The sequence below is a fragment of the Oncorhynchus masou genome, chromosome 6 (assembly GCF_036934945.1).
Source record: "Oncorhynchus masou masou isolate Uvic2021 chromosome 6, UVic_Omas_1.1, whole genome shotgun sequence".
Lineage (NCBI taxonomy): Eukaryota > Metazoa > Chordata > Actinopteri > Salmoniformes > Salmonidae > Oncorhynchus > Oncorhynchus masou.
Genome location: NC_088217.1, coordinates 82,718,422 through 82,790,510, shown reverse-complemented (window position 1 = coordinate 82,790,510; position 72,089 = coordinate 82,718,422). Strand labels below are relative to the sequence as shown.

At 42.6% G+C, this 72,089-nt stretch overlaps 1 protein-coding gene across 12 annotated transcripts; it reads left to right on the top strand.

Moving 5' to 3' along the window:
• Positions 1 to 15,119: 15,119 nt before the first annotated feature.
• LOC135542800 (target of Nesh-SH3-like) lies at positions 15,120 to 48,263 on the top strand. Of its 12 annotated transcripts, XM_064970005.1 has the most exons (25): positions 15,120 to 15,299; positions 25,598 to 25,777; positions 27,658 to 27,726; positions 27,824 to 27,959; positions 28,952 to 29,142; positions 29,835 to 29,887; positions 31,250 to 31,289; positions 31,722 to 31,799; positions 31,991 to 32,065; positions 33,170 to 33,376; positions 33,745 to 33,822; positions 34,763 to 34,975; positions 37,130 to 37,333; positions 37,979 to 38,044; positions 38,844 to 38,930; positions 41,243 to 41,305; positions 41,551 to 41,673; positions 41,810 to 41,899; positions 42,017 to 42,226; positions 43,608 to 43,713; positions 44,519 to 44,598; positions 45,467 to 45,496; positions 45,921 to 46,079; positions 46,185 to 46,307; positions 46,466 to 48,263. In XM_064970005.1, exons 1-25 carry the CDS (start codon positions 15,224 to 15,226, stop codon positions 46,579 to 46,581), a joined length of 2,853 nt encoding a protein of 950 aa, XP_064826077.1. In that variant the 5' UTR covers positions 15,120 to 15,223; the 3' UTR covers positions 46,582 to 48,263. The 12 variants fall into 12 exon arrangements, with proteins under 12 accessions (XP_064826077.1, XP_064826078.1, XP_064826079.1 ...); XM_064970006.1 differs by lacking the exon at positions 31,991 to 32,065; XM_064970007.1 differs by lacking the exon at positions 33,745 to 33,822.
• The last annotated feature ends 23,826 nt before the right edge of the window (positions 48,264 to 72,089 follow it).

Here is a 72,089-nt window from a genome sequence, read left to right as displayed (position 1 = left end):
ATTTTTATGTACTGACAAGAATCTACAGCCAATAATCCATTGTTCCTATTGAAACAAACGACACACAGACAGACGTATTACAACAGCCAACTTCAATGCTGTGTTCCATTGATGCTTTACCATCCAAGAACCAATCCTGATATGTACATTTTATTCATTTAGCAGACACTCTTAACCAGAGCGACATACAGTAGTGAGTTTAAACATTTTCATATTTTGTTTGTACTGGTCCCCCATGGGAATCAAACCCACAAACCTGGCGTTGCAAGGGCCATGCTCTACCATCTAAACCACACGGGACCATAGCCTGTTAGTCATCTGAAGTATTCCAAAACATTACACATGAGGACATTTGCCACAGGGTCTTTGTTATGAGGCTTATCTGAATTAATATGCTCACAGCTCAATAGACTTTTATTTTGTGCCAAAAGTATAAAATAATCACTTTTTGTCTGATGCCTACATGTTTGAAGCAGAGTGACGCATTGAGTTTGTATTTGATGAACTGTGGCTTAATACTTAACAGTATTAGACAGGAGTGGTCACTAAAGTACAAATATCTTCCAGTTAATCTAGCATTTACTGTCCATGTCTTTTAGATTCTGCTGAGCCGGAGATTCTCAGAATGTGTTATTATTCAAATGTTGGAATATCAGTTCTTAGAAAGAAATCTTGAGTATGAATCAAATCATTACATAAAAGCTGTCATGTAGGCTTGGAATGATTTACAGGAAAGTCTGACTTTGACAAATCCTCACGTCAGAAACAGACTTGAGCCGCATGCTCTGTCTAAATACACAACTCAGCACAATTGTTCAAACAGAGTCTTTGTTACACACTGCTGTTATACCGTTCAATGTCACCGGTGTGAATTAACACAAGACCTTACTGGCACAACCCTATTGGGTTTGCCTCATTTAGCTTTTTATCAGCATTCATCATTTTGGGTTACTGGTAACTTTGGAGTTTTCATAACCATTCATCCAAGAGATTATGTAACGACGGACGTCAGAAAGTGGGACATTGTTTGTCAGAAACTTGTTAAACGGTTCAGCACAATGAACGGCTGCCCAGTGTCTGTTTTACAACTTTAGGCTATGATGTTCTCAGTAACTGTCCTACTGTGTTCTTAGACATATGAGAAAACATTCCAATCACGACCCCCATCTCTCGATTCCCCAACCCACACAATGGTAGGCAGGCCAGCTGTCTTTTCCTCAGCCGACCGTGCATGGCGATGGATGAGCGTGGAGGTTTAAAACCTTAACAGGAGTGAAACATGAAGCCGTCTCACGTTTCTAATAAACGTCACTATCATGACATGAACTGGAGGACATATCCTCCGCTGAGGTCGGGGAGGCTAGGAGTCTTTTTTTACTGGTAGGTTGAGTCAAGGTGGATTTATGGGTAAGACGTGCTGCTCTGAGAGTAGCCTCGCCTTGTGTTGGCTACAGATCACAGGTGAGGCTGCTCTGCCTCTGCGTCTCTTAACGGTGCAACACTCCATCCTGCATGGGGCTTCCTCTTTACTGACTGTACTGAGGGGAGGAGTGTCAATATCTCAGGCAACATTCCATGCATCACTGTCTCAGTGGCGCTGTAATGAAGCTACCTCCTAATGTGGCTTTCTTGTGCTGTTTGTGCTGTTTAAAACTCAGTGCCAACACGAGTCAATAAAATAAAGAGGTCTGGATTCCTGCCTCATCCACAGGAAACAGCTTGTTAGATGAGTGATGAAAGGATGACAAGGTTTACAAGTTAACGATGTGACGGTGTCCAGTACCATACGCAGAATGGACAGCTGCTCTGATATTTCCTTCATGTGTTGTCTTCAATAATGTTGCCAATATGGCCAAAGTTCATGGGTGAATACTTCAATGACTGAATCTCTGCAACCTGTTGAAAAACAACAACATTTGATTCTCTGAGTGTTGACTAGAGTGATGCTTTTCTTGCCATAAACTATTGTGATAACACAATAATTCAGGGTTGGATTCAATCCGTGTCGCTGAAGTATTGCGTAAGATCTGCGTTATAGCTCGATTAAACTGTAAAGGCAATGTTCCAGCGTGTGGAGACTGCATGGAGACTGCATTAATGGTAAACGCGGCATATGTCCTCTCAATTGGAAATGACCTTTACATTAGAACGCAAATCTTCCGTGATACGGATTGAACCCAGCCCTTAGTCCTCCTGCAGGCGTCCACGAATGAACTGAGACGATTGTACTGAGGGATGGAAAATATCAAATGTTTTTCTTCTCCAACTCGCCAATCATGAGACGATCCGACTGGGGGAATTGACATGGTGTGCCGTTATAAGGGTTGGCCCATGTGGGCCACATCTGCAACCAGTTTCCAAATCACTAAACCTGCTGACCGAAAAAAAAGGCTAAAACTTTCAAATGTTATATTTTTTAGGTCCATTTTGCTGGTTCACGAGCCATATTTCCATCGGAATCCAGGTAATCCATCTTGAGAATCACTATGTAAAAGTGTTGATGACTGTCACCTTGCTCTGCCAATGTCAGGGGCAGGGTAGAACCCAGACCTCCATTTGGCCAGAGAAAGTAGGATGCTGACGGAAGACGAGTGCAGTGCACATCTGCTTCCATTGGGAAGTGATGGTGTTAGATATGCTGAGGTGTGGTGCGATAGTGAGGAGCAGGGGAGCTTCTCCATTAACCCTGGTGAAAGGAGGACAGGCTAAACCTTTAGGGGCTTTACAGGATATACAACTCCTCAATGGTTTTCTCTTCAGCTTCCCAGCAAAAATCAAAACAAATGTTATTGGTCACATACACATGGTTAGCAGATGTTAATGCGAGTGTAGCGAAATGCTTATGCTTCTAGTTCCGACTATGCAGTAATATCTAACAAGTAATCTAACAAATTCACAACAACTACCTTATACACACAAATACACCCAAATGAAAAGGGATGAACAGAATATGATGTGCGGCATAGGCAAGATGCAATAGACGGTATAGAATACAGTATATACATATGAGATGAGTAATGTAGGATATGTAAACATTATTAAAGTGGCGTTATTTAAAGTGACCAATGATACCTTTATTAAGTCAATTTATTTAAGTGGCCAGTGATTTGAGTCTGTATGTTGGCAGCAGCCTCTCTATGTTAGTGATGGCTGTTTAACAGTTTGATAGCCTTGAGATAGGTGTTTTTCAGTCTCTCTGTCCCAGCTTTGATTCACCTGTACTGACCTCGCCTTCTAGATGATAGCGGGGTGAACAGGCAGTGGTTCGGGTGGTTGTTGTCCTTGATGATCTTTTTGGCCTTCCTGTGACATCGGGTGTCGCTGTAGGTGTCCTGGAGGGCAGGTAGTTTGCCCCCAGTGATACGTTGTGATACGTTTCTTGAAGTCCACGATCATCTTCTTTGTTTTGTTGACATTGAGTGTGAGGTTATTTTCCTGACACCACACTCCGAGGGCCCTCACCTCCTCCCTGGAGGCCGTCTAGTCGTTGTTGGTAATAAGGCCTACCACTGTAGTATTGTCTGCAAACTTGATGATGGAGTTGGAAGCGTGGATGGCCACGCAGTCATGGGTGAACAGGGAGTACAGGAGAGGGCTGAGAACGCACCCTTGTGGGGCCCCAGTGTTGAGGATCAGCTGGGTGGAGATGTTGTTTCCTACCTTCACCACCTGGGGTTGCACAGGGCGAGGTCGAGACCCAGGGTCTCGAGCTTAATGACGAGTTTGGAGGGTACTATGGTGTTAAATGCTGAGCTGTAGTCAATGAACAGCATTCTTAAATAGGTAGGCCTCTTGTCCAGATGGGATATGGCACCGTGCGATGGTGATTGCATCGTCAGTGGACCTAATGGGGCGGTAAGCAAATTGGAGTGGTTCTAGGGTATCAGGTAGGGTGGAGGTGATATGATCCTTGACTAGTCTCTCAAAGCACTTCATGATGACAGAAGTGAGTGCAATGGGATGATAGTCATTTAGTTCAGCTACCTTAGCTTTCTTGGGAACAGGAACAATGGTGCCCATCTTGATGCATGTGGGGACTACAGACTAGGATATTGATTGGTTGAATATGTCCGTAAACACATCAGCCAGCTGGTCTGAGGATGTGGCTAGGGGTGCTGTCTGGGCTGGCAGTCTTGCGAGGGTTAACACGTTTAAACGTTTTACTCACATTGGCCATGGAGAAGGAGAGCCCACAGGCTTTGGTAGTGGGCCACGTCAGTGGCACAATTATTGTCCTCAAAGCAAGCAAAGGAGTTGTTTAATTTGTCTGGGAGCAAGACGTCGATGTCCGCGATGGGGCTGGTTTTCTTTCTGTAATCTGTGATTGACTGTAGACCCTGTCACATACGTCTCGTGTTTGAGCCGTTGCATTGTGACTCTACTTTGTCTCTATACTGACGCTTTGCTTGTTTGATTGCCTTGCATAGGGAATAGCTGCACTGTTTGTATTCTGTCATGTTTCCGGTCGCCTTGCCATGATGATTAAAAGCAGTGGTTCTCGCTTTCAGATTTGTGCGAATGCTGCCATTAATCCACGGTTTCTGGTTAGGGAAGGTTTTAATAGACACAGCGAATATGACATCTCTGATGCACTTGCGAATGAACTCGCTCACAGAGTCAACGTATACATCAATGTTGTTGTCTGAGGCTATCCGGAATATATCCCAGTCCATGTGATCGAAGCAATCTTGAAGCGTGGAATCCAATTGGTCAGACCAGCATTGTATTGACCTGAGCACGGGCGTTTCCTGTTTTAGGCTGGGAGCAACAAAATGGATTCACGGTCAGATTTGTCAAAGTCAGGGTGCGGGAGAGCTTTGCATGCATTGCGGAATTTCGAGTAGCAATGATCCAGAATTCTGCCAGCTCTTGTCGCGCATTCGATATGCAGATAGAATTTAGGGACTATTGATCTAAGGTTAGCTTTGTTAAAATCCCCAGATAGAATAAATGCAGCCTCAGGATGTATGGTTTCCAGTTTACATAGAGTCCAGTGAAGTTCTTTCAGAGTCGACGAGGTATATGCTTGGGGGATATACACGGCTGTGACTATAATCAAAGAGAATTCTCTTGGAAGATGATGCGGAGGACATGGAAAATGTGGGCCTTCTCCTTGGCCATTTGACTTTCATTGCTGAGTGGGATGCCCAGGGCATTAAGATGTGATAAAACATTGGAAGAGGAACAACTTATCTTGATTACTGAAGCAGAACAAGGAAGAACTGATCCACTTCTGACCCATATAACCCAATGCTCTACTTTCCCCACAAGAGTAGTAGAAACAGAGGCTCGCCATTCCATGCTGATCTACGGGTCCTGCAGGATCTGGTTGTAGTCGGTCTCCCTGTGGCCCATTAACCACTGTGGGTTTAACTAGAGACTAGAGATGGAAGACACAGAGCAGAGACGTGGAGAGAGCAGCCAACGCATGGCAATCCATTTACTCCCCATATTCATCAAGTTGAGATATAGAACCTCTCCTGTAGTGTTTTGGAATTTATTGAGGCCATGGGTGAACACTTAACAGCTGTGGATTGGAGGCCCAGTTTCAGTATACAGTAACAGTGAGTGAACTCCAGAAATGACTAATTCAACACAGAGTGTGGTCATGGCTAGATGGGATACAGTTTATATCAATGTTTAGCATTTGTTTTGCATTTTAGCTAACCCTAAAGGGGTACTTCAGTTCGGCTTAAGGCTAGCTAGTCTTACCTGTGAGGGCAGCAGAGGTGTTGGAGCCGGCAGCAAGCATTTTGATTGGTCCATGTGAACTGAAGATGTCCAGCAATTGGAAGGCTGTCCTCTCCTCACAGTCTCCCAGACCTAGCTGACCTTCGTTCTTTCCACCGGTAAAGTACACGTTTCCCCGAGCTCTGGACAGGCCACATACATTAGGCTAAAGGCTTCAGTTAGGCTGAAAGCTCTCAGACTCCCTTAAAAGACATTCCCTTCTAAAACAAGAAAAAAGCGGTATTAGTACTGTTTGTTCATTTTGAGACTCTGTAGACAGCATACACTTCATCAAAAAAGAAATCTGTCATACATTTTTACGTTTTTCTGCCCAGGAGATTCTAGTCGGGCAATTTTACATCTATGTTTTGTGCAGTATTTCTCAATAAAAAATGTGTATGGAAAGGAGTCGTTCCTCATTGAATGACAACAAAGACTTTATTGAAGAATCCCTACATTTGACCGATCACTGTCGAAGGGGAGTATCTAGAAAATAAATTGTGTTCCCGAACAGCCGAAGTCCAAAATGAAACAAAAATGTCATAATATCTGCTCAAACTCTTCCAAACGGATTTGGCTGGGAACCTTGTGGACCCCTTATGAAAAAAGATTGCAGTTAGAGTGCAGTATAACTGCAGAATTGAACCTGGGTCTGTGGTGACGCCTCAAGCACTGAGACTACTGCGCCACTCCGGAGGCCCCTAAACATTTTTCTAACCTTAATGTAATTTTCCTAATTTGCTACGTTAATTATCCTAACGTGCTGCATAAATTCCCCTGACCTGCTACACAAAGTTAATTCTGGTCAATTCTGACATAAAATGTATCCCATCGAGTCAAAACCACAAATCGTGGATGATGGAACTTCTCAGGCCAAAGTACAGATACAGTGCCTTGCGAAAGTATTCGGCCCCCTTGAACTTTGCAACCTTTTGCCACATTTCAGGCTTCAAACATAAAGATATAAAACTGTATTTTTTTGTGAAGAATCAACAACAAGTGGGACACAATCATGAAGTGGAACGACATTTATTGGATATTTCAAACTTTTTTAACAAATCAAAAACTGAAAAATTGGGCGTGCAAAATTATTCAGCCCCTTTACTTTCAGTGCAGAAAACTCTCTCCAGAAGTTCAGTGAGGATATCTGAATGATCCAATGTTGACCTAAATGACTAATGATGATAAATACAATCCACCTGTGTGTAATCAAGTCTCCGTATAAATGCACCTGCACTGTGATACTGTTGTGAAGAAGTTTAAAGCCGGATTTGGATACAAAAAGATTTCCCAAGCTAACTGCAAATCTAAAGACCTGGCCGTCCCTCTAAACAAAATCTACAATGTGGAGATTCATCCCAAGGAGCACTGTGCAAGCGATAATATTGAAATGGAAGGAGTATCAGACCACTGCAAATCTACCAAGACCTGGCCGTTTCCTGAAGTTCACAATCACCTCCTCCCTGTAGGCCGTTTCGTCGTTGTTGGTAATCAAGTTTCACGCGAATGCTGCCATCAATCCACGGTTTCTGGTTTGGGAATGTTTTAATCGTTGCTTTGATCTTGGGTTCTGTTACGACAGCCAGAAGAGGACTACCCCACATAGCCTCAATGCACTTTCTAATGAACTCGCTCACCGAATCAGCGTATTCGTCAATGTTGTTGTTTGACGCAATGTCGATATGGAACATATCCCAGTCCACGTGATCGAAGCAGTCTTGAAGCGTGGAATCAGATTGGTCGGACCAGCGTTGAACAGACCTGAGCGCGGGAGCTTCTTGTTTTAGTTTCTGTCTGTAGGCAGGGAGCAACAAAATGGAGTCGTGGTCAGCTTTTCCAAAAGGAGGGCGGGGGAGGGCCTTATATGCGTCGCGGAAGTTAGAATAGCAATGATCCAAGGTTTTACCAGCCCTGGTTGTGCAATCGATATGCTGATACAATTTAGGGAGTCTTGTTTTCAGATTAGCCTTGTTAAAATCCCCAGCTACAATGAATGCAGCCTCAGGATATGTGGTTTCCAGTTTGCAAAGAGTCAAATAAAGTTAGTTCAATGCCATCGATGTGCCTGCTTGGGGGCGGAATATATATGGCTGTGATTATAATTGAAGAGAATTCCCTTGGTAGATAATGCGGTCGACATTTGATTGTGAGGAATTCTAAGTCAGGTGAACAGAAGGACTTGTGTTCCTGTATGTTGTTGTGATCACACCACGTCTCGTTAATCATAAGGCATATGCCCCCGCCCCTCTTCTTACCAGAAAGATGTTTGTTTCTGCGTGAAGAAACCAGCTGGCTGCACCGATTCCGTTAGCGTCTTTCGAGTGAGCCATGTTTCCGTGAAGCAAAGAACGTTACAGTCTCTGATGTCCCTCTGGAATGCTACCCTTGCCCGGATTTCATCCAAGAGACTGGACATTGGCGAGTAGTATGCTGGGAGTGGTGCGCGAACCTTGTTGTCAGAACACAGGGTCTGCTTCGGGAAAGTCATATTCCTGGTCGTACTGGATGGTGAGTTGACATGTTCAGTAGTTCTTCCCGACTGTATGTAATGAAACCTAAGATTACCTGGGGTACCAATGTGGTTAACCTGTTGATGCTCTGGGGGCGCTATTTCATTTTTGGATGAAAAACCCGTTTTAAACAAGATATTTTGTCACAAAAAGATGCTCGACTATGCATATAATTGATAGCTGAAAGAAAACCAGGCGTGTCCAGAACTACCAAGATATTTTCTGTGCGCTTAGAACAGCTTTGATGAGACGGCATCCAGGAAATTTTTGAGGCTCTGTTTTCCATTGTCTCCTTATATGGCTGTGAATGCGAGTCGTTGTTTTGGTGTCTGCAGCATTGCTGGGATCCATAAGAGACCACATTTACCAGGTCGTGTCCTGCGCCAAATTGTGGAAAAGACAGGCAGAACCACAGGGTCCGCATATCAATGAAGAGATAAAAAAACACCTTGAGGATTGATTCATATTCCTGGTCGTACTGATGGTGAGTTGACGTGTGCTCTTATGTTCAGTAGTTCTTCCCGACTGTATGTAATGAAACCTAAGATTACCTGGGGTACCAATGTAAGAAATAACACGTTAATAAAAAACGCATTATTTTCAAAATACTGCATAGTTTCCTAGGGATGGGGAGTTCCAAGAGGTTATTAAAAACAAAAGACTGCATAGCGCGGCGGCCATCTTTGTCGGCGCCGGAAGTAGGTAGCACAACGTATCCAATTGACCACCAGAGACATTCTTCAAAGGATAAAGGACTCGGTTTGGCAACACGGCCTTCCATCTACCACCAACCTACTGAAGCACAGCTCAGAGTAAATATTTATTGCATTTTCCTTTTCCAAATGGGCGGTAATTTAGAATGCATAAGATACTGTATTTACGATAGCACAGCTTCTTCCTTTGTTACTCAGTCTTCCAGCTCTTTCACTCAAACCCAGCCACCTTTTCTTTTGTGTAACAAGCTGTCATATCTGTTCCGCCCGCTAGGGACGTTTTCCTTTATGATGTAATTTGTAATCAAGTTATGATTAATTATGTGTATGTGTAATTCTGTGTGATTAGTTAGGTATTTAGTAAATAAATAATTAAACCCAATTTTGTATTGCTGATTCAACTTGTTAGCCAGGGTGTCACGCCCTGGTCTAAGTATTTTGTGTTTTTCTTCATTTATTTGGTCAGGCCAGGGTGTGGCATGGGTTTTTGTATGTGGTGTGTTTTGCGCTTTTCACGGACCTCTGAGACTATCACAGTGCAGGTGCATTTATACGGAGACTTGATGACACACAGGTGGATTGTATTTATCATCATTAGTCATTTAGGTCAACATTGGATCATTCAGAGATCCTCACTGAACTTCTGGAGAGAGTTTTCTGCACTGAAAGTAAAGGGGCTGAATAATTTTGCACGCCCAATTTTTCAGTTTTTGATTTGTAAAAAAAGTTTGAAATATCCAATAAATGTCGTTCCACTTCATGATTGTGTCCCACTTGTTGTTGATTCTTCACAAAAAAATACAGTTTTATATCTTTATGTTTGAAGCCTGAAATGTGGCAAAAGGTCGCAAAGTTCAAGGGGGCCGAATACTTTCGCAAGGCACTGTAGGTGTTTTGATGATGAATTGAACCTTGAATGGAGGTTAATCATCAGTAGCAGATTCATACACTCAATACTCCACAGGCTGGCGTGTGGTGCTGAGGGATTTTTAGTGGGGTGCATTCAACACTGCAGTGTTTTAACTGGGGGTCGTGGCTTGACGAAGCCCAGGTGGCCATTCATTTCGTTGCAGAGGATTGAGATGGGAAAGGAACAGGGAAGGAAGCACAGCAAGAAAACATCAACACCGCCAGTGACAAACTTTGGAAACAGCAGGAAGCCATCATGAGCAGCAAAGTACTTTCCTCATTGGGGTTGTGAAAGATTACTGAGTCAATTGAGCAAGTCTGAAAAGATTTTGAATTTTTTAGGTTTATCTCCTTCTGTGTACTTTAGTATTGTTTATTTCTGTAAAGTAATTCTTCCTCTTGAATACAGACAGGAGTAACAGAAGTCATTGTATTCTTTATTTCTGTCTTGCCTAACTTTCATCCAGTGACAAAGATGCGAGAATGTATATGCTTAGACTGCAGAGTTGTACAGCCTGACTACACGTGTACCTGGGAACCCATTCAGGGCATATGGAAAAGAATACCAGCCAATTCATCCCATAACTACCCCATTAGTGGTCACTCACCTGAGACCAATAGATTTAGTTGTGTTGGAAAGGCAATGTGAGGTAATCCAGCTGGGACATCTCTGGGTGAAAGGGAATACATCCTTACAGTTAAGTCACGGGAGAACATTTGTACACCATCATCCCAACAGTATGTATCTCTCTCTGTATGTATCTCTCTCTGTATGTATCTCTCTCTGTATGTATCTCTGTCTGTCTGTCTGTCTGTCTGTCTGTCTGTCTGTCTGTCTGTCTGTCTGCCTGCCTGCCTGCCTGCCTGCCTGCCTGCCTGCCTGCCTGCCTGCCTGCCTGCCTGTCTGTCTGTCTGTCTGTCTGTCTGTCTGTCTGTCTGTCTGTCTGTCCACCTACTCCTCCCGGACACAGGAGAGGGAAACAAAGGAGCCATTGAGGAGAGATGGTTTTCCTTGTAAATAGATCAGAGGTTTATTTTTTAAGTTGAGCAACCTTGTCAGTGGATTGGAGAGCAATCCAGTCTCTCCAGTGGTTTCGTCATCATGGTGTTCTGGTGCAGGTGCTGCTCCCACTCTGTACCACTAAACACTGGGATGCTTTGGCTGAAGAAACGCTTCAATTGTTTTAAGAGACACCCATTCACAACAACAACGGCCCCTATCAATTTGAGCTTGTGGGAACTTGTCCTCAGATTTAAAGAAGGATAATGTTTTTTTTCTTCCTGTGGTCGAATTCAGTTTGATACTGTATAGGCATGTACAGTGGGGAGAACTAGTATTTGATACACTGCCGATTTTGCAGGTTTTCCTACTTACAAAGCATGTAGAGGTCTGTCATTTTTTATCATAGGTACACTTCAACTGTGTGAGACAGAATCTAAAACAAAAATCCAGAAAATCACATTGTATGATTTTTAAGTAATTCATTTGCATTTTATTGCATGACATAAGTTGTAGAAAAGGCCCACGGAGTTGGTGGAATAATCCTTTAATTCATTGCCATTTACTCAGCTGGGCCAGGGGCGCTTTAATTAGGTCAGGTGGAAATGTCTGACAGATCTCAACTCCATAAAAGGAGGAAATTGCCATCGCCTGATCTCGCTGCTTTCTCTTCCTTAACTCCATCTGATCCAGAAGTTCTGTGCATCCATGAATCCACACTACTAGTAAATATACCACTTTATGGTTAAAGGAATTCCTGCCTCAGTCTCATCCATTCCTCTGTCACCTGACACGTGACCACCTGTTCACCTTCACTGTCAGTCATCCTACCTGTCCAGCTACCCACACAGATTCCACTAATCTTTCATAAGTATTTGATCACCTACCAACCAGTAAGAATTCCAGCTCTCACAGACCTGTTAGTTTTTCTTTAAGAAGCCCTCCTGTTCTCCACTCATTACCTGTATTAACTGCACCTCTTTGAACTCATTACCTCATTACACTCAATCAAACAGACTCCAACCTCTCCACAATGGCCAAGACCAAAGAGCTGTGTAAGGACATCAGGGTTAAAATTGTAGACCTGCACAAGGCTGGGATGGGCTAAGGGACAATAGGCAAGCAGCTTGGTGAGAAGGCAACAACTGTTGGCGCAATTTTTAGAAAATGGAAGAAGTTCAAGATGACGGTCAATCACCCTCGGTCTGGGGCTCCATGCAAGATCTCACCTCGTGAGGCATTAATGATCATGAGGAAGGTGAGGGATCAGCCCAGAACTACACAGCAGGACCTGATCAATGACCTGAAGAGAGCTGGGACCACAGTCTCAAAGAAAACCATTAGTAACACACTTCGCCGTCATGGACTAAAATCCTGCAATGCACGCAAGGTCCCCCTGCTCAAGCCAGCGCATGTTCAGGCCTGTCTGAAGTTTGCCAACGACCATCTGGATGATCCAGAGGAGGAATGGGAGAAGGTCATGTGGTCTGATGAGACAAAAATATAGCTTTTTGGTCTAAACTCCACTCGCCGTGTTTGGAGGAAGAAGAAGGATGAGTACAACCCCAAGAACACCATCCTAACCGTGAAGCATGGAGGTGGAAACATCAGTCTTTGGGGATTCTTTTCTGTACAGGGGACAGGACGACTGCACCGTATTGAGGGGAGGATGGATGGGGCCATGTATCGCGAGATCTTGGCCAACAATCTCCTTCCCTCAGTAAGAGCATTGAAGATGGCTCATGGCTGGGTCTTCCAGCATGACAACGACCCAAAACACACAGCCAGGCCAACTAAGGAGTGGCTCCGTAAGAAGAATCTCAAGGTCCTTGAGTGGCCTAGCCAGTCTCCAGTCCTGAACCCAATAGAAAATCTTTGGAGGGAGCTGAAAGTCCGTATTGCCCAGCGACAGCCCCGAAATTTGAAGGATCTGGAGAAGGTCTGTATGGAGGAGTGGGCCAAAATCTCTGCTGCAGTGTGTGCAAACCTGGTCAAGAACTACAGGAAACGTATGATCTCTGTAATTGCAAACAAAGGTTTCTGTACCAAATATTAAGTTCTGCTTTTCTGATGTATCAAATACTTGTCATGCAATAAAATGCAAAATAATTACTTAAAAATCATACAATGTGATTTTCTGGATTTTTGTTTTAGATTCCGTCTTGCACAGTTGAAGTGTACCTATGATAGAAATTACAGACCTCTAGATGCTTTGTAAGTAGGAAAACCAGCAAAATCAGCAGTGTATCAAATACTTGTTCTCCCCACTGTACGTACACAGACATACTGTTTTAATGATGATTTACAAAGAATCAAGCTTTGGGCTTAAACACTTTGTTCAATAGTCTAAATGAGATCAATTAAGCAAAACAACAACAACAAAACAATCAGTTGTTTATTATCTGAAACCAATAAACACCTATGTTTTTCTCACAAATTTCAAGTGATGCTTGATATTCAGAACTCAATGTACAAAACAATAAGTCACATCAATTAATGACCATCGTTAGCAGTGAAATGTTCATAGAGACTGTGATCTACCCCTATAGGAAGTGCACAAACCCAAGAACGATCTGTACCTTACTGTCAGAGTTAAACATTAATGGGTCACTCAACCACTGAGACATTATCCAAATTGGCAGAACAATGTGAGAGACGTGCTCTGAGGTAAAACTTTTTATTGGGGACAAACTCCGGTCAGGCAATAACAACATTATTGTTCGCAGTCAAGAGGAGAAAAAGGAGCCTGAAGTTTCACAACTGTACAGGACTTGGGCAGCGGCGGACTGGACATCTGGCATCTCGGCCAAATGGCAGATGGGCCTGTCCATTTAGCCTAGTGGGCCTGCCAAACCTTTTTTACACAAAATTATCACTATCTGGCTAATAATGGTGGCCTCAAGGAAGAAATGGTCTGGTGTGGGGGCCACAAGGAAGAAAGTGAGCTGGTGTATTAGAAATGCCAGGGCTGCTTTTAGGTCCCTGTCTGCCCCTCAGCTTGGGTGTTGACTTTGGTTACCTGCGTGTCAATGCTTGTTTGTCACTGTGTCTCTGGCAGGAATGGTCCAATGAGTACGAGGGGTTAATGTCTTTCCCAAGTTTCAACATTGCATTTTTCCCTTAACAGCCCTTCTTTATTTTAAAGTCAGAATATGTGTGCTTTGGTTTCTGTTATATATACTTCTGGCGGTCAGTCAGTCACCAGTTAATTTGTCCATTGTGTAAAATATGGATTTGGTGATTTAGTGGATGGCAGCATGAACCATGAATACGCCTCTATTCAGTTCCTGTGGGATGGAGCAGAGGCAGGCGCTGTGTCTGGAACAGCTGTCTCCACCAGTCGGTATCCTGTCGCATGTGATGGCACGTGTTGTTTGGATGGGGCTCCTAACATAATCAGCTTGAAGGAAGTGTGTGGATACCCCTCTTATTCCCTCCATCCCCTCCTCCTCCTTCTCTCCTCTGTACTACCGCACCTCATACCTCCTCTATGTCAGGGGCTGGATTCCTTCTCTCCTCTGTACTACCGCCCCTCATACCTCCTCTATGTCAGGGGCTGGATTCCTTCTCTCCTCTGTACTACCGCCCCTCATACCTCCTCTATGTCAGGGGCTGGACTTCTTGGCGGGAGAGCATGGTCACTGCCTCCCAAAGAGCTCCAGTGGAGGTTGGATTTGGATACCCGTTGGCGCTGCTCCACCCGTGTCATTTGTGCTCAGAGAGAATGTACTGTGATGTTGTGTAGTGTGTTCCAAAAGCAAAGGGCTTAGAAACATGGTACCAGTTAGTCTGCACAGTGTGCACATGTTGGGCAGAGGTGGGGATGGGAGTGTGCCATACAAACTACACTGCATGAGTTTAACTTTACCCCCAAGGCCATAGGTTAGGATGGAGCGAGGGTGCCACTCCTGTGCTACCACCCTGTTTTGCCCACCACATTGGCACCTCCTGGAATCTACATTGCAATAGCACTTGAGTTGAACAAAGGATAAATAAATAAATAAATAAATAAATAATAAATATAAGTACAAAAATAACACATAAGAGGAGGGGGGCTGGAGGAGGAGGAAGGGGAGGGGAAAACCGGGTGGGTGATACAAAAACAGAGGGAGGGAAAAAAAATAGAGGGAAACGTTTCAGCCAGATTCCACACATTTAGCCACCCACCTAGGAATAGGGTGTGTCACCAGTCCCCTCCCACCCCCACCCCTCTCCTATGCTGCAAGTATAGATGCTTCGTGGTCCGGTGGTCCTCTCCACTCCACAGTGTTTCCACGGAGCGCTGCACAAGCCCTAAATTGAGCTGCTACCTTAGTGAAGTTGTCCAGCATCCCTGTCCAGAGAGCTCTATTGCAGGCACCATGCTCCTCAGAGTCTCTCTCCTGCTCCTCTCTGGATCCATTCTCCTCAACTGCATCCCTGCACAGAGGATTAGAGGCAAGTGCACAGATTGGCCGTTCTGTAAAGTCAGGTGTTTTGTGTTTCTGGGTAGTATGGTTTTGTGTTACATGTTTTATGTATAGTTTTGATCATGCATATTATGTTTTTGCCAATGCATGTGTGATGGAAAGTGTTTTGGTGTTGTTGATGCTTATCATTGTGCATTGTGCACAATGCAAATGTTTTGCTGACTTTGCATGTGTTCTCCTAATGCCATTCACGTTGTATAGAAAGAAGTAGCTTGCCAAAACCAAATTGCAATGTGTACATGAGTAGGGTTTTCATGGTCCAGTTGGTCCAGTTTGTAATGTCCCATGAAATTATCTCAAAGTATTGACCAAAATGTTTAGGACATTGCATAATGTGTAGAGTTGTGCAGACTTGACTGCAGCGAAACCACAGTGTGAATGGCAGATGCTTTCATCCAAGTGATTTACTGACCATAAATGCAATGCATTTAGATTCAGGTGCAAAACCATTGTATATCTGTCTTGCAACTTGTAGCTGTGACTGTGCAAGATTTTAAAAAACGGAATGAAAAGCAGAAGTTTGGTTGTTACCGGTACGTAGATTATGTTTCCTTGAATTCTTTTCTGATGCTTTATTGTCTCACTGTAGAATTGTAATGTCTGATTGAAGCTTGATTTGCCTTTTGTTAGAGATCATGTTCAGATGATGATGAACTGTTTGAGCTACAGGACGTTCAGCAGCGTACCGATTGTTCCATTAAACATGCAATTATGCAATATGATGAATTTACTCTCCTAGAAATGAAAAGGGAAATGTCAGGCTATAACCAATGGATGATCGATACACTGTATTAGCTCACATGCAAACACTCGCCAATATCAAACATTTTTAGCGGCAGTGTGTATGTGAATAGTAAAACAACAGAAATTCATAGGAGTGAGGACGTTTAGCCTGTTCTCACTTGTAAAAAGGCTATTTTAGGCTTAGGGGTTAGTTTTATGGTTAGAATTAGGGTTAGGTTTAGGGTTTAAGGTTAGGTTAATGGTTTGGTTTAGTGTTCGGTAAAATAGGAATTTTAATGGGAATGAATTGTTGATGCCAAAAAAGTCCTCACAAGTATAGTAGGACATCGCTGTGTGTGTGTGTGTGTGTGTGTGTGCGTGTGTGTGTGTGTGTGTGTTGTGTGTGTGTGTGTGTGTGTGTGTGTGTGTATATATCTCTGCCTGTTGGTTGTCTTGGGGTGTTTCTTGGACAGGTTTCCATGATTAAAATAAAGTGAATCTGTGTGAGCGCCACTCTGTTTGTTGACTAGAAATCTTATACTAATGATCATTTTGCTGCTGTCCAGTGGACTTCCCTGAGGATGTAGCCTTGTGATTGCGGTGTCTATCAATGATACTCTAACACAGCTGGGAGGGGTTTGGTTTGGTTAGGTTTGGGTTTGGGCCAACATCTCCCCTCTGCACACTCCACAATGTCAGGCAGAGAGGCTTCTTGTTAAACAATACATGTTGTAGAAGATTCAAGTGTCCGCTTTGCCTTCCGTGCGGCGGTGTCTCCTTTCTGCACATTGTTGAGGTGTTACGTTATATTCCCGGAGTACATGCGGGGGCGGTGGGGGTACTTGTAAACGGGTAACATGTGTGTACCTGAGTATCTGAGCTCGGAGTATGTTGAAGCTGTGGTTGTGCAGGCAGCTGGAGACGTGGTTGTGCCCCCAGCTCTTCACGCATGGTCAAACTTCATTAGAGGAGATCAAAGAGTGACGACTCAGTCTCACACCAAGCCACTCATCAGTTGTGCTATAGTGCTCGGTGCAAATATACCCTACCTTCACGCTGTTTAACTACCATCTCTTTGGTGAGGATGGGAGCGGAGAGGCGGGGGCTGTTGTGCCCCACTACTGTGGCATGATGGGAAGCTATACGAATGAAAGGGTGAAGTTGGACTCATGCCAGATGGACACAGTCAAAGAGAATACAGTAGGAGTGCATGTGTGTGTTTTTCAACATGTAGAGCGTTGAGATCAAGTCCATCTAAATGTGACTGGACAATATATGCTATATGAACCCAGAGAAGCTATGAGGGACGATTTATGTTCCATATAGCCATGAGGTAAAATGCTCCTGGAGAATCGATTTAGAAAAGTAGTGTCTGGAGATTTAGGGGACTTTTGTTACAGATGTGTCATTTTAATTAAGAAGGTACAGGTATGCTCAATTTGGGAGAAATGGAAGGACCATGTTCCACAACAGAATGTACTGTAAGTGTTTCAAGGTTTGGTCTGAGTGAAGTTTGTTAGTCCCTTATTCAATATACAAAACAAACAAACACAACGATTTGGGATATTGCTGGAAGAGAAGTTGTTTCTGACTAACATATCTCAAAGTCTGCCAAAGGATTAGATGCTAGCTAGAATGTTTCCCTCAGCGCAATACCCTGAAGGCTGGCTGTTATTCACTTTATGGGTCATGCAACCAAACCAACTGTTTTCACTTGTGATCAGCCTCACACCGAGTTCTGCTCTTGGGTCAATCAGCTGCAGTTGGAATGCCTTCAACTATGAAACACCACATCCGTGCCAAGAAACCACCATGCATGATTACACATGTCTTAAGTGTCAAACTTCCATGCTTTTCCATCATTTGAGAAGGCAACAGGATGCCAATGCCAATCTGTAGAACAAACAACCCAAAGATAGCTTAAGAGACTGAAGACGGACACTGATGATAGCACACAATCTGTCTCCTGAAGATTCACAGCCAAATCAAACACGCCTTTGCTAATGCTTAAAAATCTATTTTTTTTTCTATACAACTTTTTTTACTGGGAATTCTTAATATCAACAATGCCTCTCTATCATATGAACTCAATGCATTTTATGCACACTTTGACAACAACAACATCGTGCCCGGGCGTGAGAGCCATCACCGTCTCAGAGGATTGGGTGATCTCGCTCTTTGAGGCCGATGTAAGAAAGCTCTAATCAGATCAATACCCTAAAGGCCGCGGGGGCGGTATTCCAGGGCGCGTTCTCAGAGCATGCGCAGAACAGCTGGCATATTCACTGTAATTTTCAACCTCTCCTTGTCCCAGTCTGTAATCCCCACATTTTTTAAGATGACTAATCAAATCAAAGTATATTTGTCACGTGCACCGAATACAACAGGTGTGAAATGCTTACTTACAGGCTCTAACCAATGGTGCGAAAGAAAAAGGTATGTGTGTGTGTGTGTGTGTAGGTAAGTAAAGAAATAAAACAACAGTAAAGAGACATTTGAAAAAAAGAGTAGCAAGGCTATATACAGACACCTGTTAGTCAGGCTTATTGAGGTAGTATGTACATGTTGGTATCGTTAAAGTGACTGTACATATATGATGAACAAAGAGTAGCAGTAGCATAAAAAGAGGGGTTGGCGGGTGGTGGGAAACAATGCAGATAGCCCGGTTAGCCAATGTGCGGGAGCAATGGTTGGTCGGGCCAATTTAGGTAGTATGTACATGAATGTATAGTTAAAGTGACTATGCATATAAGCTTAACAGAGAGTAGCAGCAGCGTAAAGAGGGATTGGGGGGGGGGGACACAATGCAAATAGTCCGGGTAACCATTTGGTTACCTGTTCAGGAGTCTTATTGCTTGGGGGTAAAAACTGTTGAGGAGCCCTTTTGTCCTAGACTTGGCACTCCGGTACCGCTTGCCATGCGGTAGTAGAGAGAACAGTCTATGACTGGGGTGGCTGGGGTCTTTGACAATTCTTAGAGCCTTCCTCTGACACCGCCTGGTGTAGAGGTCCTGGATGGCAGGCAGCTTTGCCCCAGTGATGTACTGGGCCGTACACACTACCGTCTGAAGTGCCTTGCAATTGCCTTGCAATTGCCGTACCAGGCAGTGATGCAACCGGTCAGGATGCTCTCGATGTTGCATTCCTGTTCTCAAGAACTCTAAGGCTTCATGCCACAATGACTACCACCCTGTAGAACTCCCTTCTGTAATCTTGAAGTGCTTTGAGAGGCTGGTTATGACACACATTAACTCCAACATCCCAGACACCCTAGACATACTCCAATTTGCATACCACCCCAACAGATCCATAGATGACGCAATCTCAATTGCTCTCCACACTGCCCTCACCCACCTAGACAAGAGGAATACCTGTGTGTGAATGCTGTTCATTGACTACAGCTCAGTGTTCAACACCATTGTCCCCTCTAAGCTCGTCTCCATGCTTAGGACTCTGGGTCTGAACTTCTCCCTCTGCAACTGGATGCTGGACTTTCTGACGGGCCGACCCCAGGTGGTGAGGGTAGGCAACATCACCTCCGTCATGCTGACCCTCAACACGAGGGCCCCACATGGGTGTGTGCTTAGTCCCCTCCTTTACTCCCGGTTCACCCACGACTGCGTGGCCACACACAACTCCAACACCATCATCAAGTTTGCTGATGAGACATCTGTGGTAGACCTGATCACCGGCGGCAATGAGTCCGCCTACAGGGTGGTGCCAGAGCAACAACCCCTCCCTCAAGACCAAGGAGCTGATAGTGGACTACAGGAAATGGAGGGGGCGAGTACACCCCCATCCACTTTGACGGGGCTGCAGTGGAGCAGGTCGAGAGCTTCAAGTTCCTCTGTGTCCAAATCATTAAAGACTTAAAATGGGCCAAAGACATGCGCACATTCGTGAAGAATGTGCAACAGCACCTCTTCCCCCTCGGGAGGTTGAAAAAGTTTGGCATGGGCACTCAAATCCTCAAAAAGTTCTACATCTGTACCATTGAGAACATCTTAACTGGCTGCATCACTGCCTGTTAAGGCAGTAGCACCGCCCTCGATTGCATAGCGCTACAGAGGGTGGTGCGGGCAGCCCAGTACCTCACTGGGACCATGCTCTCTGCCATACAGGACATCTATATCAGGCAGTGTGAAAGGAAGATCCGGAAAATCATTAAAGACACCAACCACCCAAGCCATAGACCATCCTCTCTGCTTCTGCAAGGCAAGCGGTACCGGTGCATTAAGTCTGACACCAACAGGATCTTGAACAGCTTCTATCCCCAAGCAATAAGACTGATAAATAGCTAACCAAATAGCTACAAGGACTATCTGAGTTAACCTTGTATCTTTACTGACTTTTAATCTCTATGCTCTATCTCTACTCACACACCCATTCACTCCATAATCTCCATAATCTGCTCACTCACGTATAATATGCACTCTACACGCACAAGCTGTTGCTACTCTGTTTATTATATATCCTAATGCTTAGTCACCATACCCCTGTACATATCTACCTCCATCACACCAGTATCCCTGCACATTGTAAATACAGTACTGTACTGGAACTGACCCTGTATGTAAGTATGCTTACTTACTTATTGTGTTCTTCATATTTATTGTGTGTTTTTTCTAGTATTACATTGTTATTGATTATTGCATTTTTGTTTGCAAGCAAGGCATTTCACTGTTCTTGTGCATGTGACATTAAAAATGTAAAACTTGAAACATTACTCAAGAGCAGGATAACTTTATTGACAACCGAACACAACATAGCTAAAAAGCTTTCCAGCATGAAGGGGCTATTTTTTATGCAGGTTGGGATTTATTGGTATGACTCATGTAATGGAGGCAGCTCTGCAGTGTGGTCACTACACTCACACTCTTAGAAAGAAGGAGAACCCTTTTTGGTTCCAGATATATCCCTTTTGGGAATGTAGAACCCTCTGTAGAAAGGGTTCTACATAGAACCCAAAAGGGTTCTAACTGGAAGCAAACAGGGTTATTCAAAGGGTTCTCCTGTGGGTACAGCCGAAGAACCCTTAAAGGTTCTAGATAGAAAAAATGTGCTAAGAGTGTAGCTGAGGTGCTAAGAGTGTATGATTTGAAACCTTACCCTAACATGAACCCTAACCTTAACCACACTTCTACAGTGGTTGCTCAAGTAAACGTTTTGGGATTATGCTGCGGGACATAGAGGTAATCTGTGGTTTAGTACGGTACCCTTACGCCTAACCCTAACCTTAAACTAAGACCCCCAAAAACAATCACATTTCTCCCATTCATTTTTACAATATAGCCAAATTATGACTTTGCAGCTGCACTCTTAGGAAAAAAAGGTGCTATCTAGAACCCAAAAGGGTTCTTCGACTGTCACCATAGGAGAACCCTTGGAAGAACCCTTTTGGTTCCAGGTAGAACCTTTTGGAGTTCCATGTAGAACCATTTCCACAGAGAGGTCTACATGGAACCCAAAAGAGCTACATAGAACCAAAAAGGGCTCTCCTATGGGGACAACCAAATAATCCTTTTGGAACCCTTTTTTTCTAAGGGTGTGGCGGAAATCTCTCAGTTCTGCCTCCAGGGAAAGATGGATGACAATACACGTCAACCTGCATTTTTGATGAGTAAGCCTTTCCACAAGCTTTAGTATACATTTATTGGTATTATGTAACATAATAATGTCTTCCACATTCTCCCCCTGTAGCTAGAATCATTCTTCATCTGTATGTCTCCACAAGGGGTGAAGTGGTCATCTGGTCCTCTATAAACACAGGAAAACACATTACAGTCCTTGTAAGTCTAGGGTCTCTTTAATAAAACCTTATGGATTTGCAGCTATAAAGCCAGAGACTGAAAACATCCTTCTTGTTAAATTAAAGGGAGTCAGCAATAACATGACAGGAGTCTTGAGGTAAGCACAGGTTATGTCATGTTGCCGGGGGAGGTACCTTTATTAATGACAGTTAGAATCAAAGGCGCCACTAGAAATATGATCCTAAAAAGCAGAAACATGACAAGCAAAACATCATTTCCCCCCTCCAATTATATTCCAAACAATTCAAGATTACTCTTTGGGGTGAAGCGGAGAAGGGAAATTAATTCAAGATTACTCTTTGGGGTTAAGCGGAGAAGAGAAATTAATTCAAGATTACTCTTTGGGGTTAAGCGGAGAAGAGAAATTTATTCAAGATTACTCTTTGGGGTTAAGCGGAGAAGAGAAATTAATTCAAGATTACTCTTTGGGGTTAAGCGGAGAAGAGAAATGGACACTAGTATCCATGTAAACAGTTAATTCACCCACACTGTGTAAAAAGTTGCGCAATGTTGTTCTGATTCAGCAAACCCAGTGGGCTTTTAAATTCTTCCAAACCAAACGTTCCTGGCAACTTCCGCAACACCACCACACAAATATGGTTGTTTGTTTGTTTTACACTTCCTCATGTGGTTCTACAGCTGCACCATCAAGAGCATCCTGACCGGTTGCATCACCGCCTGGTTTGGCAACTGCTCGGCATCTGACAGCAAGGCGCTACAGAGGGTAGTGCGAACGGCCCAGTACATCACTGGGGCCAAGCTTCCTGCCATCCAGGACCTATATAATAGGCGGTGTCAGAGGAAAGCCCATAAAATTGTCAGAGATTCCAATCACCCAAGTTATAGATTGTTTTCTCTGCTACTGCACAGCAAGCTGTCCCAGAGTGCCAAGTCTAGGACCAAAAGGCTCCTCAACAGCTTCTACCCCCAAGCCATAAGACTGCTGAACAATTCATAAAATCACCACCGGACAATTTACATTGATCCCCCCCTTTTTGTACACTGCTGCTACTCGCTGTTTGTTTGTTACCAGTGCATAGTCAATTCGCCCCCACCTACATGTGCAGATTACCTCAACTACCTTGCACACTTACTTGGTACCAGTGCCACCTGTATATAGCCTCGTTATTGTTATTCTTATTGTGTTACTTTTTATTATAACTTTTTATTTTAGTCTATCCCTGTAAATATTTTCTTCTTCTTGAACTGCACTGTTGGTTAAAACTTCTTAGGGCTGAGATCCTGCTAACGGGATCGATATGACAACAGCCAGTGAAAGTGCAGGGCACAAAATTCAAAACAAGAGAAATCTCATAATTAAAATTCCTCAGACATACAAGTATTTCACACCATTTTAAAGATACACTTCTTGTTAATCTCACCACAGTGTCCGATTTCAAATAGGCTTTATGGTTGAAAGCACCACAAACGATTATGTTAGGTCAGAGCCAAGTCACAGAAAAACACAGCTATTTTTCCAGCCAAAGAGAGGAGTAAAAAAAAATCAGAAATAGAGATAGAATTAATCACTAACCTTTGATCTTCATCAGTTGACACTCATAGGACTTCATCTTACACAATACATGTATTTTTTGTTCGATAAAGTTCATATTTATATCAAAAAATCTCAGTATACATGTTCAGTATTTATGTTCAGTAGTTCCAAAAACATCCAGTGATTTTGCAGAGAGCCACATCAATTTACAGAAATATTAATCATAAATGTTGATGAAAATACAAGTGTTATACATGGAACGTTAGATGCACTTCTCCTTAAAACAACCGCTGTGTCAGATTTCAAAAAAGCAAACCATGCAATAATCTGAGTACGGCACTCAGAGACCAAACAAGCCAAAAAGATATCCGCCATATTGTGTAGTCAACAGAAGTCAGAAATAGCCTTATAAATATTCACTTACCTTTGATCTTCATCAGAATGCACTCCCAGGAATCCCAGTTCCACAATAAATGTTTGTTTTTGATAATGTCCATCATTTATGTAAAAATTCCTCCTTGTTGTTAGCGTGTTCATCCCAGTAATCCAAATTCATGACGCACGAGCAGACGAAATGTCAAAACGTTCCATTACAGTCCGTAGAAACATGTCAAACGATATATAGAATCAATCTTTAGGATGTTTTTAACATAAATCTTCAATAATGTTCCAACCGGAGAATTCCTTTGTTGGAAGAATTGCGATGGAACAGAGATCGCTCTCATGTGAATGAGCGTCACGAGCTCAAGGAATTCTGGCAGACCTCTGACTCATTATTCCCCTCTTATTCGCCCCCACTTTACAGTAGAAGCATCAAACAAGGTTCTAAAGACTGTTGACATCTAGGAAGTGCAACATGACCAATATCCTACTGTATCTTCAATAGGGAATGAGTTGAAAGACGACCAACCTCAGATTTCCCACTTCCTGGTTGGATTTTTTCTCATGTTTTTGCCTGCTATATGAGTTGTGTTATACTCACAGAAATCATTCAAACAGTTGTAGAAACTTCAGAGTGTTTCCTATCAAAATATACTAATAATATGCATACATTGGCAACTGGGACTGAGTAGCAGGCAGTTTACTCTGGGCACCTTATTCATCCAAGCTACTCAATACTGCCCCAGCCATAAGAAGTTAAGTAAGCATTTTACGGTAAAGTCTACACTTGTTCTATTCGGCGCATGTGACAAATAAAGTTTGATTTGATTGAAGAGGTTCGTGGGTCATCGATAATGAAGGCACCAATATTATATCCAAGGTTCATCCCAAGTTTGCTCTGTGAATGGGAGTGATTAGGCTATCGTTAAAACCTAATTAATGCTCTGAGTGATGATTGGGGTTAGCTGGAGTGACAGAACGCTCGCCCTGCCTCTTGCCTGCATGGGCATTAAAAGGGTGGGCTGTTGACTGATGTGTGTGACGACAAAAAACTGCCACAACATCCTTTCCCGAACACCATCTTGATCCCCTTTATGTGGCATTTTAAGCCTGCTTTTCATTAGCATTTAACAGCCTCTTTAACCGAGCAGCCGAATCAGTCCAGTTCCTGCATGGTGGGAAATGGGAACCTGGTGGACAAGGGAAAGCCTTTTCCAAAGCTAAAGAGTCGTATTACCAGGTTCAAATGAGCTCCATTACTCATGTTTAGGACATTTCCCAGACAGCTATTTAGCCTCTGTTCTTTAATAATGACTTTTCTGAACTCTTTGGAGCTCAACCTTCAAGAGTTACATCCTCCATTGCATTTCACCTTCTAATTTGACCTCTCCTGTGCTTACGCACTCCCACAAGCCTGACAATATCAGTGGGTTTAAAGTCCTTTGGGTTTATCCTAATAGTCCAATTTTATGACTGATGAAGGGAATCAAGTATCCCATCTCCTGTATGCGTTCAGGGTAATATTGGCTGCAGTTGAAGAGTACTGCAGTCTGTTTCCTGAACCACAAACACAATCCTGTTTGATTAATCCCTTGGGTACCTGGGGAGAGGCAGCTGTTTATCTTGCAATTACCCCTAAATTAATCTGTGTCCAGAAGCTTTTCTAAATGCAGCACTTATAGATGCAATTCACAAATGCTCTGCACAGTATTTGCAATCTGCTCATGTTCATGTGAGGTGCTGAAGGTTGGCTGTGATGGAATGCACTAGCATCTTTAGGTACTATGCACCACAGTTCAACTAATCATATCCACAATGCAATTCAACTGTATTATTCTACTTGTTGCCCTTTAACAGTGAGAAGACAGAACATGAAGGTTCGCATCAACGCTACGGGCGACACCATCGTGATGAAGTTTGTCCGTCCCAACCCTGACACCAAGCTGGAGGGCTACATCCTGGGCTACGGCAGCAGCATGTTCTCTAAACAGTTCATCCAGCTGCCTGAGAATGGAGAGCCCTACGAGACTGAGATAGGTAAGACCAGTCTATGGTAAGACCACACACACACACACACTAACCTATTGACTTTCAGGGATTCGTCAGATAGTCATAACATAACAGTGTATATTGTGACTCCAACATACGACAGTGTGGGGAGAAACCGTTCCTCTGAGAAACCCAGCAACCTGTCTTTGTAGAGCACAGAGATTCTCCAAACAGGGTGAAAAGGACAGGAGTTACAAGCATGCCACAGTGTTGACTTTCCTCTTTAAAACCCTTTCCTGCAGCTCAATGGGTTCCATTCATCATCAACCACAGCCTCTCATGAGATACATCCCAGCATCCCAGCCCACTACGGCACCTTAGCAGGGCAGCACAGGGCCAGTGGAAGATTACTTTACAGCTTGTGTAGATCATCTATTGAGCGTGAAACCACATGCTTATGTTAGAATTCGAATGATACGCTGTTGATTATTTTTCTTGATACTCCCACTCACTAAAATCACTTGAGTTAAAGTAAACATCGGAGTGTTTTCATAATTAAATCAAACAAATAAGGTTCCTTTATTACTGTTTTGTGTTGATCTGCTCGGATTTATGATCGGCACGAAATGAGAGCAGGTCAGGAACAGGTTTCCTCTTGTTGTATGAAAAGGTCTCAATGGCCAGTGGCTATGAAGTGTTAGAGTAGAAAGGAAACAGAGACTAAAGAGAATAGAACAACTCCCTTGGCTGGCTCCCCAATCAGTGAAAGGGGCGCTGTTTGTTCAATGCGGAACTGCTTTTTAGTCACTTTTCCTTGAGCCCTTTCACCTGTGTGAGAGAACAGAAGTGATCAAACATCATTTCTCACTGGTACAAGCTATGACCTTCCACGTACAAAAACAACGACGACAAAGAGCTGAGTTAAATTGGTCTCAGGTGCCCTTCCAGAACACCTGAGAGAGCCCAGAGGGATCCAACAAGAGAGCAGAGGGTAGACAGAACCTTCTCAGCAACAATGACACACATAGTAGTCCAATAGGATATGGTTGTGTTACTGTGACTCTCTGGGATCCTCTTCTGTGCTGACTCTTAACTTATTTAAAGTGTTTCCTCACACCCAACAGTTTGCTTTTTTTTAAGCAACCAAGTGACTATCATTTGTCCAATGCCCCACCCATAACATTGTGCCAGCTTCGATCCATGCCAGCCTGCTCCTGCTCCTGGCATGCCAGTTCAGGTGCTCTGGCTTTATGTTAATCCATTGAACACCAGGACCTAGTCAGGTCCTTAGTGCTCCACCCTTCACATCCTGTCTATTTTGTTCTGTATAGTTATTCATTAATGAGCTCGCCATTCTCATGCAATAGAAACACAATATTTTTGGATCACTGTTTTTATAGCACATTGAATCCAAGCGGCCAGATGTGTCTTAACTGGGCTCCAGATTCATACCCATATTTCACCCCTCCTAGCTAGCCTCGGACACTGTTTGCATTTGGGAAAGTATTATAACAATAGACAACTGTTAGATTGTGGGTGGATAATATAAACCCCTTAGAGAATTTATTGTATGTATTAAAGTCTCTGCAGGTTGGACAACGTTCCATTGTTCCGAGGAGTTCATGCAACTCAACTGCATTTCAATTTACCATCCGAACGACTGTTTGTTTTCATCTGTTGTGTCCTTAAAGTCAAGCTCTTTCATCTGTGTATCTGTTCTGTTTCTGTTTACAGCTGATTTGAATAGTTTCAGCCCATCTCCTTAACACCAGAGACCTGGCTGGTTAGTGACTCACCAGGCATCAGCAGGACTCTTTCTTCCCAAACCCTTCTTTCACTGCCCAGGACAATATTCCCCCCCTTCTGGTATATACCTTTTTCCATGACAGAGAAATCAATGTGACAACGTTTTACTTTTAACCTTTCAGACGCTGAACCCAAGTATCTTGTTGCTGTCCAGCCAATCCCGAGCAACGACGTAAAGAAACAATGCACAGGTACCTGCGGCAGTCTGTCTACGCATCTAAAAGGTTAAATCAGGTCATCAAATCTGTTGCAAATATAGTGTATGACCCTTGACCTTTGTCCTCACAGGAAAGGTCAACCTGGAGAAGCCACTCCACCTGGTTATTGGCTCCGTCACCCCAACCTCTGTGCTGCTGTCCTGGGGAACCTTCCTGAAGACGCCCTACGAAGCAGGCAACATCATGAACGACTGTTTGGAAGACGGGTGAGTTATACCCTACCGCACCGCCAGCCAGGCATCTGGTTCCAGTTCCATGTTGCATTTCTCAGGCCAAAGCTTCCACAGAAACAGCCTCACTCAGCTCAAAATGGATGACAGGTGAATACAGTTACACACTGTTAAGGCATTCAGACTATCTGCTTTTCACAAAAGAGAAGGATCTAGTTGAAATCAGGTGCACACACTGAGATCTGAATACCAGGCTGTTATTGCTAGCTATATATAAAGATGACATACTGTATGGAGGCTTGACTAGATTTAAACTCATACCCTGCATTCAATGTACTGTGCCGTCGAACCTTGGAGGATTTATGACGCATAACAGTTCTGTAGAGAAACGTTGAGAAAGTGTGCCATTTATTTTCTATGGAAAATGGAGCATGGGAATGGACCGAGGTCTTTTCCAACACAGGTGTGTGCAGGAGTTGACTGAGAATACATGGACTGTACTGCTGGGACACAAACACACTTTTCCATCACTCGATTTATGCTCCACCTTAAATACATTCTTGAATTTCCCCCACTCCGTAAGTTGGAGGAGTCGTTGGAAATCTCGACCTAAGTTACAGCTGAGAGTTCCCCCTTCTATCTGGTGGCTTATTAAAAGCTAATATCAGTTCCTTCTGTTTACTGCTTGGCTACAGCCGGCAACGCTACCCAGAAAGACAATCCCTGAGGGCATGAAAAGGGATCAGTTGACACTGACGAGATGACCTGAGATATCGGAGCCAGAATTAACAATAGCTAACGGAGGAAGCTTGTTTAACATATTAGTCACTATGGTTCATCAGACCACAGCCGTAGAGCTGGAATAGCCACCCATACTGTATGATGTTGAGCACGCCTGCTGTGCTTTGCTGGTCGATGAGAAAAGAAGGCAGAATTTTCCAAAGGTTAGAGTTTGCCATAAAGATGCACAGCTACTGTACAAGAATCAGCATGTTGTTTACTGTGCCTTGTTTGTCCCTCCCATGCAGACACTACACTGTCCGCTACAGGGAGAGGAACAGGAAGTGGATCTACCAGACCTGCCCCACCAGCGACACTGTGGTTGACAACCTGAAGCCCGACACCCCATATGAGTTTGGGGTCCGCTCCAACAAAGACGAACGCAGCGGAATCTGGAGCAAGCCTGTCATTCACAAAACCAACATGGGCGCAGGGTTGGGTAGGTTACTTTCTACATGTAATAGTTACTAGTTACCTGTCCAAAATTGTAATCAGTAATGTAACTTTTGAATTACCCAAACTCAGTAACGTAATCTGATTACTTTCAGTTACTTTTGGATTACTTTCCCCTTAAGAGGCATTAGAAGAAGACAAAAAGGGTCCATCAAACACATTTGTAGTGTCATCAAAGTGGTCTCTGACTTGTGGTCAGACTTGCTCAAGTGGAACAAACGTAAACTTACCGGCTTCTTTTCAATGCTGAATTGAATGCCGTTGAGAAAACAGAAAGGTGTCATAATGTATTTATTTTTTGAGCAAACATCCTTTCCGAATTTAAAAATAATCCAAGAAGTAGTCATCTACTTTTTAAAACGTATCTGTAATCTGATTACAATATTGCAGCTGGAAATGTAACGGATTACATTGACAGTTACTTCCCAACCCTGCATGGGCGGTATGTACATCATACTTAAGAAAGTGAAAATCAGAGAGTTCAGGCAGTACCTCCTTGTTTTATTTTTGAAGAAGTCTGTAAGAAATCTTTGTGTCTCAAGAACAAAAAATAAAACATTCATATCATGTGAGCCATTTTGTGCTTCGTTCCTACTTGCCAGACTTTCAAAAGATGACCTACCGACACTCTCTTCTCAGAATAGCAATTGTTTACATCTTCTTCTCCATGTTTTGCAGACAAAAGCGTCCAGAAACCCTACAAGCACCGGACCCCTATTGTGAAGCCAATGGTATGTGCTGTGTTTGTTGGCCATACAGCATAAGAACCTATGACCTACGGGACTCTCAGTCTCTGTACTAAATCGCTTCCACAGGCATACGTATTCTCTCACTACAACTTTACCCTACCACTCATTTTTATTTCTTCAAGAAAATATATTTTTATTTCCTGCTGTCACTGTGGAGGGAGAATATACAAATGTGGTGAGAGAGGGTGAGAAGCAGAGCATAGCTGAGCTGTATATGTAACGGCGTTCTTCGTTTGTCGAAAGAGAGTCGGACCGAAATGCAGCGTGTTGGTTACTGATGTTTTTTAATGAAACAAATGACGAATACAATGAAAATAACTGAGACAAATACAAAACAACAAAACGGAACGTGAAACCTAATTACAGCCTATCTGATGAAACTACACAGAGACAGGAACAATCACCCACGAAATACACAGTGAAACCCAGGCTACCTAAATACGGTTCCCTATCAGAGACAACAAGAATCACCTGACTGATTGAGAACCGCTTCAGGCAGCCAAACCTAAACTAAACACACCCCTAATCAACCACAATCCCAATACCTACAAAAACCCCAATACGACAACACAATAACATAAACCCATGTCACACCCTGGCCTGACCAACTAATTAACTAAAACACAAAATACTAAGACCAAGGCGTGACAGTATAAGACCAGAGTAGAGTCAATAAACTGCTGTCTGCTTACCCTGTCTGACCCCAGCACCCGGCCTGAGAGACTCTTTAATGTGGGTTTAAGAGGGTCACCCTCACAGCCCAGCTGTGACAGGCAGAACATCGCAAATCAACACATGACGCGCTCGCGCTGACATAGTCTTTCTGCCTACTCACAATCAATCAATCAGATGTATTTATTTCTAAAGCCCTTTTTACATCAGCAGAAACCCAGCCTAATCCTTTTTCCAATCTCTTTCATGGTGGCTATTTTGATTTTGTAGCTTATATGCAAGTGTGACTGTCATACGGCCCTTGATCTCTCATGTGAGTGAGTGAGTGAGTGAGTGAGTGAGTGAGTCTAAGTCCGGTACCAGTAAGTGAAGTGTAGACAGCAGACCATAAATGTTTTCTGGTGAAATGTCTTTTCCAGGCAGAAGTCAGGAGTGATGTATGTGCCGTTAAGGGAGGTTGAAGGGCACGTTAGGTACGCTAGATGTCTCAAGGGAGACTCCCAGTGATGTAGCACTCAAGGGGAGACAGCACAAAGCACAACGCTATCCTCACCATATAACGAAAACATGACTTTAGCACGGGTAGCGTATTAGCGTTGACATATGAACTGTGGCTGTGGATCTGGTGGCAATAAAACCGTCCACCAACTGTAGATTGTTTTTGTTTCTCAGAAACCACCCATGTCCCGTGCACTTTTCCCACCTCGTCCAGGTAAGCCATTTCCGTGTAATCACTTGAAACCAGAACTTTTATATTGCATCCAAATGAAACAGCGAGGAATGCTACATGTCCATATGCATGTCCAGGCAACACCGTTACCTAAGCTTTATTCCAATGTACAGGAATGTAGAATATGTCATGATATTGTTCCAGGTGTATAAGTCCAGACAGCTAAATGCTACCAACCCTTGTTACACCTGTTTTCTGAGGATATAGATGCATATTACACTGTTTTACACTGTTTTAATATGGTAATGCCTTTACACTGTTTTGATATGGTAATGCCTTTACACTGTTTTAATAATTTAATATGCCTATGTAATGTAAAGTGTTGGTTTACAGCATCACTACTTTAGACATAGGGAGTATGTTGCAGCTACTTGAAATCCTACCTATCTCCTCTTGATTCCCTTTCTCTCCCAGCTATTCACAATAAGACTCAGCCAAGACTCCCTCTGACCAAAAACCAAGGTTTCCCAGGAGCTCCCAAGACCGCTTTTGGTGATTCCTCTCTCTCTCATTCTAAAGCACTTCACTTTTCACATTGTTTTTTTATTGTTGCCAAAAACACTACTATTTTCACTGTCTTTAAAGACCTTCTGTGGTCAAACACATTTCCTGCCCTACACCTTCGCTACCTTTGCACCTTGTTCCTATTCACACTTTATGAAACGTGATATTATTTTCTACAGCACCACCAGAGAGACACCTGGAAGCTAGGCCTGACCCCCGCTCCAATGAGCCTCAATGGCCACAGTTCCCACTGGGTAAACAGCGACTGACATTTTGAATCATATCAAGCTTTATTCGCAGTCAGTCATCGCTTGGCTATGTCCACTACGCTGCTGCGAGGGGAGGGGTGGGCTGGGGTGGGGGGTGAGAACCGCAGCTGTTCGTTGTGATTGGCTGCATGCTGGCATGCCTTGAGTCCACTGAGAGGTAGAAAGTCCCTGGATCGTGGAGATGGTGGTGGCACAGGACGGTGCCGCCACAGAGTTGGAAGTATGCGCGTAGGTTTCTGCCAGAGCAAATGCGAAGGGCACGCATGACGGGGATTTTGTTTTGCTTAGACCTCAGGCGCTGTGAGAGGATTGGCTTCTTATTTTGCTCAGTTTCCCTCCATACTGTATCAGTCCAACTCTGCACTTTACCTTTACCCCTCTCTCTCTCTTCCACTCTCTTTCTTTCACCCATAGCTCATCCATTGATCTATTCATCCATCCTTTTTCAATTGTTCTGCTGTTTGTTCTTCTCATGTCTATCCCCACAACCTCTGCGACTCTCTCTCTCTACAGCAGTGTCCACCAAAATCCATCATTTCATATGTTTGTGTCCACACACCATGACGTCTTTCTTGACATCAGTCATCTCAATCATCTCTCTCCATGTTTCATCCCTGTCATCTCATTGGTTTACAGAGTTGTTGCACTTAAAGCCAGTGGCGATGCTGGGTTTAAACAGTCTGCATGACAACACTGCATGCAAAAAAACGTGCTTGAATTTCCCATTAGGGAAAGGCAGCACAAAGTTGCCCTGTACCCCTTCTGTCCCTCTAAATACTCCTTCCAATTATATTTTTAAGACTTTGTGTGTATTTCAATGAGGTACAACTACATTATGTGACAAAGTTAAATCAACCTGAATCCACTATTTTAAAAAGATAAATAACTACAATCTTATACAGTCAATGAAAGGCATTCAGAGACATTCATCTCAGAGCCAAAGAGATTGATTTGAATGCCTGTCTATGAACTGTTGATATTGACCTCAAATATTTGGCATCAAAATGTTCCATAAGGTATGTCTTTATATGACTCCATAGATTCCAGTCCCCATAATCAAAGTTGACCTCCCTCTTCTCTCTCACCCAGATGGAGGAAACAGTATTAGAAATGCTTCCTCTCATCTCGTGGACCTCCCTCCTGCCCCCCCCCAACTCCTACCCAACAAAACCCCCAGTACCTCATCTGCCACCCCTGTCCTTAACAACCCCTCTCCACCCGGTGAAAAGCAACAGGGAAAGACCCAACCCAGGGGACCTACTAGCGCCACAGTGAAGACACATAACCCTTCCTCTGGTAATTTCCACCTTTCAACTCTCTTTTACCTTCTACTTATTTGAAAAAGTCTGTAATGTCATGTTAAGGGCATCAGAGTATACTGTGGTACCCCTCAAAAAAGTGATCTAAAATGCCTAACTCTCTTTGGAGAAAACGCCTGGATGTTTACTGAAACAGAAAGACGTACTGGTATCTAAAGCTATTAGGGACATTTAAACTTTATATGAAGTGAGGCAGGAATCCTTTGCTTTCCTTTACTCAATGGGTAGTCTTTGAGAGTGCTGCCCGGGTAACAGATAGAGCTTCCTTGCCTGTCTTGAATTTCTCTACAGACCACTGTAACCCAACCCTCCAGAAACAGATAAAACCATTTTTTCTCCACACAGCTCTCAGCGAATCACAGAAAGGAGCATCACTGCTAACCCCCGCCCTGGGCAGTGAGAAAGCCAATAATAACAACTTGGGTAACGATGACCTCATCGTATGAATGCCCTCACTGTGTTTTGCCTCAGCTGGTCTACGTACACTCCGCTGTCTGTCTGCTGTCCACTGTGTCAAGGTCATCTCAGACCACAGCTTCAGTGTTGTTGTCCAGCTTTAATGCACACTCATTGGTCCTCAGCTTCAGTGCTGTTGTCCAGCTTTAATGTACACTCATTGGTCCACAGCTTCAGTGTTGTTGTCCAGCTTTAATACACACTCATTGGTCCACAGCTTCAGTGCTGTTGTCCAGCTTTAATGCACACTCATTGGTCCACAGCTTCAGTGTTGTTGTCCAGCTTTAATGTACACTCATTGGTCCACAGCTTCAGTGTTGTTGTCCAGCTTTAATGCACACTCATTGGTCCACAGGTCATGATCAAGAGTTGGACTGAATGCCCGTGATTGCACCATCCACCACATTATCAACCACATTACTGCATTATCCATATCTGCATGGCATACACAATCTGACAGTCATGGTTACGCTGCACTGCTTAGCCCCAGCAGCATCTATGACTCTATTCCTCAAGATTGTGGAAGCTTTAGGATGAAAAATGCTTGAAATATCCTACAGTAAATATTGTTAGTAAATATTGTTAGTAAATACAGTAAATATTGTTAATATTGCGTCACTAAATTAATTAAAATTACACAAAAAAACATGCAACACTTATAACAACAAGGCTGACATGAGTTAAGAGCTCATGTTAGGGAACTACAGTAGATGCCTTCAATCAAACCACACTATTGAATGCTGCAGATTTATTTGAGAGATCACTGATTGAATCATCCTCACTAACCCCACTATTCCACTCCTAAGGGCCGTGGCTCCCAGCACACCTGAATGGCACAACAGCATGGTCTTTAACATTGAGACTACACATTGTAACAGGTTCTACAATTGTTTTTGTGGTTTTCTAGGTCAAGGCAGCCAGAGAAATTTGAAACCCCATGGCCCGGCCATCACACTGATAGCCAGGACCATGAAGTCTCCTGCTGCCACAAACCCTCTCTTTCCCTTCACTGATGGCTCAAGACAAGATACCCCATCCTCCTCCTCTTCTTCCTCATCCTCCTCCTCATCCCTTCTTCACAGGTCTAATAACTCATCACAGACCTCCAGAACAACAGGGGGTAATGGAATCTCTCTCCCTCCCCTTTTCCTTCCTTCCTTCCTTCCTTCCTTCCTTCCTTCCTTCCTTCCTTCCTTCCTTCCTTCCTTCCTTCCTTCCTTCCTTCCTTCCTTCCTCTCCTCCTCCTCTTCTTCTTCCTGCTCCTCTTCTTCTTCCTGCTCCTCCTATTCTTCCTCCTACTATGATATCTCCTTTTGGTTTTCTTGAAATCTCCCCTACCCCCACAAACCCTGTGTAACCAGTGTGCGTGCAGTACTTCCTCCAAACCAACCACACATGTTGTCATATCTGGGCAGAGATTGAGATTAGGCAAAGATTGCAGAGTTGGTTTGGCATCAAGTGCCTAATTTCACCCTGCCCAACATGTAGAGAGCGTGATCGGTCATGCTTCGACGTAGCTTGTCATCTTCGCGGTCAAGGTCTGTCCTAGCTGTCCAATCTATCCAATCTATCCATCTCTCAACTCTCACACCATCTGAAGAAGTCACTGCTACTTTTAGAAAGATCTGTCAGATACGGTCAGCATGTCGTAGATTCTGGTTGCAGCACGGGTCAGCCATGTTAAGACAGAGCTTTCCACTGTCTTTGGGGAAACACGTTGTTCACTTGAGGCTGAAGCTCTGACAGGACTCTCCACTGGTCCATCACATACTGTATTTTTTATTTTATTTTTTTAATAATTTTTTTTACCTTTATTTTACTAGGCAAGTCAGTTAAGAACAAATTCTTATTTTCAATGACGGCCTAGGAACAGTGGGTTAACTGCCTGTTCATGGGGGTTTGAACTTGCAACCTTTCGGTTACTAGTCCAACGCTCTAACCACTAGGCTACCCTGCCGCCCCATATAACACGCTACCTTTCCACACAAAATCACATCTGTTTTTGTCCTGTCTTTTTTTCTTCTATTTATTTTCCTCCTCACAAGGCCAGTTGGGAGATTCATCTCAAATCTGTTTCTTTCCTGAAGAATTAAGTCTCAGCTAACAATACTAGCCGATTCAGTGTTGTTGTCCAACTTAAATGCACACTCATTGGTCCACAGCTTCAGTGTTGTTGTCAGGCTTTAATGCACACTCATTGGTCCACAGCTTCAGTGTTGTTGTCCAGCTTTAATGCACACTCATTGGTCCACAGCTTCAGTGTTGTTGTCCAGCTTTAATGCACACTCATTGGTCCACAGCTTCAGTGTTGTTGTCCAGCTTTAATGCACACTCATTGGTCCACAACTTCAGTGTTGTTGTCCAGCTTTAATGCACACTCATTGGTCCACAGCTTCAGTGTTGTTGTCCAGCTTTAATGCACACTCATTGGTCCACAGCTTCAGTGTTGTTGTCCAGCTTTAATGCACACTCATTGGTCCACAGCTTCAGTGTTGTTGTCCAGCTTTAATGCACACTCATTGGTCCACAGCTTCAGTGTTGTTGTCCAGCTTTAATGCACACTCATTGGTCTACAACTTCAGTGTTGTTGTCCAGCTTTAATGCACACTCATTGGGCCACAGCTTCAGTGTTGTTGTCCAGCTTTAATGCACACTCATTGGTCTACAACTTCAGTGTTGTTGTCCAGCTTTAATGTACACTCATTGGTCCACAGCTTCAGTGTTGATGTCCAGCTTTAATGCACACTAATTGGTCCACAGGTCATGATCAGGAGTTGGACTGAATGCCCGTTATTGCACCATCCACCACATTATCAACCACATATATTGCATTACCCATATCTGCATGGCATACACAATCTGACAGTCATAGTTACGCTGCACTGCTTAGCCCCAGCAGCATCTATGACTCTATTCCTCAAGATTGTGGAAGCTTTAGGATGAAAAATGCTTGAAAGATCCTAAAGTAAATATTGTTTACGTCACAAAATTAATTAAAAGTACACAAAAAAAACATGCAACACTTATAACAACAAGGCTAACATGAGTTAAGAGCTCATGTTAGGGAACTACAGTAGATGCCTTCAATCAAACCACACTATTGAATGCTGCAGATTTATTTGAGAGATCACGGATTGAATCATCCTCACTAACCCCACTATTCCACTCCTAAGGGCCGTGGCTCCCAGCACACCTGAATGGCACAACAGCATTGTCTTTAACATTGAGACTACACGTTGTAACAGGTTCTACAATTGTTTTTGTGGTTTTCTAGGTCAAGGCAGCCAGAGAAATTTGAAACCCCATGGCCCGGCCATCACACTGATAGGCAGGACCATGAAGTCTCCTGCTGCCACAAACCCTCTCTTTCCCTTCACTGATGGCTCAAGACAAGATACCCCATCCTCCTCCTCTTCCTCTTCCTCATCCCTTCTTCGTAGGGCTAATAACTCATCACAGACCTCCAGGACACCAGGGGGTAATGGAATCTCTCTCTCCCCTTTTCTTCTCCTCCACTTCCTCTTCCTCCTCCTCCTCCTCTTCTTCCTACTATGTCATCTCCTTGTGGTTTTCTTGAAATCCCCTCTACCCCCACAAACCCTGTGTTACAAGTGAGCAAGACTTCCTCCAAACCAACCACAAATGTTGTCATATCTGGGAAAAGATTGAGGTCAGGCAAAGATTGCAGAGTTGGTTTGGCATCAAGTGCCTAATTTCACCCTGCACAACATGTAGAGAGCGTGATCGGTCATGCTTCGACGTAGCTTGTCATCTTCGCGGTCAAGATCTGTCATGGCTGTCCAATCTATCCATCTCTCGACTCTCACACCATCTGAAGAAGTCACTGCTACTTTTAGAAAGATCTGTCAGATACGGTCAGCATGTCGTAGATTCTGGTTGCAGCCATGTTAAGACAGAGCTTTCCACTGTCTTTGGGGAAACACGTTCACTTGAGGCTGAAGCTCTGATAGGACTCTGGTCCATCACCTCCTTTTCCTATTTATTTTCCTCCTCACAAGGCCTGTTGGGAGATTCATCTTTAATCTCTTTTTTCCTGAAGAATTAAGTCTGAGCTAACAATACAAGCTGCTTTTTCCATAACAGTCACTCTTCTTCTCCACAGCCAATGGGAAGCATCACAAAGGAACCGGCCTCCCCAAACCAGTCGTTTGGAACAGACTGAGAATGGGTAAAAAGAGCTGATATTTCTCCTCTGTGTCTCTCATCCATTAACCCATACAGTTTGTTGGCGTTGTGGCGGCATCATCAACCAATATCGGTGTCCTTCACCCATTCATTTTGTTTGTCAATAATGTGTCTGTCTAACCATCCATCCATTCATCAGCCCGTCAGTCTGTCTATCCATACGTTGCCATCTGTCCAAGGGTCTTGGTGTTCTTGGTTTTAATGCAAGCTTCTGCAGATCCAATGCTGTTGCAGGCTTCAAAGCTTATGACAACGAGTAATCAAAGGGGTATTAAGTAATCACTGCTCTTTTTAGGGAGGTAAGCCTGTGTTAGTACCCATTTGTGGTGGCGGGGAAACTCAGTTCATGAAACTGAAGCAGTTTCAGAGGCCTTCAAAGATCAGGCTCTTTGTATGCCGAGCTATATAACCGATGCTGTTTCTCTGTCACAAACTGGCAAACTGGAAGTCAAATCAATGTTGAGCTGCTTATGGTTTGGGTTCACCCTGCGCATGATTGTATGCATGTCAGTCCTGTACTGTCCTCATTGAGCATGAGATGTGGTTGGGTTGTCTATCATCATCATTCACTCTATGTTTGTGCTCTGTTTCATGTTATGGTCAATTGGTTGTGTCTTTACTGATAATACAAGACAGTGGAATACTCAAGGAGGATTCTTTGAAAGATCTTAATTGATATGTTCAGATTCCATCGATGTCTTCAAGTGTCTGGACCCGCCACATTTCCCTCAAAGCCACAATAGGTTTGGGAATAGGTGTTAATCTTAGTACTTTTCCTGCAGCAAACACAAACAACTCGCTGTTGGAGGACATAAACCCTGACGTTTTGGGCCGTTCAGGCTTCTCTTCCATTGAGGACCAGTTCTATGGTAAAATGGCATGAATCCAGTCTTATCTGCACCCAGCGCAAAGCTATCCCTGCCCACGCTGACACACGCTAGCTTCCATCGCCATCATTTCCGCCCAGACTGCATGAGTCGGCCATGTTGGATGTAAAATACGTCTTGTTTTGATCAAAACACTGGACGACCATCACTAAGAATTCGACCAAAGGCTTCAGTTCAGACGAGCCTTTGGAAAATACTTTCCTTTTTTGGAAAGTATGACGTCTGAGGGTCATTAGCTTATTTTTAAGAACCTTATTTTGGCGTGTTTCTCACCAAGCTCTGCACTTTCTCTTACCACATGTTAAGAAATAAAGTGTTCTATAATAGCCCTGCCGCCGTGTAATGAACTTGACACTTTGTTTGGAGGGTGGCTCAAATGTTATTTTCATCTATTTTCCTGGGTAGGTTCCACATGCTTCTGGCCTGATTGTTATTTTCATTTATTTTCCTGGATAGGTTCCACATGCTTCTGGCCTGATTGTTATTTTCATTTATTTTCCTGGATAGGTTCCACATGCTTCTGGCCTGATTGTTATTTTCATTTATTTTCCTGGGTAGGTTCCACATGCTTCTGGCCTGATTGTTATTTTCATCTATTTTCCTAGGTAGGTTCCACATGCTTCTGGCCTGATTGTTATTTTCATCTATTTTCCTGGGTAGGTTCCACATGCTTCTGGCCTGATTGTTATTTGCATCTATTTTCCTGGGTAGGTTCCACATGCTTCTGGCCTCATTGTTATTTTCATTTATTTTCCTGGGTAGGTTCCACATGCTTCTGGCCTGATTGTTATTTTCATTTATTTTCCTGGGTAGGTTCCACATGCTTCTGGCCTCATTGTTATTTTCATTTATTTTCCTGGGTAGGTTCCACATGCTTCTGGCCTGATTGCAAGAAGAAGAACAATAATCTTCACAGGCTAGTGCATCACTGTGGAGGTGCCAGTGTTTAGAGTACCCATCATGCAATCAGGAGAGCATGGCATCAGCTTTTCATCAGCTACAGGAATTCAATGTTTGCGTTTGGTTACAGATTTGTGTTTGTATGAACTAGACTTAGTGGACTAATATTTTTGCATGAGTAGACAGGTCACAGTGCAAAGGCAGAAAAAGTCAGCAGCCAATAATGATTGTGTTTGGTGGCTTGTCACTTGATCATGCAGTCACCTATGATCAAGGTTCACTGCATGTTCTGTACAATGTGAAACATTTGTAATCTTTATTTATGCTGGTTCCATGTGGCTAGAAAAATGCAATGTTTTACGATTACGTAGAACACTGTCATTGCAGAGAAATATCTATTCTTACTCCGATTTCAGTAGAGTCACAGTTTTATAAATGTATAACATATGCGATCCTGAATGACAGCATGAAAAAAGTTCGGGAAAGCTTTTCTTTTTAAGTAGAACCATGTTTTCTAGAAACTGTAGAGTTGGACAAGGCAGTGCTAACTGCAAAATGGCAGTATTTCAAACATGGATATTTACATGTAATTGATGGAAAGTAATGGACCCATATTGTTTATATTACCAGCTAAAATGTTACAGAGCTACACCAGCTTTTATGTACTGGGGCTTTGCATTTAGCATATTTTCTTATGGATTAGGAACAATTCCTTGATTGTGAAGAATTTGGCCTCAATGCAACAGAGCGCTAATTGGCAACAGGTTAAGCATTTAGTTCTGGGTAACTTTCAGAACATGTGTAAAACCTCAAGGAATTACAAAGGATTGTTCATGTTTTAAGGTTCATTGGGCGTAGGGTATGGGATTTTACCATCCGTTTATTTATACAGTCCATATAGAGTTCCTCCCAGGCATAAAGATGCCAAAATCATTTTCCACAGCTCATGGTCATCAGTACGGTATGCTATCTAGAACCTAAAAGGGTTCTTCTGCTGTCCTCGTAGGAGAACCCTTTTTGGTTCCTTTACACAAAGGGTTCTACATGGAACTCAAAAGAGTTCTACCTGGAAGCAAAAGGGTTCTCCTATGGGGACAGCAGAATAACCCTTTTTTGAAAGCTTTTCTCTAACAGTGTATGACAAATGGCGCATGTCAGATACGTGATGCAATCCTGCTGTTTTCTCTAGATATTGCCTATTGTGTCAACAATGGTCAAGTTATTTGGGTTATTCTACAAGTGGAGGTGAAAGAGTGTTCCACTGTTTTTCATTTAAGATGACCTCTTCAAGGCAAATAACACCACCAGAGAGACGAATGAATGGTTCTCGCATAAATTGTAATGTTTAGTGATTATGCGATTGACTGTTGTTTCCTTTGATTTCTATTTTTCAGGATCTCGTCCGTCCATTCATGTCAACAAAAAGACCAACCTGGTTGGCAAACCTGGTGATATGAGTAAGGTTTAGTTGGTTGTAATAATAACACATAATTGAACATTGAGCAGTTTTCTATACATCATCCACTGCCTGAAATGGGGGTATTTTGTCATCATGAAGTTTGTCATTTGCCTGAGCTTATGTTTACAACCTCAAAGGCACTTTTCCTCTAAGCAAATATAGAAATATTGAGAAAGCCAAGAAAAAAGGACAAACTTTGTTGTTGTTGTAAACAACGTGCATTCCAAACTCTGTTCTCTACAGACAAGCTGAATGTCTTGAAGCAAACGGACAAGGCCTCCATTTTGAAGAAGTTTCCATCAGTGACGACTAAACCTGCCAAGCAAGACCGCAGACACACAACAACGTCTGCACCATCAGCCAACGGTATAACCGATCACAATTCAGAGCTAAATTATGTCCTAAGTAGACCTACATTACTGGTGCCCCATGTGAGGACAATCCTTAAATGTGTTTTGTGGAGCTCTAAAGCATACCCTTGTCCTTTCTCATCCTCTCACAGACATCTGGTTTGAAACCTGGGAGAACTCCTCATTATTCAGCTCCCTACCAGCCTCTGACGTGGACGCATTGGGAAAGAAACGTTTCGTTGGTAAGTATAAAAAAAACTTATTGTAACTATCATGTACTTCTATTGTCCCTGGCAGAAAATGACTACATGGTCGATTTGAACCAGTAGATCCTTTAAATGTGATCTCTCTTCCCTAAGCACCCCATGTAGTCTACAAGACGGACAAGAAACCAGACGAGCCTTGTTCCATCACCACCTCTCTCAGCTACTTCCCAGAGGAGGAGGGCGGTGAGACAAACGTGACAGCCCCGCCCAAGTCTCCGCCCTCCAACCTCACCGTGGTAACGGTTGAGGGATGCCCCTCCTTCATCATTCTAGACTGGGAAAAGACCGACAACGACACCACAGGTGGGGAGAGTGGGACACTGTACCTGTCTATGTAATCCAACTACAATGCAAATGCATAGCAACATACACCACCTTTCAAAAGTTTGGGGAAACGTAGAAATGTAATTGTTTTTCAAAGAAACACCAAAAAAATCCATTAAAATAACTTCAAATTGATTAGAAATACAGTGTAGACATTGTTAATGTTGCAAATGACTATTGTATTTGGAAACGGCTGATTTTATAAGGAATATCTACATAGGCGTACAGAGGCCCATTATCAGCAACCATCACTCCTGTGTTCCAATGGCACGTTGTGTTAGCTAATCCAAGTTTATCATTTTAAAATGATCTTTAGAAAAACCCTTTTCAAATTATGTTAGCACAGCTAAAAACTGTTGTCCTGATAAATACAGCAAGAGCAGGAGGACAAGTACATTAGAGTGTCTAGTTTGAGAAGGCCAGCATTCCGGAGTCGCCTCTTCACTGTTGACGTTGAGACTGGTGTTTTGCAGGCACTCTTTAATAAAGCTTCCAGTTGAGGACTTGTGAGGCGTCTGTTTCTCAAACTAGACACTCTAATGTACTTGTCCTCTTGCTCAGTTGTGCACCGGGGCCTCCCACTCCTCTTTCTATTCTGGTAAGAGCCAGTTTGCGCTGTTCTGTGAAGGGTGTAGTACACAGCATTGTACGAGATCTTCCGTTTCATGGCAATTTCTCGCCTTAACTTCTCAGAAAAAGAATAGACTGATGAACCCACAAATGCTCGTGCTCCAGATACTCAACCTAGTCTAAAGAAGGCCAGTTTTATTGCTTCTTTATTCAGTACAATAGATTTCAGCTGTGCTAACATAATTGCGAAAGGGTATTCTTATGATTCATTTTTTTTACCTTTATTTAACTAGGCAGGTCAGTTAAGAACAGATTCTTATTTTCAATGGAACAGTGTGTTAACTGCCTGTTCAGGGGCAGAACGTTGTACCTTGTCAGCTCGGGGATTTGAACTTGCAACCTTTCGGTTACTAGTCCAACTCTCTAACCACTAGGCTACCCTGCCGCCCCAATCAAAAGTGTATAATTTTACAAGGCTAACACAACGTGCCATTGGAACACAGGAGTGATGGTTGCTGATAATGGGCCTTTGTACGCCTATGTAGATATTCTATTAAAAAATCTGCCATTTCCAGCTACAATAGTCATTTTCAACATTAACAATGTCTACACTGTATTTCTGATCAATTTGATGTTATTTTAATGGACAGACATGTGCTTTGAACAACATGGACTTTTCTAAGTGACCCCAAACTTTTTAACGGTAGTGTACATTGGAAAGTGTGACTCTGAATATTGGGATACTTGGTGAATTCTTGAATTCAACAGTGATTTCCTGGTTGTTGTGTAGAATATGAGGTCATCTCCACGACGAAGGGACCAGATGGTACTCAGGTGTCCATCCTGACCACCAACCAGACTCACACTGCAGTAGAGAACCTCAAACCCGAGAGCAGGTATATAACATAACATCTTTGTGCCTGTATTTCAGATTGATACAACACATTGTGTTCTCTCGGTATGCTCTCTCTCAGTCCTCAGACGGTAGCTTTTTTCAGAGCTTTGAAAAAGTATGAAAATGCATGCACTCGCTACTAAATAACTCAAATGTAAATGTTTGTGAAGCTTAAACTTTCTGAAAGGCTTTTGTTCATGGAAATAATACAGAATTGAATTATTCATTGTGTTATTACTACTTTTGTCAGAAGGATTAGCTAGCTAGCTATGTCTGGTTAAGATCAGGACCTGGCGTAGTTGGAGAAGAAAGGTTCTTCACGTGTGGAGAGCAGAGGAGGGCCACCACGCTCCCTAGGTTTTTAATGAAACCTGAATATGGGACTATTTGACATTAAAGAAGTGATAGAATATAAACCAGGGCTTCCTGTGAGCTGAGCCTGCTGAGGCTGCTGGCACGTGGTGGACCAATCGCTGTGTCTGAATATCTCATATGGAGGAGACATTAGCAACTCTTTGGTTCTCCTGGCTCTCTGGACTGCACTGTCTAGAGAAGAGATAAATAGGGAGGCAATACTAGAGCCTCATTTTTCCTTGCTGTAACAACAAGGCCGAACAAGAATACACTACGTTTCCATCAAAATACTGTGTCCACTTTAAACGCTGTGAGGATTAGAGGAAAATGTGATTCTGTGGAAATGATTGCTTGCAATTGGAAATGGAGCGGAAATTGGAATCTGGAGCGAGTCGGTAGGATAATCGCTGTGAGACCTTCTGATAGTGACACTTCCTGCTCTTACCTCACAGCTACGAGTTCAAGGTGAAACCCAAGAACGAGCTTGGAGAGGGGCCACCCAGTGAGCCTGTGTCCTTCAACACTGAATCAGGTACAGTATGGGCCACGTTGTTTTCTAGGCCAGCACTAATACGCCTCATTAAACGACACTTGGTGATTGGTGATTGGTTGTTTCGTTGAATCGCTGACTTACACCATTACCTATTCAGGAGTCAGTGAAAAGTTTAAGCGCCACATCTGGCCTTTTGCGTAGGCCATCTGTTGACAAGGTCAGGCATTTGGCGTTAAACAAACAAACAAGCATCCACTAAAATACGCACGTACAAACGTACTAACGCACAGTCTCGTCAGCCAGCTCCAGTCATGTCTGGCGGTCCACCACTTACCGGTGTAGGGGTCTGTAATTAACTAGCTGTTATTAACCTAATGATTTCAGCATGGCCCCTCCATTTCCATAACATTGGCTGCTGCCTCTCCATGTGAACTGCCTCCAACCCCAGGAGTGCTGTCCGACTCAGCTCTCCCTCATCTTGCATTGCAGCTCACAACACACTCAATCAAACTCACCAATACAACAGCGTATCAGAAATGAATGGCAAGTAGGGAATCAGGTCATTTTTATGTTTCTGGGAGGACCTCACCCCTGGGCCTCATTGGCTCACAGTGGCTTACCCTCTATGTGAGAGATGAGGATGAGTTTGAAGGCAGATGATTTGTCCTGGAGTCTCCTGGAGTCCCACACTACCATATCAGACTGTCTCTTCAGTGCCAAAGTGGACTAATTTGCTACAAGACGTGTGGCTTTGGGGTCTTTTATTTAGGAGAATCACCAACTTATTTCAAAATCTTTTGGAACCATTTCTACAGTCTATTCTGAGAAGAAGACATTTGAAAGCACCTACTAACTCACATTTCTCTCTCTGCCTCTTTTTCTCCGTCTCCATCCCTCCGTCCTGCAGCGGACCCACGTGTGAGTGAGAATGTCTCAGGTAAGCCCCTCAGTCTGTGGTCTGTCTTGAGCACCAGTCCCAGGTGACACATTCCACCAGGCTGAATGAATGGATGATCTAAGGAAGGTCTGGCCTGGCACAGTGAGAGTCTGTGGAGACTCAGGCCACCGTGCCCCAGTGCAGCAGTACACTGCTCTCCATCCAATATCTATGAGCTCACTTCTTCCACGCCCAACTCACAGCCAGACCAAACATTTACACAGCTAAATGAATGGAGACATTTTTATTTTCCCTTTCATTTCATCAGTAGTAAAAGGCTGTGATACACTAAAAAGACAACTCTGATTGGGAATGCAAATATACATTTGGGCTTCTACTCATCTCTATTTTCTTAATTATTATCTTTGTTTCATGCTTCATGCCTTTGATATTCCACTAATATTTGGTTAACTCTTTCCTGTAGGAAAAGATGCCATCTGGACCCAGTTCCCCTTCAAGACAGACTCATACTCAGAGTGCAATGGCAAGCAGTATGTGAAGAGGACCTGGTACCGCAAGTTTGTGGGCATCCAGCTCTGCAACTCCCTCCGATACAAAATATATCTGAGTGATTCTCTCAACGGTCAGTTCTGCTTCCAGCACTCAGTGTCTATAGTAGAGAACAGTACTGTAGCTCAGTTTAAATGGCCATCCCTTTCGACAACTTTTTCCCCTAATAACTTTACAGGTAAATTTTACAACATTGGGGACCAGACTGGCCATGGTGAGGACCACTGTCAGTTTGTAGACTCGTTCCTGGATGGGAGGACAGGAAACCAAGTCAGGGCTGACCAGCTGCCAGCAAGAGAAGGTACAAGCTACAGCACTGACACATCTATCTTTCAATTGTTGTAATGAGAACCTGTTAAGAAAATGCTTAATATCCATGCCTGAAAACAACTACATTTTCAGAATGTCTAAAACGACTGAAAGTTCAGCCCCTCACTTCATTTTATCTGTTACATACAGGGTATTACAGGGCTATGAGACAAGAGCCTGTCAACTTTGGTCAGATAGGAGGGAACTCTCACGTCACCTATGTGTCATGGTACGAGTGTGGAACGGCCATTCCTGGCAAATGGTAGGACCCCCCCAAAGCTGTCTGTGGAGAAGCCCGAAGGATATACAGCACATATCAAACTGTCTGGGAAGGTGGCAGGAGGGGTCCTTCTACACATCCAATCAGTCTCTGGATGCTACATATCCCCATCCATCCGCCTCCGAACCCCAGCCATGTAAAAACCTGTACAGGATCTCCGGGTCAGGTTAATATAATGTCCATATGTAATAGCCTTATCTTATTTATCAAACATGACAAAAAGTCAAAGGGATAAAAAGAACATAGTATGAGATAGATGGAGAAACTTCTAACTAACCGTGTGAGGTAACAAACATACAGTAGGTATCTTTTGTTTTAATAATGGGAAGCTGGCTCCCTGAAACTTATCTTGATAACGTGTATAATATTATTTATCAAAGTGTTTGATGCCATGTTCCGAGTTCTAGGAAATGGGTTATAATGCAACGCTTTTGCTGTACAGTACGAATTGTAGAGTTTCAGACAACCCGGGAATTTCATGGTTTCATTCAGTGACCGATTCATGGTGCAAGAATTGTTCCATAAATTGGTCAGTCTTAGGGCTCTATTCAATCCGTATCGCTGAAGCTCAGTGTTGCGGCGCGATTGAAATTTAAAGGCAATATTCCCGAGTTAGCGGAGACTGCATTCATGGTAAACGCTGCATATGTCACCTCAATGGAAAATCACCTTTACATTTCCATCAAACAATCTGTAATGCTTTAGCGAAACAAATTGAATCCAGCCCTAGTTCAATATACACCTTCAGAGAAGATAATGCTGTAAATATTAACATGAAGTCCACTCTCACACATCCACTAACCAGTGGAGGCTGCTGAGGGGAGGACGGCTCATAATAATGGCTGGAACGGAGTGAATGGAATGGCATTAAACATATGGAAACCATGTATTTGCTGTATTTGAAAACATTCCGCTAATTCCCCTCCAGTCATTACCACGAGCCCATCCTCCCCAATTAAGGTGCCACCAACCTCCTGTGCCAGTAGTTCATTGTATGAATGTTGACCGAGCAAAGTCACCTAAAACCAAAAACAAGCATTGGAAAATAAGCACACACGCAGAGGACGTCTCGTACCAAACCAATATTTCTCCTTCATTAGCCCTGATATATGGGGTGGCTATGCATGGGAGGTCTTTATACTTGCAATTTGCACAGCATAAATGTATTTATATGTATATGGAGAGAAAGTATTTTTTCAACTAACTTTTTCAAAAGACACGTCCCTTAAAGCGAACGCTCATACTTCACAGTGTTCCACTGGCAACATTTTACATCCTCTGATACAACACGTTGTATATATATCATGTTGGAAAATAAGAGGGATATCTTTTCTTCTTAGTAGCCTTGATAAATGGTACAGAGAGGAGTCCTGTTGAATGATTTCTTAGTTTTGTACAAAAATATACTTTTGGCTCAATGCGCTTGCAGATCAGTGTTTTTATACTTATTTTTTATGGAGAATATTTGTCATATGGAACTGTACTCTTGTTTTTTTAAACATACTTTCATTTCTGTATCTATTTTCAATAAAAAAACAGAAGTTCTGTTACTTTTTTATTTCAAAAAATACATCCTTACCATTTTTCACTTTGGGTAACTGGAGTGATAGTGTTTTCCAGTTGAAGGAGCGTACAGGTGGAACTTGAAAAATAAACTGCCTTCCTTAACTGGGCTGCTCTGTTTCATCCATATAATTTCTATTAGGTCTAAAAGAAAATGTAATGGTTTTTATGGTCTGTCTATGTTGACATGAGATGTTGACCACCACTGAGCCGATCCCCTTACAGCTCATACATCCTGGTGTACTTTCCCCATGTCAGAGTAGAACCACATCGACAATTAGAAAGATCAACAGACATCCTTGGATTACCACGCTTTTCCAGAGAGAGCCCAACGAAGGCCAAATTCAACACAGGGACATTCTTCCAAATCGCAGGGGCAAGGGGAAAAAAGGCTCTCATTGTCTGTATTAGCTTTCCAAGAGAAAGTTATAGTCTGGGCATAACAGCTAATGTCACATCAAGGTGGAGCGTTCCCTCAAATAGGACAGTAGTCTGATCCCAGGAACCTGACTGCATCTAAAACAGCTGACCTACAAAACCAACAGGCTAAATACGCTTTTACAAGCAGTCTTTCAATACAAAACCGGAAGTTCAAGTTATGTCACTCAAAACCGACAGGTTAAATACATACAAAACCAACAGGCTAAATACTGCTACAATAACCACTATACAAAACCGACAGGTTAAATACTGCTAAAATAAACACTTTATACAAAACCATCAGGCTAAATACTGATAAAATAAACACTTTATACAAATCCAGCAGGCGAAATACTGCTAACATAAACACTTTATACAAAGCCAACTGGCTAAATACTGCTAAAATAAACACTTCATACAAAACCAACAGGTTAAATTCTGCTAAACTCACCACTTCATATAAAACTGACAGGTTAAATATTGCTAAAATAATCACTTTATACAAAACCAGCAGTCTAAATACTGCTAAAATAAACACTTCATACAAAACCAACTGGCTAAATACTGCTAAAATAAACACTTCATACAAAACCAACTGGCTAAATACTGCTAAACTAACCACTTCATACAAAACCAACAGGTTAAATACTGATAAAATAAACACCTTATACAAAACCAGCAAGCCAAATACTGCTAAAATAACCACTTCATACAAAACCAACTGGCTAAATACTGCTAAACTAACGAGAGGTCGACCGATTATGATCTTTCAATGCCGATACCGATCATTGGGTGACCAAAAAAAGCTGATACCGATTAATTGGCCACTTTTTAAAATGTATTTGTAATAATGACAATTACAACAATACTGAATGAACACTTACAGTGCCTTGCGAAAGTATTCGGCCCCCTTGAACTTTGCGACCTTTTGCCACATTTCAGGCTTCAAACATAAAGATATAAAACTGTATTTTTTTGTGAAGAATCAACAACAAGTGGGACACAATCATGAAGTGGAACGACATTTATTGGATATTTCAAACTTTTTTAACAAATCAAAAACTGAAAAATTGGGCGTGCAAAATTATTCAGCCCCTTAAATTAATACTTTGTAGCGCCACCTTTTGCTGCGATTAAAGCTGTAAGTCGCTTGGGGTATGTCTCTATCAGTTTTGCACATCGAGAGACTGAAATTTTTTCCCATTCCTCCTTGCAAAACAGCTGGAGCTCAGTGAGGTTGGATGGAGAGCATTTGTGAACAGCAGTTTTCAGTTCTTTCCACAGATTCTCGATTGGATTCAGGTCTGGACTTTGACTTGGCCATTCTAACACCTGGATATGTTTATTTTTGAACCATTCCATTGTAGATTTTGCTTTATGTTTTGGATCATTGTCTTGTTGGAAGACAAATCTCCGTCCCAGTCTTTTGCAGACTCCATCTGGTTTTCTTCCAGAATGGTCCTGTATTTGGCTCCATCCATCTTCCCATCAATTTTAACCATCTTCCCTGTCCCTGCTGAAGAAAAGCAGGCCCAAACCATGATGCTGCCACCACCATGTTTGACAGTGGGGATGGTCTGTTCAGGGTGATGAGCTGTGTTGCTTTTACACCAAACATAACGTTTTGCATTGTTGCCAAAAAGTTCAATTTTGGTTTCATCTGACCAGAGCACCTTCTTCCACATGTTTGGTGTGTCTCCCAGGTGGCTTGTGGCAAACTTTAAACGACACTTTTTATGGATATCTTTAAGGAATGGCTTTCTTCTTGCCACTCTTCCATAAAGGCCAGATTTGTGCAATATACGACTGATTGTTGTCCTATGGACAGAGTCTCCCACCTCAGCTGTAGATCTCTGCAGTTCATCCAAGAGTGATCATGGGCCTCTTGGCTGAATCTCTGATCAGTCTTCTCCTTGTATGAGCTGAAAGTTCAGAGGGATGGCCACGTCTTGGTAGATTTGCAGTGGTCTGATACTCCTTCCATTTCAATATTATCGCTTGCACAGTGCTCCTTGGGATGTTTAAAGCTTGGGAAATCTTTTTGTATCCAAATCCGGCTTAAAACTTCTTCACAACAGTATCTCGGACCTGCCTGGTGTGTTCCTTGTTCTTCATGATGCTCTCTGCGCTTTTAACAGACCTCTGAGACTATCACAGTGCAGGTGCATTTATACAGAGACTTGATTACACACAGGTGGATTGTATTTATCAGCATTAGTCATTTAGGTCAACATTGGATCATTCAGAGATCCTCACTGAACTTCTGGAGAGAGTTTGCTGCACTGAAAGTAAAGGGGCTGAATAATTTTGCATGCCCAATTTTTCAGTTTTTGATTTGTTAAAAAAGTTTGAAATATCCAATAAATATCGTTCCACTTCATGATTGTGTCCCACTTGTTGTTGATTCTTCACAAAAAATCCAGTTTTATATATTTATGTTTGAAGCCTGAAATGTGGCAAAAGGTCGCAAAGTTCAAGGGGGCCGAATACTTTCGCAAGGCACTGTATTTGAACTTAATATAATACATCAATAAAATCAATTTAGCCTCAAATAAATAATGAAACATATTCAATTTGGTTTAAATAATGCAAAAAGAAAGTGTTGGAGAAGAAAGTAAAAGTGCAATATGTGCCATGTAAGAAAGCTAACGTTTAAGTTACTTGCTCAGAACATGAGAACATATGAAAGCTGGTGGTCCCTTTAAACATAAGTCTTCAATATTCCCAGGTAAGAAGTTTTAGGTTGTAGTTATGATAGGAATTATAGGACTATTTCTCTCTATACCATTTGTATTTCATTTACCTTTGACTATTGGATGTTCTTATAGGCACTTTAGTATTGCCAGTGTAACAGTATAGCTTCCGTCCCTCTCCTCGCTCCTACCTGGGCTCGAACCAGGAACACAACGACAATAGCCACCCTCGAAGCAGCGTTACCCATGCAGAGCAAGGGGAACAACCACTCAAAGTCTTAGAGCGAGTGACGTTTGAAACGCTATTAGCACACACCCTGCTAACTAGCTAGCCATTTCACATCGGTTACATCAGCCTAATCTCGGGAGTTGATAGGCTTGAAGTCATAAACACCTGCTGGCAAACGCACAAAAGTGCTGTTTGAATGAATGCTTACGAGCCTGCTGCTGCCTACCATCGCTCAATCAGACTGCTATATCAAATCATAGACTTAGTTATAACATGATAACACACAGAAATACGAGCCTTAGGTCATTAATATGGCCGAATCCGGAAACTATTATCTCGAAAACAAGACGTTTATTCTTTCAGTGAAATACGGAACCGTTCCGTATTTTATCTAATGGGTTGCATCCATAAGTCTAAATATTCCTGTTACATTGCACAACCTTCAATGTTATGTCATAATTACGGAAAATTCTGACAAATTAGGTGGCCCAAACTGTTGCATATACACAGACTCTGCGTGCAATGAACGCAAGAGAAGTGACACAATTTCACCTGGTTAATATTGCCTGCTAACCTGGATTTCTTTTAACTAAATATGCAGGTTTAAAAATATATACTTCTGTGTATTGATTTTAATAAAGGCATTGATGTTTATGGTTAGGTACACATTGGAGCAACGATACGAACCGCATCAATTATATGCAACGCAGGACACACTAGATAAACTAGTAATATGATCAACCATGTGTAGTTAACTAGTGATTATGATTGATTGACTGATTGTTGCTGTCTCTGCCTGGCCGGTTTGATTTTGATTTGATTGTTTTTTATAAGATAGGTTTAATGCTAGCTAGCAACTTACCTTGGCTTACTGCATTCTCGTAACATGCAGTCTCCTCGTGGAGTGCAATGTAATCAGGTGGTTAGAGCGTTGGACTAGTTAACTGTAAGGTTGCAAGATTGAATCCCCCAAGCTGACAAGGTAAAAATCTGTCATTCTGCCCCTGTATGAGGCAGTTAACCCAACATTCCTAGGCCGTCATTGAAAGTAGGAATGTGTTCTTAACTAACTTGTTAAATAAAGATTAAATAAAGGTGTGAAAATAAATAAATACATTTTAAAAATCGGCCAAATCGGTGTCCAAAATTACCGATTTCGGATTGTTATGAAAACTTGAAATCGGCCCTAATTAATCGGCCATTCCGATTAATCGGTCGACCCCTAAACCTAACCACTTCATAGAAAACCAACAGGCTAAATACTGCTAAAATAACCACTTCATACAAAACCAACAGGCTAAATATTGCTAAACTAACCACTTCATACAAAACCAACAGGCTAAATACTGCTAAAATAACCACTTCATGCAAAACCAACAGGCTAAATACTGCTCAACTAACTACTTCATACAAAACCAACAGGCTAAATACTGCTAAAATAACCACTTCATACAAAACCAACAGGTTAAATACTGCTCAACTAACCACTTCATACAAAACCAACAGGCTTTACTACAAAACTAACCAATTTATACAAAACCAACAGGCTAAATACTGCTAAACTAACTACTTCACCCTTGCTGCTTTAGTAATAATAACACTGCTCTGCATTAAGAAGGATGGATGTGCAATGAGACATTACCAGCTGAACAATAAGATTTGTAGAATGATAAAGATAAGCTTCAGCTAACCAGTGCCATCAGGGACACTACCAGGCTTGGTGCCAAGCTGATCCATGGGGAACAACTTAGCGGTATGACTTACAGAATGGGAATGTTATACAGATATAGGATCTTCATTTGAGACAGTTTGCTACAGCAGGAAAATAATCCTGCAGCAACAGGACATGTGATTTGTTATGTGGATTATATCATGGGAATTTTTGTAGGTGTTGATCCTTTTTTTTGAAAGCGAAAATCAAATCTGAAATGTCAAAATATTGCAAACTTCAAAAGCCTTTTTAAACCACAAATACACTACAAATAGCTCACAGTACATTCAAAAAGTATTCAGACCCCATGACTTTATCCACATTTTGTTATGTTACTAACTTATTCTAAAATGTATTAAATTGTGTTTTTTCCTCATCAATCTACACACACAATATCCCATAATGACAAAGCTTAAAACAGTGCAGACATTTTTGCTGAGAAAAAAATATTTTAAAAAATGAAATATCACATTTACATAAGTATTCAGACCCTTTACTCAGTACTTTGTTGAAGTACCTTTGGCAGCGATTACAGCCTCAAGTCTTCTTGGGTATGACGTTACAAGCTTGGCACACCTGTATTTGGGGAGTTTATCTGAATCTTCTCTGCAGATCCTCTTAAGCTCTGTCAGGTTGGATGGGGAGCATTGGTGCACAGCTATTTTCAGGTTAGATCGGGTTCAAGTCTGAGCTCTGGCTTGGCCACTCAAGGACATTAAGAGACTTGTTCTGAAAACACTTGTTGTCTTGGCTGTGTGCTTAGTGTCGTTGTCCTGTTGGAAGGTGAACCTTTGCCCCAGTCTGAGGTCCTGAGCACTCTGTCGCAGGTTTTCATCAAGGATCTCTCTGTACTTTGCTCTGTTCATTTCCCCCTCAATTGTGATTAGTCTCCCAGTCCCTACCACTGAAAACCAACCCCACAGTATGAAGCTGCCACCACCATGCTTCACAGTAGGCATGGTGCCAGGTTTCTGCCAGATGTGACGCTTGGCATTCAGGCCAAAGAATTCAATCTTGGTTCCATCAGACCAGATAATCTTGTTTCTCATGGTCTGAGTCCTTTAGGTGCCCAAGCAGGCCGTCATGTGCCTTTTACTGAGGAGTGGCTTCCGTCTGGCCACTCTACCATAAAGGCCTGATTGGTGGAGTGCTGCAGAGATGGTTGTCCTTCTGGAAGGTTCTCTAATCTTCACAGAGGAATTCTGGAGCTCTGCCAGAGTGACCATAGGGTTCTTGGTCACCTCCCTGACTAAGGCCCTTCTCCCCCGATTGCTCAGTTTGGCTTGGTGGCCAGCTCTTGGTGGTTCCAAACTTCTTTAATTTAAGAATGATTGGAGGCCACTGTGTTCTTGGGGAACTTCAATGCTGCAGACATTTTTTGGTACTCTTCCCCAGATCTATACCTGGACACAATCCTGTCTCGGAGCTCTCTGACAAATCCTTTGACCTCATGGCTTGGTTTTAGCTGTGACGTGCACTGTCAACTTTTGGACCTTATATAGACAGGTGTGTGCCTTTCCAAATCATGTCCAATCAATTGAATTTACCACAGGTGGACTCCAATCAAGTTGTAGAAACATCACAAGGATGATCAATGGAAACCAGATGCACCTGAGCTCAATTTTGAGTCTCTTAGCAAAGGGTCTGAATTTTATTTTTTTTATTTTTTTATTTCACCTTTATTTAAGCAGGTAGGCTAGTTGAGAACAAGTTCTCATTTACAACTGCGACCTGGCCAAGATAAAGCATAGCAGTGTGAACAGACAACACAGAGTTACACATGGAGTAAACAATTAACAAGTCAATAACACAGTAGAAAAAAAGGGGAGTCTATATACAATGTGTGCAAAAGGCATGAGGAGGTAGGCGAATAATTACAAAATTGCAGATTAACACTGGATTGATAAATGATCATGTACAGGTAGAGATATTGGTGTGCAAAAGATCAGAAAAGTAAATAAATAAAAACTGTGGGGATGAGGTAGGTGAAAATGGGTGGGCTATTTACCAATAGATTATGTACAGCTGCAGCGATCGGTTAGCTGCTCAGATAGCTGATGTTTGAAGTTGGTGAGGGAGATAAAGGTCTCCAACTTCAGCGATTTTTGCAATTCGTTCCAGTCACAGGCAGCAGAGTACTGGAACGAAAGGCGGCCGAATGAGGTGTTGGCTTTAGTGATGATCAGTGAGATACACCTGCTGGAGCGCGTGCTACGGATGGGTGTTGCCATCGTGACCAGTGAACTGAGATAAGGCGGAGCTTTACCTAGCATGGCCTTGTAGACGACCTGGAGCCAGTGGGTCTTGCGACGAATATGTAGCGAGGGCCAGCCGACTAGAGCATACAAGTCGCAGTGGTGGGTAGTATAAGGTGCTTTAGTGACAAAACGGATGGCACTGTGATAAACTGCATCCAGTTTGCTGAGAAGAGTGTTGGAAGCAATTTTGTAGATGACATCGCCAAAGTCGAGGATCGGTAGGATAGTCAGTTTTACTAGGGTAAGCTTGGCAGCGTGAGTGAAGGAGGCTTTGTTACGGAATAGAAAGCCGACTCTTGATTTGATTTTCAATTGGAGATGTTTGATATGGGTCTGGAAGGAGAGTTTGCAGTCTAGCCAGACACCTAGGTACTTATAGGTGTCCACATATTCAAGGTCGGAACCATCCAGTGTGGTGATGCTAGTCGGGCATGCGGGTGCAGGCAGCGATCGGTTGAAAAGCATGCATTTGGTTTTACTAGCGTTTAAGAGCAGTTGGAGGCCACGGAAGGAGTGTTGTATGGCATTGAAGCTATGTATGTAAATATGGTATTTCTGAAAAAATGTAAAAAATGTTTTCGCTTTGTCATTATGGGGTATTGTTTGTAGATCGATGAGGATTTTTTTTAAATTGAATACATTTTAGAATAAGGCTGTAACTTAGCAATGTGTAAAAGGTGAAGGGGTCTGAATACTTTTCGAATGCATTGTAACAGTATATAGAGGCTTCTGTCCAAGTATGCTGGCTAGACAGACAACATACAACAATGTCAGCAGAGAGTATAGTGTAAGTGGCCATGTCTCACTACACCACTACACCGCCCACCCACGCCGCTTTACACAAAGGAACCACAAATCTCACGCAGCTGTTTCAACAGCAGGGCATTAACTGTATATAGGAACAGTTTCACAGTATGGCCTTTATAGCTAGCTGATTTCTCATGTTAACAGGGGTGGAACTGCAGGGCTTGGCTGTAAATCAAATATACTGTACTAATTAATGATCACAAGCAGAATTCAGCCTCAACAGTTGATAAATAAGCTCTGTGGAGTGTGAGGCCAAAATGCCAGTGGTGGAATCATTACGCAGGGACATTACATCATTGGGTGGTGATTCCTCATAATTTCAGGCATTAGACAATGCATGTGTTAAAACAACTGTAGGGATTCTGTTTAGTTTAGGAGTTAGACTTAAGGTTAAGACTGAAGGTATAGGGGCAAGCCTCTTTCACACAACATTGTGAAGCCCAAAGTGTATACAGAGACAGAAATATAGGAGCATGTCAAAACAACTAAGTGTCATAGAAAAACAATGGAGCCCGATAACAGATGCCTGTATGTGTTGTACTGAAATCAGTTCTCAAATCATGGAAATGTGCACCAGACACCAGTCCACAGATCTCCATTCAACAGTCAGTCAACCACTGTCTGACACTGTTATCAAACAAATGTCTCGATCGAAAAACCAAGAAAATCGAAGCTTCCCATTTATATTTGAATTGTATTGAATTGAGTTCCATGTGTCATAAACCGTCTCGAAACCCGTAACAAAAAGGGAGATGGCATGGAGATAAGGACAAACAAAATGTATTTATTAACTAAAGTAAACTAAATACAATTAGCAAGTGTGATCAGTAATCAGTAGTGTGAGTGAGTGGTTGCATGCATACATGTGATAATGAGGGGTGTTGAAAGGTGCCAACGCAAACAAACAAAAACAGACACAAAAATGCCACAACCAAAATCAATCAGTGTCTGCATGGAGAGTTTCCTCAATGAATGGAGAAGAGGTACATTTATCCTGGGACACAACTGAGCCCAGGTGTGTCCCATTTTGCTGACGACCCTCCCGGCTCCACCCACCGACATCCTATTAAGGAAAACAAGAGCAAAGAGGAAGAATTCAGCAGACAGAGTGGGAGGGTCGTCACAATGTCTATGCGATATTCCAACTCACAAGCCCTGTATGTAATGTACACAGTCAGTATTGATGAGCCATATGCAGCAAGCTTTTACTATGATGAAACATGAGCACAGGAGAAGAATGTGTCTCCAGTCTCAGTCTTAATCAGCGTTATAAACACACACACACAGCACACAACACAAAGCATAAAAACGTGTAAAGCTAATCCATCTGTGGTTTGACTAGACACAATGGAATGACCGTCATTTTTGGTGTGTGCGCGAGTACGTGAGTGCAGACATGCGTGTGTGTGCTCAGATCTCTGTCAACCCTAACAGAGTAAAGGATCGGGGGCCACATGAAAAGTCCCTCAACAGCCTTGGGAAAGTATTTTCATGTGATTATTGGTAGCCTAGTGGTTGGAGTGTTGGGCCAGTAACCGTCAGGTTGCTAGATTGAATCCTGAGCTGACAAGATAAAAATCTGTCGTTCTGCCCCTGAACAAGGCAGTTAATCCACTGTTCCTAGGCCGTCATTGTAAATAAGAAGTTGTTCTTAACTGACTTGCCTAGTTAAATAAAGGTTAAATGAAAGAAGAAATAAGAAAAAAATAAAAAATAAAATGAGCTAATCAATGACTTGGACTTGAATGGGATCTGACTGTCAGTAACCAGGAAGTGTTCAGCACTCTGTGAACAGCACATGCTGGTACTGTAACCAATCCTCTAGTTTTCAGGGGATGTGATAAAAGTCCACTTCCTGGTTACTGACAGTGAGCACATGGCCCTGGGGAGTTTAGACAGCAGGCCTCTGGGAGGGTCTGTTCTGCAGCCAGCTGGAAATGTTCCGTTTCTTTCTCTAGGGCGCATCCAAAATGGCACCTTATTCACTATATAGGCCTAGCACACTACTTTTGGCCAGCGTCCATAGGTGGTTCGACCAGGGCCCATAGGTAGTGTACTATATAGGGAGAGTAGGGTGCCATTTCAGATGCAACCGTAGTGTGTTCTGCAGCCAGCTGGAAGTTCTCTCTCTCTCTCTCTCTCTCTTTGAGAAGGCATGTGTGTACTGGGGTCCCTCATCACATCCACATCCAGCTGTATCACAATCACATCTCTAAACTATGGGTTGGGACTCGAAGCGGGCCCTGGGCATGTGAGAGGTGGGTCACAAGTTATGATAATACATCTATAATCACATACTATTTCTTCTCCATTTAGGTCTCGAACTGAAAAAGTTGAAGAACCCCTGCTGTAGAGGACTGCTGGCAAAAATACCATTTGATTGAAGCTGACTTTAGGGGCTTCTCTTCTCTGTGATTTGTCTCAGTAGCAATCACTGTGACTATTGTGAAATAAAACAGGGCAGGGTTAAACTCAGTACTGACTGTCGTACTCCTCACCCCAGTCACTCAGCCACAAAGTACATTGTGTGAAGGAGGTTGTGATAGTAAGTAAACATTTTGTGACAATGCTCTTGTCTAGCAATTAAACAGCATGGATGACATTTACAGAGGAGTTGTGAAGAATGACCGTTCCCTTTCAAGGACATACATAGTAGAATACACTGAAATGATGAAAAAAAGAGAGCTGTCCAGGCACTCAGTATTCAGTCAACCGAAAACACATGTTGAATGTGTTTGCTTTCTTTTGTCAACTTCCCTCAATGCAAAGGTGAGACGCTTTGTACCAGATGTATAAAAGCATATCCCCAGTGTCCCCCCTATAATCACTACCAACATGGGTAGTGTTAAAACAAAAGCACTCCTAAAATGAAAAGACATACAACTGTTTTACTAGCATTACAAATACGGGTTAAAGCTTGTGTGGTCCATTTTCTGTTTTTATGTTATGAGCTATAACGCTTCACGTCAGTACTAAATGGACAAAGGCCCCATAACCAACCTGAATCACGGAGAAACATGTTAGCACAGTCCTGCAGTGGACAGAAGAGGGCTGTGAAAACAATCACAACACTAATCCCTATGCAGGGATCTCATGCTTGTATGAGGTAGTCATCACAGAGCAATACCACATTAATCTCCCTGCCCCTCTTCACTGTCATCCACCTTCCCCGGAGCCAAGCACCCTTCATCCTCCGCTCTCCTTCCATCCTCCTTCCATCTCTCCAATCATCCCTCAAAAAAATGATTATTCCTTATACAGGGAATCCCTGCCCAGATAGGATTAGGGAATTTCCCTTGGACCACAACTCATCTATCAAGGAAGCCCTTGAGAGAAACATGACAGGGAGAAAGAAAAACACACTCCATTGCCCTCAGCTGGGATGCTCTCACACACACATACGTACACTAGAGCACACACACACACGGTTTTCCTACAAACAAGCCAGCCTGTGAAGTTCAGAGAACAAAAGCTCAGGCGTCTTAATGGAGAATTGATGTTGAACAAAATGTGGGACATTCCAACTGTACTGACTAATGACCACAAGTTTATAGTCCTGAACCTCTTTAATGACCACCATTAATTAAAGAGGATTAGCAAGTGTGAGGAAAACAGAGGAGAGGGCTGAAACAACAGGGAATCGATGGAGAGAGAGCAAACACCATTGTAAATACAACCCATATTCATGTTTATTTATTTTCCATTTTGTACTTTAACTATTTGCACATCGTTACAACAATGTAAATCGACATAATGATATTTGAAATGTCTCTATTCTTTTGGAACTTGTGTGAGTGTAATATTTACTGTTCACTTCTATTGTTTATTTCACTTTTTTTATCCATTTCACTTGATTTGGCAATGTAAACATATGTTTCTCATGACAATAAAGCCCATTGAATTGAACTGAGAGAGAGAAAAACAGACAGACAAACAGAAAGTGAGAGAAACAGAGAAAGAGAGAGAAACAGAGAAAAAAAGAGAGAGAGGAAGAGATACAGAGAGAGAGAGTGAGAGAGAGCAAGAGAGAAAGAAAGACAGAGACAGAGCAACAAGGGGCATTTCTAGAGAAAGTGAGAGAAGAGGGTGTTGCTGAGACAGACTCGCACAGAGAAGCCATAGTCTCCATGATGATAAATGAGAGTGTGTTATGCCAGAGGTTGGCAGAGCATTACTACATCACAGAGAGTGTGTTATGCCAGAGGTTGGCAGAGCATTACTACATCACAGAGAGTGTGTTATGCCAGAGGTTGGCAGAGCATTACTACATCACAGAGAGTGTGTTATGCCAGAGGTGGGCAGAGCATTACTACATCACAGAGAGTGTGTTATGCCAGAGGTTGGCAGAGCATTACGACATCACAGAGAGTGTGTTATGCCAGAGGTGGTCAGAGCATTACTACATCACAGAGAGTGTGTTATGCCAGAGGTTGGCAGAGCATTACTACATCACAGAGAGTGTGAGCAAATTCCAGACAACATGGAAACTTTTGGGCAACCAGGAATCAAATGTTTTGGCCGAGTTTTGCCATTTTAAGCTTCTAATGCGCACATCAAATCACTGGCATGTCAAAGTAGGGCATAAACCTAAAAATAAAAACACAGTAAAACAATGAGCAAAAGCAGTAGAAACGTTTTATTTACCATAAAAAATAAATGGTCTTTCCATGCTTTGAGCGACTGTCGATGCATGCAATGGTTTTCCTGACTGAGCGAGGCTCCGTTCTCATTTTCTCACGGGGAGTTGAGTTGACTCATATTATGGATCTAAATAGAGAGACAAAGTGGATTATGGGTGTTTGGCGATAGTGTTACAGTGGCTGAAGTTCAGACTAACATTCTGTTGGTGTTGAGATGATGATTTAGGGCTGAGAAGGTTATTTGGGGCCATAAATAAAATAACAAACACAGATTGGTATTAGTCCCAAATACCGCCCTATTCCCTACATAGTGCACTACTTCTGCTACTGCACAATATATATAGGGATTACAGTGCCATTTGGGACGTAGCCCTAAATCCTCTTGAACCTACCCATAAGGCCATGGTTAGTTACTAGCATAAAGTAGCGATAAAGTGGTGACACTGCTGTCTCAACATCTCTGATATAATAGGTTTAGGGTTGGTTGGGTGTTCTGATACAATAAGGTTAGGGTTGGTTGGGTGTTCTGATATAATAATGTTAAGGTTGGTTGGGTGTTCTGATACAATGAGTTTAGGGTTGGTTGGGAGTTCTGATACAATGAGTTTAGGGTTGGTTGGGCATCTGATATAAGGAGGTTATGGTTGATTGGGGATCTGTATAATGAAGTTAGGGTTGGTTGGGTGTTCTGATACAATGACCAAAGGTTAGGGCTAGTTGGGGATTGGGCATCAGAAACAGATGGAAAGTAAAAACGACATAATATAAATACGGTTCTGCCGGGGAGTATCCATTGCAACTAAAACCAAATGCATTAGACTCAAGTGTCCAAACACAACAACCATCGGGCTGTTTCATCCAATGACATACCTAACCTCTTTGAGAGATTCTGAAGGCACCATGACCATGCCAACGACCGGACGGTTGAGAAAAAAACCTGTAAGTGCGGTTGGCGTGGTCGGCGCACATGTCAAAGGACTCGTAGCCTTGAACTCTGAGTACCTGTAAGGGATCCTGTGTGTGTGTGTGTGTGTGTGTGTGTGTGTTTAAATCCACTTGGCTGACTCTACTACTCTGTGGCCTGTTATCCATCAACTCTGTTACATAACTCAAGACAGGAGTCCAGTCTCCCCAGTCACTCTTGTCAAGGCTCATTGCAATAAGAAGTTCATGTCTTTTCAACAGAAGAACGATAGAGGAGCAATGACAAGGGAGCTTTTCCTTCAATCACTCCTATTATCCAGACACTATCTACCCTTATTAGGTGACTGTACATTCTCCAGCTGCTGATTGAGTTGTGACAAGAGGCTTTGACAGTACCGAGGACAGACGGAGACATTCCAGAATACATTCCTTGGGTAATTGTCTGGATGGCCTCAGTCATGAGTGTAAACCCACAGCATTCAAAGCACCTGTTCTCCAGACGTCTCCATTGAAGACACTGTACCTCATCTATTTCGAAAAACATACATTCTCAAATTTGTCACTGCTGTCATGAGGGACCTCTTTTCAAAGAGGCCCAGAGACAAAACAGCTGCCATTTCTTTCATTTCTTCTCTTCCTCCAAAAAGACATGTAAAAACTATGAAATACAGTCTGACACAATCAACTAATTTGTTCCTGAGAGGAATTTCCTGATCGACTCCAGCAACTCTTTCTTTATCCAGTTTTGATCAGAACATTTCCAGAGTTGGTCTTCCACAGCTGGCTTTCAAATAAGATTGAAATGTATTGTATCAAATTGCTTCCCCACCTGTCCTCCATCCTACTTTAGTCCAACCCTTAGAACAATCAAACCTCTCAACAACTCTGAAAAGTCACTGCGTGGCTTAAAGGTTGAATTACAGATCTGCTATCTTAGTTTGATCACTCTGTTGTCGCAGGAAATGCACATTGCTGTCTATTAAAGGTTTATAAAAGCTTCTGAAGTTTGTACTTTCCATTTTAATATTTCTGACTTTATTTTCCCTAATGAAAAATGTATCAACACGTACAAAAATATCCATTAGTTATAATCCACATAATAATTCACATTTCCTGTTTCCATTTCCTGAGAAGCAGAGTCAAATTAAGACCATCTGTACCTGTGCAAGAGATGAGGCCAATAATATGCATATAATGTATTCCCATAGTAATGATGCTTTACTGTGAGAAACATTTAAACCATTTAACCTGACTCTAGCGGATGGACTAACGTTGCCGAAAGGCTGCACAAATGATCAATCAATCCTACGATCCAGAACCAATCTACCCTCATTAGACGACTGTAAATTCTCCAGCTGCTGATTGAGTTGTGACAAGAGGCTTTGACAGTACTGAGGACAGACGGAGACATTCCAGAATTCATTCCTTGGGTACTAATCTGCATGGCCTTGTCAGTGAATGAGCTTGACCTCATTTATTACTGTAGACCCCATAGCATTCAAAACACCTGTTCGCCAAACGTCTCCATTGAAGATAACTCATTTCTTTTGAAAACATACATTCGCAAATTTGCCACTGCTGTCATGAATGGACTCATTTATTTCATCCATTCTCTTCTCTTCCTCCAAAAATGCATGTAAAAACTATGAAATACAGTCTGAAACAAATCATTATTTTGTTCCTGGGAGGAATTTCCTGATTGACTCTAGCAACTCTTTCTTCATCTGGTTTTGATCAGAACCTCTCTTCACCTTTAATTTATTTTTCAGAGTTAATCTTACAAAGCTGGCTTTAAAAAAATTATATATATAGAAACATGCTTCTCCACCTGTCCTCCATCCTACAGTAGGTTTGATTCTCAGAAGAATCAAACCTCTCAACAACCCTGAAAAGTCACTGAGCGGCTTAAATTTTGAACCTGTACAATTGTTCCAAAAGGGTTATTCGGCTGTCCTCACAGGATGTCCCTTTTTGGTTTCAGGTATAACCATTTTGGGTTCCATGTAGAACCTTCTGTGCAAAGGGTTCTACATGGAACCCAAAAGCGTTCTACCTGGAACGAAAAATGGTTATTTAAATGGTTTCCTATGGGAACAGCCAAAGAAGCTTTTAGGTTCTAGATAGCACCTTTTTTCAAAGAGTGTACAAGAGTTGGATCCAATCATGTTCATATGATGTATTCCCTTAGTAGATATTCTTTACTGTGAGAAACACCTAAACCAGTGTTCACCAACCCTGTTCTTAGAGAGCTACCCTCCAGTAGGTATTCACTTCAAACCCAGTTGTAACTAACATGATTCAGCTGATCAACCAGCTAATTATTAGAATCAGGTGAGCTAGGTAGGGTTGGAGTGAAAACCTACAGGACAGTAGTCGTCCAGGAACATGGTTGGAGAGCCCTGATCCAAACCATTTAACCTGTAGACTCTAGCGGATGGACTCCAACTGATCCGCCAGCAGCCGCTGACTAATAGCTGATAAATCAGTCGTGGTGTTTAATATGACACTAGAAAAAAAAGACAAGGGAAGCAGCACATCCCAGAATGTATTTATTTACATTACATGCTCTAGTAGTGCATGGTCTATCAGTCACCTTATGGAGCTCTGAATAGCATACCATCCCTGTGTTCGTTTTGGGGAGGGGAGAACGTGTCGTTACTCTGCCTGCGTACCATCTGTGCTCTCGTGGAGATTTTCCTTGGAGTTTCAAACAAAAGAAATAACTAAACTAATGGAGCTTCCAAAAGACATCAGTTAATCAACGCTGGACCCAGATCTTCCACCCCCAGAGACGCTCTGTGCCTGCGCTGCCTGAGGTGGACCGCCAACTCACTGTCATGTCCAGGACTTGATTGTTCAAACAGACGAAAAGATTGAGGCGGACAAAATTGTCCAAATATCTGATTGCTTCTACAGAAATGAGAGAGGAGAGGAGGCTCTGCACACCGTGCCAGTGGAGGCTGGCTGTCAGGAACGAGGGAGATGAATTCCCAGAAGAATGATTATAATCTGAAACGTTTGGCAGAGCCAGAGACGCTAGATTTCAGTTTGAGAATTACGATTGGACATCCACACAGAGAGTGGGAATGGTTTGTAGAATATTTTGTCTGGTGTAGGTTCCACAGGAAGCTGGTAGCACCTTAATTGTGGAGGTTGGGCTCATGGTAATGACTGGAGCGGATTAAGTGGAATGGTATCAACAAATCCAACACATGGTTTCCAGGTGTTTGACACCATTCCATGAGCTCCGTTCCGACATTATTATGAGCAGTTCTCCCCTCAGCAGCCTCCACTGGTAGATTTCACTGCAGCATGCAATCCAGCGCGTCTCTCGTTCCATGAACAATCCCTGCTTGTCCTTATTACCCATTTCTGAGAACTGGTATTTATTAAGGTCTATTTAAAAATAGTTTATTTCCAAAACGCTATATCCACCAATTTTACAAATTGGTGTTTTTTTCATAATAAATTAATGGTTATAGGTATCTTCATGTGTATCTTCAAATGGCACGCTATTCCTTACCCTTCAGCTCCACTATCAGTGTGGTGTCAATGGCTATTCCTTACCCTTCAGCTCCACTATCAGCGTGGTGTCAATGGCTATTCCTTACCCTTCAGCTCCACTATCAGCTTGGTGTCAATGGCTATTCCTTACCCTTCACCTCCACTGTGACCGTAGTGTCAATGGCTATTCCTTACCCTTCAGCTCCACTATCAGCTTGGTGTCAATGGCTATTCCTTACCCTTCACCTCCACTGTGACCGTAGTGTCAATGGCTATTCCTTACCCTTCAGCTCCACTATCAGCTTGGTGTCAATGGCTATTCCTTACCCTTCAGCTCCACTATCAGCTTGGTGTCAATGGCTATTCCTTACCCTTCAGCTCCACTATCAGCTTGGTGTCAATGGCTATTCCTTACCCTTCAGCTCCACTATCAGCTTGGTGTCAATGGCTATTCCTTACCCTTCAGCTCCACTATCAGCTTGGTGTCAATGGCTATTCCTTACCCTTCAGCTCCACTATCAGCTTGGTGTCAATGGCTATTCCTTACCCTTCAGCTCCACTATCAGCTTGGTGTCAATGGCTATTCCTTACCCTTCAGCTCCACTATCAGCATGGTGTCAATGGCTATTCCTTACCCTTCACCTCCACTGTGACCGTAGTGTCAATGGCTATTCCTTACCCTTCAGCTCCACTATCAGCTTGGTGTCAATGGCTATTCCTTACCCTTCACCTCCACTGTGACCGTAGTGTCAATGGCTATTCCTTACCCTTCAGCTCCACTATCAGCGTGGTGTCAATGGCTATTCCTTACCCTTCAGCTCCACTATCAGCTTGGTGTCAATGGCTATTCCTTACCCTTCAGCTCCACTATCAGCGTGGTGTCAATAGCTATTCCTTACCCTTCAGCTCCACTATCAGCGTGGTGTCAATGGCTATTCCTTACCCTTCACCTCCACTGTGACCGTAGTGTCAATGGCTATTCCTTACCCTTCAGCTCCACTATCAGCTTGGTGTCAATGGCTATTCCTTACCCTTCAGCTCCACTATCAGCGTGGTGTCAATGGCTATTCCTTACCCTTCACCTCCACTGTGACCGTAGTGTCAATGGCTATTCCTTACCCTTCAGCTCCACTATCAGCGTGGTGTCAATAGCTATTCCTTACCCTTCAGCTCCACTATCAGCTTGGTGTCAATGGCTATTCCTTACCCTTCAGCTCCACTATCAGCGTAGTGTCAATGGCTATTAATTACCCTTCAGCTCCACTATCAGCTTGGTGTCAATGGCTATTCCTTACCCTTCAGCTCATTGTTTGAGAGTGGAGAGCAACAGAGGGGAATGGCATCTTTATTCTATTTCCCCTATTATATTGTACCATATTCATCGATTATGCGTAAGTAGAGTAGTTTTGGTCCAGTTTTCGTAAGTACTCAAATTTTTTGCTAGTACTTGTGCTAAATGATCCTCTAATTACACACGTTTCTTTTGTTTACATTGTCAACATATTCAATGCAGCTAGCTAGATTTTCTGCTCGCTGGAAGCTTCTTGACTTCATACTGTAAGGACCGACGCCGGAGATGAGAAGCAGGTACAGGGAGTCAACATTTAATCAGGAAACAGACAAAGACCAAGAGAAGAACAAAGCTGTTCTGTCTGTTTCCTGATTAAATGTACACGGGTACAAAATGACAAACGACAATTAATGCTGTATTGATGTCACAAATGTATCATTCGTACCGTTTTTTATTAAAAATATTATTATTTTTCACACCCCGCAGTACTAGTTTTTTCTCTGAGTGAGGCAGATATATCTAGTTTTGCAATAAAATGTGATTGTTCGTTTCTCTGAAAATAAACTACCTGGTGATAGTATTCAAAGAAATACACGTCTGTCATTTACCAACCCTATGCCATGATTAGATTGGGAAAAAAACCACACTAAACATCATTTATAAAAATGTAAAAAAGTGAATCTACCCATATTTTTGAAAATGGATATACTGTATAGCGTTTTGGAATGATACTTAATTTCTACATACAGGGAGATGCAGGATATGTGAGGTAGTAAATGTGCTGTGTTGATCATATCTGCTTGAATGAGAGTCATTAACATGGAAGGAGGATGATGTCAAAGATGGCAGGTTATGGTTCTAAGACAGACCGTGAGTTTAACAAAATACAAAGCATTTTAGAAACGTGAATTACTTAAAAAGGCCAACGGATGGGGTAGAAAGAGATAGTCAAATTAAAAAAGCCCTGGAAGAACATACTGTATATTTGGCCTTTTATAAGCAGGGGGCAAGGTTTCACTTAGGAGCATATTAGCCAGAATTGTTGACATCCAGAGCCATGACACACTGCACAACACAACACTGCAATCAATGCATGTTTCTAATTATCAGCAACAAATGATTACTTATGAACTGTCTTGTCTATAATCCTTCAACATCGGGACGAGGTCATTCCCACGTTCATATTTTTTCTTTTACAGTAGTTAGTTATACTTCTTCCTGTAATAATCTGGCATAACGTTTTTGCACTTAGCTGTGCTGATGACAACTGTAAATGATTTATCTGACTTTGGGAAAACGTGTGATTGCTAATGTCCGTTCACTGTTATTGCAGGCCCCAAACGTATCACTTTATGACCAGTCAAATGAGAACACAATGTTTTCATATGTCCGTCTTCATCTGAATGGAAGAATTGCCTCTGAAATGGGGAAGCTAAGAATTATAATGTATGACATATTTCCATCACATCTTGGCTTAAATGAGAATGTACTCAGTACAGTACAAGAACTTGTAATTGCTCAAATGTTCCACATAGGGGCCAATATAATAATGGTAACCAGTGACGTTCACCCATGGCAAAGCTCAAAAGCTTTTTGCAGGTTTTTTTTTATGTCATCATCAAAGCAAAGCAGGGGGACACAATGGTGACATAACGAGATCCCCGTTCATCTAGCATTATAAAAACACAACACCAAATGTCAGTAAATTCTAAACCATATCAATAACTGGCACCAGGGACTTACTAATAACAGACTCAAGTCATACTTTACCAGAAAAAAGGCAACAAAAGTCTCCCAGTCAAACTATGTCCGTTCACAGTCCATACAACAGGCCCACAAAGTTTTAAATACAGAGTACAATTAGTCACGTATCATCTGCTCTGGCACAGAAACCATACTGAAGAAACAGACTGTAAACAACATCACATTTCACAGCACTTGTGGTAATGGTTTAAGATCTGAAGACTCCTATACAGCTTGCCAGTTACAGCTACTCTGTGGCTGCTGCTGACCTTAAGGTCAGGCCTACTGTACGCTCCACGTGTGACAGACACGTCCTGCTTCCAGCTGACATGACACATTTGGCTGGAGGTGGCGACGTTGTGTCATTGTCACTCAGGTAACCTCTGGCTGGGGACAAATGACCTTGTCCACCTAATGAAATACATCTGTAAGCGCCGACATCATGTCAAGACTGGAGCAAAAATAAATGGCGAAATCAAGAGTGAAATATCACTGGAGTCAGCATGAGCTTTTTAAATCATCCCATGATTAGCAGCTGAAGACAGGTGGACAGTCTCTAACGGGTTAAGTTAATGTGTATGTAGGGTTGTGTTGGCTTCCACAAAGCTACCTGTCACTATGGCCGGATTTATGTTCAGTGCACCTAAGTTACGCAATGCATGATTTAAACAAAAGTTCTTAGTTACAATATGCGCAGATCTGAAGTTAGGACGCTAATGGAATTATGATCATCTTTTGTAATGCAACCTGCTTTATCCACCTCCTCGTGGAAAGGTGTAGGAGTACCAATATCACATGGCAGACCTCGCCAGACCAATCCTCGCCAAAGATCAGTTTAGAGCTCACAATCAATAAATCTCACCGCAGCCTAGAGCTGCAGGGCCAAACACCAGGGGATCGATGTCTTCTGAACCTCTCCATTAGGAAATACTTGGATCTCTCTCCCTCTAAAATTAGTCATTCTCACAGTCATGGATCTGGGTCAGTTTCCTTCACCCCATGGATAGCATCTCCATTTCACCACCTCATCTCTGTTTACCTGGCTGTTCATAACTGCTCTTACATAACCTGCACTTTAAGGTTATGAAAACATAACAGCTAAAAGAAGGCAGAGAAGTGCATCATACTGTAAGTTCCCTGTTTATAGACCCGTCATCACACTAGGGGCTCTGGACCGGGAAGGGCCTCCTGCGCGGAGGGGTGTTTTTCCACCTGAGGAGGATTGGGGTCTATTTTAAAAACACTCGTTTCCCACACGTCTCTGTAAATGAAAGGTGAAGTGCAGTGGGTTGGAGAGCGTAGATCGAAGAAAGCACTGGAAGGTGTCCATGGAGAAGGTTTCATCTGTGAACCTTTGCCACTTAGCAATAAACTCTCCCGGTGACTGACTGGGTTTAAGTCTCAGAGAGTGAACCAAAGGCCTGTAGAGTGAAGCAAAAGCCTGAAGGTTAGCAGCCTGCTAACAGCTACTTTGTCAAAATGGAGTGAATGATAGAAGGCGAATAGGGCCTGTATTCAATCAACATGGACAACCTGCTCAAACTTCTGGATGTCCAAAAAACATACATATTCACATGGTATCGACATAGCAACAGTGTTATTACAGTGCAGGTATGCAATGTTACATAATACTTGCTGTACAGTACTGTTATACCTCTTTGTGCCAAGCACAATTAAACAGATCACTTCCTCCTACAGTGCCTGAGGTGACATAAAAACATCTGGTAGGTGATTAGTAGCCATTTTAACAGTAACTACAACTGTGCACTTAGTCTGCTGAGTAATTTACAAGGAGTAAGTATTAAGAACTCATTTCAGGTGCATAGTTACTAAGTATTTACATGGTTAAAAAAGGTATTGCAAAAGGATGCAATAGCAAAAAAATAGTTGACTTTAACAGGCTTTTCAATGTCCGTTCAGCAATGATGAGGTTGCCTAGCTCTAGCTGATACTGCAATGAAGCTTTTACATAATTCCCTCATAAGTGGAAGATGTGTTTGCAGCAAGCTGAATCGTCTGCTTCTGATGAGCAATTTGTCATGTTTAAATGTGCTTTTTATACATGTTAAAGGGCACTTGAGGAAGTCCCTTTTTCTAATCTAAAACAGTCCTCCTACAGTAAGGGAGTATTAGACTAGACAAAGCCAGCACATGGCCTCACTACATTTTCCTCTCCTCATTCCTACTTTACTCCAGCTGCCAAGCCCTCCTCTTCCTTCTCTTCTTCACGTCTTCGGTGAAGAGGAGACAGTAGACGTAACCAATCTGTGACTTTCAGTAAATGGATTAAAGTCAGAGACAGACATGGTGTCTTCAATCTGACACACGCTGTTGATAGATGTCCGTTTAAGACAATTGGTTCATTCTTTTTGTGGTTTGCATGTTGCAACACAAAACATCTCTTTGTCACGCCCGGATCTGTTTCACCTGTTCCTGTGATTGTCTCCACCCCCCTCAGGTGTGGCTTATTTTCCCCAGTGTATTTATCCCTGTGTTTCCTGTCTCTCTGTGCCAGTTCGTCTTGTATGTTTAAGTCAAGTTCACCAGCGTGTTTTTTTCCATACTTCTTTTGCTACTCTCCTTTTTCTAGTCCACCTGGTTTTGACCCTTTCCTGTTCTCTGGACTTTGTACCCGCCTGCCTGACCATTCTGACTGCCTTGACCACGAGCCTGTCTGCCACTCTGTACCTCCTGGACTCTGATCTGGCTTTGACCTTTTGCCTGTCCACGACCATTTTCTTGCCTACACCTTTGGGTAAACACTGAGAACCTGAATAACCCTAGAATGTTTTGGAAGGCTATTTAGTCTATGTCTGGTAACAGTAATGTTAATGAATTACCGTCATGTGTTTTGAAGGACTCTGTTGCTGTATATGACAAAACTGAAATGCTGAATTGTTTCAATGAGCACTTTGTATCAAACTTTTAGCTTTTTACCATTCTCAGTGCAGGTGGTACATAAAGCCCTGAAATCCTTAGATCAGAGAAAGCCTGCAGGTCCTGATCTTTTGGATCCCTGCTTTTTAAATCTGGAAGCTGATTTCATAGCTGGACCACTTACATACAGTGGGGCAAAATAGTATTTAGTCAGCCACCAATTGTGCAAGTTCTCCCACAAATCCAGAAAATCACATTGTAGGATTTTTTATGAATTTATTTGCAAATTATGGTGGAAAATAAGTATTTGGTCACCTACAAACAAGCAAGATTTCTGGCTCTCACAGACCTGTAACTTCTTCTTTAAGAAACTCCTCTGTCCTCCACTCGTTACCTGTATTAATGGCACTTGTATGAACTTGTTATCAGTATAAAAGACACTTGTCCACAACCTCAAACAGTCACATTCCAAACTCCACTATGGCCAAGACCAAAGAGCTGTCAAAGGATACCAGAACCAAAATTGTAGACTTGCACCAGGCTGGGAAGACTGAATCTGCAATAGGTAAGCAGCTTGGTTTGAAGAAATCTTCTGTGGGAGTAATTATTAGGAAATGGAAGACATACAAGACCACTGATAATCTCCCTTGATCTGGGGCTCCACGCAAGATCTCACCCCTTGGGGTCAAAATGATCACAAGAACCACACGGGGGGACCTAGTGAATGACCTGCAGAGAGCTGGGACCAAAGTAACAAAGCCTACCATCAGTAACACACTACGCCGCCAGGGACTCAAATCCTGCAGTGCCAGACGTGTCCCCCTGCTTAAGCCA

Excerpts from the sequence above, each read along its gene's own strand:
- LOC135542800 (XM_064970005.1), top strand. The coding sequence starts at position 15,224 with ATGCTCCTCAGAGTCTCTCTCCTGCTCCTCTCTGGATCCATTCTCCTC. Across the intron at positions 25,778-27,657 it reads GCCCTACGAGACTGAGATAG|ACGCTGAACCCAAGTATCTT; the intron begins GTAAGACCAGTC and ends TTAACCTTTCAG. Across the intron at positions 46,080-46,184 it reads TCTGAGTGATTCTCTCAACG|GTAAATTTTACAACATTGGG; the intron begins GTCAGTTCTGCT and ends ATAACTTTACAG.